We start from the raw sequence: 72,089 nt of genomic DNA, 5'->3' as shown, positions 1-72,089 counted from the left end.
GTATAGATTACTCATATGAGAGATAATTTCGACCTCGACAGCTGTGACCTGGGTGGCCGAGCGGATAGAGGCATTTCCCGCGATTGGAAAGTACGCTGGTTCGATTCCAGCCTCAGGCACCAGAGGACTTGGTCACTTTTTCTTTCATATGTGTAATTTATTTCGGTTTTAATTTAAATACATAGTAGTGTGACTACTTTAAGACAGCACAAGTTGAAATATTTTCAATAGATTATGATTTAACTTGTGTTCATTAGAACTTTATTTATTTTATTTATTTATTATTTATTTATTTGTAGAATTTATTCCAAAGTGCAGATATAAAGAGCGTTGTTAAGTCAGCTATAATGGTTGCTGAACGAAAATGATCTTCCACGTGCCAGGTAAAGTATTCATTAAAATATGAATGAACTGAAGTTTGACAGCTTGGGCACCCGTTTCTAATCTGTTAATGTTAAAAATGGCAGACAGCTGTCAGCTAACAGACAATTTGGTTTGTTAAAATTTTATTTCAATTGTTAATTAGGAAATATTTTCTATTGCCATGGTTAGCTAAGGTTTGTTTATTAAGAGCATTATGTTGCAACAACGTATTTTACATTTATATAAAACGGGATACTCTCGTAGACGCTGTAACCACATCTCGGACACTGGCGATCAAATATATGAAAGAGGCGCGTTCCTAGCACACAGTCTAAGTTCGTGTAGGTGAAATGAGTGAAATATGACAGGTCGACTGTTCGCATTTTTGACAGGCGGTAACTGTGAGTTAACCGAGACTGCCGCCTACCCAGGCGGCACTTTCAGCGGGAAGCGGGTGTGGCCATACTGTACGATAGTACTCTTTATAATACTGTGCTGTAGCTGACGACAGTTTGAATTTTGAATATTAGTAATCTCCATCTAATAAGGTCAGCCAGGATGGGCAGTTAGTCAGTCAGGTGAATTAACTGAGTGGGAGATGATATGAAACGAATGAAAGCGAACTATAAGATAACATCCGATGGAGAGATGTGGAAGATAAAGACATGCTGCACCGACCCCAAGTAAATTGGACAAGGTCATGTCAATGATGATAAATAAGGTCAGCCAGGACATAAATTGAGCATTCATCTTGAGGAAATTACTTATTATAGATGAAATCTGAAGTCTCTTTTTATGACTGGCAAAAATATGTCATTAATACGAGTAGTTTTAGCACAATTTGCTTGTTTTCTTAGAGCAGTATAATGCTCCATCTATCGTCCTGACTGTGGAGGTTGAAATGAACAATTGTAAACCATTAAAAAATATGAATTGAAAACATCGACATGGAGTCATGTGAAATGAAACATTCTTCTGAAATCTTCTCGAGGCTGAGGCGTAGGGTTAGAGCCGGCGTAGCTCTTTTTGACATTCATATGCGCATTGTAATATGCCTACTTGAAAAATAAATATTTCATTTTTATTTTCATTTCTAAACGAAACGAAAAAATACCGTCCTCATAAGTCAACCCAGCGGGCCCAAAAGGAACCCATCAAATGTTATATTGGTTCCGAGGTATGTGGCACTAGCGTTCTGGATGGACGTGGTTTATACGCTCAATGCTAGACTTTAGTGTTGCTACACCTTGTATAGAGTTCACAAACATGTTTACAAGCCAACCTGCCAAAATAAATATATTTTTGTCCTCCCGCCGTTGCGCTAAACAAAGGTACCGCTTCCCGGATCCCTGGCTTTACGCTACGTAATGGTTAACCTCTACGAAGACTTTTGCTACAGCCTAAGACCTCTGCTACGACGTAGTACTCGAAGCACTTCTACTCATTGAAAGAGTAAGCGGTCCAAAAACAAGTTATCGTCACCAACTGCACTTTTTAACGTCTCAATTCGAACTACATTATACCACAGTATAATAAAGAGTACTATCGTACAGTATGGCCACTCCCGCTCCCCGCTGAAAGTGCCGTCCACCCCCTCTCGGTTACCTTACAGTTACCGCATGACAAAAACGCGAACGGTCGACCTGTCATATTTCACTCATACAAGCATGGTACGCGTTCACCTATACACGAGCTTAGACTGTGTGCTAGGAACGCGCCTCTTTCATATATTTGATCGCCAGTGTCCGAGATGTGATTATACGATAGGAATAGTATACATATCTTGGCCAGTAAATGCCTGGGTTTGGACCTCGATTCACCGTCGATTAGATACGAGTATTATAATGAACGGGGTTTGAATCCAATGTTGGATTTGATTACGAAAGTGGTCAATTATATTATGCAAATTTAAATAACGTGATACAGTACAATAGTGTGATGTACATGTAAATTGACCGCGGGTGTCATAAATGCATAATAACGATTTTGTGTATTCTATAATATAATTATAAATTTTGGTGAAGAGCAAATCTATAATTGAGTAGCCATAGTAAACAGTACATTTTCATATATTACTGCAATTAATCCTAATTAACTATACTAGTCAGATTTGGACATAAATATATATGTAAGTACTTTTATACTTCGGAAATAAATATTAGAAATACACATACTATATTCTTTTGCAAGGAAATTTTTAGAAAATGAACAATAATTATATTTTGTACGATAAAAGTTATCACACAATAAAAAATAGGATTTCTAATGTCTTCCTAATTTTAAAACACTAACACACAGTATTGACTGCTAAATAATTAGTTATTGCGTAGCATTATACTCTTTAATTTTCTTTAAATATCTTTAAAAAAAATGTATCATACATCAACATATCAAAAATGTATACAGTTTACAGTGTAACTTTTTGTATGTACAGCCTACAGTCATAATTTTGCTCCTGTAACAGGCCTCACCCGGTATACAATATACACAGATTCAATTTGAGCGTTATTCGCACGGGGCTCACGTCGCGGGCAGATGTCGCCCCGATCGTATTTTGTTAGTTTTACGTCTGCGAGAAACGCTTCGCTGATTGGATGGAATGTTGGGTGGACTTGCTGGTAAATAAGTAAGATGTGACCAATTTTACTAAGTAGTCTGGTAACAGGCCGATTTGAACTAATACTACCCGATATCCGAAAACTACATTCAGAGTATTTTGTTCATAGTTCGTTTTTCTCCAAATATTTGAGAATCGAACGTCACTTGATTTCAGAAATAATAAACTTTCACTCTGTTCACTTTCATTGTTTATTTGTAAAAAATATTAATACTTGAGATCTTTTATTCTCTCTGCATGGTTTTTAAATGGTACTGATTAAAATGTGGCCAAGTTAAGAAATACAAGCTTAAAGTTGCTTTTGCTCAAGTTACAGGCCTCACCCGGTATATAATATACACAGATTCAATTTGAGCGTTATTCGCACGGGGCTCACGTCGCGGGCAGATGTCGCCCCGATCGTATTTTGTTAGTTTTACGTCTGCGAGAAACGCTTCGCTGATTGGATGGAATGTTGGGTGGACTTGCTGGTAAATAAGTAAGATGTGACCAATTTTACTAAGTAGTCTGGTAACAGGCCGATTTGAACTAATACTACCCGACAACCGAAAACTACATTCAGAATATTTTGTTCATAGTTCGTTTTTCTCCAAATATTTGAGAATCGAACGTCACTTGATTTCAGAAATAATAAACTTTCACTCTGTTCACTTTCATTGTTTATTTGTAAAAAATATTAATACTTGAGATCTTATTCTCTCTGCATGGTTTTTAAATGGTACTGATTAAAATGTGGCCAAGTTAAGAAATACAAGCTTAAAGTTGCTTTTGCTCAAGTTACAGGCCTCACCCGGTATACAATATACACAGATTCAATTTGAGCGCTATTCGCACGGGGCTCACGTCTCGGACAGATGTCGCCCCGATCGTATTCTGTTAGTTTTACGTCTGCGAGGAATGCTTCGCTGATTGGATGGAATGTTGGGTGAACTAGCTGGTTAATAAGTGAGATGTGGTTATTTTTGTTAATTGCCAATTTGAGCAAACTGGCCCCGTAGCCGAATGGCATTTCTCCGACGCCAAACGAAAACGAAACGCCGCGCCAGTTAGTCCGGCTTTATCGCGCCAATATGCAAGAGCGATAGAGATAGATATCTACTAGCGTTTCGTTTCGTGAGCGTTTCGTGAACGTTTGTGCCATTCGGCTACGCACCCTGAAGATTCTAGAGAAAAATATTTGGTTAATGCAATTATTATGCTCAATTTGAGCCGTAAAAGATAAAATATATATAAGAATCCGTCTTTTTACGTCGCTAATTTCAGTGGTTTCCCCTCCTTAGGTTTTTTGTATTAACGCCACACTCTCTGTGTTATCCGGTAAACTAGTATTAGCTGTAGAAATTGTTGAATGTTCGGCAGATATTAAGTATATCATGTTCATCAGTTTTTAAAATTTATCTACCGTCAAAATATTAATAACCTTCCTGAATGCGGATTTACATTTTGTATACATTATAATTCAATGGGAGGATTAATTGACTATATATTAAACTGACCTCCAACGGTCTTCTCCGAGACCACGGGGACAACGCTGTCCCTGACACGTTGGAGGTCAGTTTAATATGTAGTCATACGCGATTAAGTCCCGATTTTAAAAATAATTATGTGTAATAATCGTGAAAGTTTAAATGAATACGAGTATCAGTAGAATTCGATGTAATGATGATATGAGTATATTTAAACCATATTTAAATACATGCTGATTTAAAAAGGATCGTTCAAACTTTGCATACTAACTTTTGAGCTTTTATTATGGGTTTAATGCTATAGCGAAAAAAATTTTGGCTGATCCATAGAAATGAGCGGCATCGTGACAGTCAAAATGTATAGAACACCTATTTTTTTTTGCGATTTCAGCATTGGTCCCATAATAAAAGTTGTTACTTATAACCTCAAAAGTCACTATGCAAAGTTTGAAAGGCCCTTTTTAAATCACCCTGTATGTCTCGTGAGGACGCATTATTAAATACTAGCTTTTTCCCGCGGCTTCGCTCGCGTTAGAAAGAGACAAAAAGTAGCCTATGTCACTCTTCATGCCTTCAACTATCTCCACTTAAAAAATTACGTCAATTCGTCGCTCCGTTTTGCCGTGAAAGACGGACAAACAAACAAACACACACACTATCACATTTATAATATTAGTATGGATATCATGTATTTGTTGCCTTAAAATATAATGTTTTAGTGTTTAGTTGACATTTAGAATGATTTTTTTCTTAACTACAGTAGGTACCTATGTACTTTTATATTTTTTTTAGTATAAGGTCCAACTTCCCAATTTCACTTCCCAATTCAAAAATAGAAAGAAAATCTGAAATTGTGAATATCAATCTTCCTACTTTTTGGATGGCTTTTCTCATCTGTAATTCCATACAGATTATCATCCCAATTCTACTCATTGAAAATGTACTGATTAAGGTAGGTTATAAGATAAGTTAAGGTTAAAGATAAGCCTTACTGCGTTTTCCCATTATCCGATCCGATATCGGATGTAGGACCGATATCCCATACATTTAAGCCACCATCTTGGATTTTTGCCTTTGAAATTCTCCTGACATCCGATATCGGATTGGATAATGTGAAACGCACTTACACCACTACTTGAGAAAATTGAACAATATTTTTATTGGTTATAAACTTGCCGCTTACCGTGTTATTTCTACTCTATGCTCTTAAGTACATCTAGCGGGCGTACAGATGAAGTGCGAAAAGATTTGCCTTCGTACATACATACATACATACATACATACATACAATCACGCCTGTATCCCATGAAGGGGTAGGCAGAGCGGGTGCGTATCGATCGATATAACTTTTTTTGATATATTTTTAGTCGTTATAACGATCATTTGATATAATTATAAATAAGTGTTATACGAAATAATGATTATACAAAATAAAAGTAGATATTTTGTGGTTATACCAAATGATAATTATGTGAAATGAGTAATTATATCCTTTAAATATATACGAAATGTTGTTAAATCAAATGTTATTATACCAAAAAATGTTATACCAATCATTATACACCCAGGCAGAGCACATCAAACTACTCAAGTTTCAGTGCCACTCTTGGCAAATAAGGGGTTGACAGAAAACGAAACTGTGACATTGCAGTGACAGGTTGCCAGCCTTTCGCCTACGCCACAATTTAACCCATATCCCACAGTCGCCTTCGTATTCTTACGGAAACGTACGAACGTGTCATGCTATTTCAGTCAGTGTCAGTACAAGATGTACTGGCATTGGCTGAACTAGCATGACAAATACGAACCCTTTTCGCAGTACATCTGTAGCACACTAGTGTGATAAACCTTATCACGCCAGCGACGGTGCGTCCCTATCGCACTTAAAAATAGTGCGAAAAAGACGGCCTAACGTGTTAAAAAATTATCACACAACCGTGCTTGCCCGCCAGGATAAAGCATGCAATCTGATATATGGCAGCGATATATTCTCATTTTTACGATCCGCAAACTGTGACCTGGCACGTCAAAGGACTTCACCTGAATAACATAAATATTGCACGAGATATTGTGATAAGTGGTTCCCAACCCAGGCAATATTTGCTTACCGGGAGTCATCTCCCTGTATATCATGAAATTTGTGGTTTTTATAAATAAACTATTTTGTATTTGTATTTTTTTTGTGATCTCCTTGACATGTGCATCCTGCCTATCATGACTTACAGTGCACACACTTGGTCATTAACTGAGGCTCTAAAGTTGAAACTCAAGGTTTGCCAGCGAGCGATGGAGCCGTAGTATATTAGGTGTTCGTAGAACTGACCGCATCAGAAACACGGAACTACGCTCCAGAACTGGAGTTGTAGGTATGGGCGTCAAAACCGCTAAACTAAAGTGGGACTGGGCTGGACATGTCTGCCGCATGTACCCGAAAAAATGGGCCAAAATGATTACAGACTGGGACCCGCGAAACACCATAGACGGGGCAGGCCGGGGTTCAGGCAGATCAAAAAGGAGATGGCGGGACGACCTGGACGCATTCTACCCAAAATGGTGGGAAAATGCCGACAACAGGGTCGAGTGGAGGAAGCGAGAGGAGGCCTTTGCCCAGCAGTGGGACACAGAAGAGGCTAATTAAAAAAAAATGTTTCCTGTATAAGTTACCTGTGGAAGATTTATCCATGGATAACACAGATATAAACATTTTATGTTATTGTATATTGTATGTATATTGTTATTGTATATTATGTCTATATGCAATGATGCCTAGTAGACTATTAAATTTATGTCGATACATACCTACCTACTTGTGTCTAGGGTATACGGTCCAAAATGTGTGTAGTATATGTACAACATAATAAGCGCAGACATGGATCTCCTGCCGCCAAATGTGTGCTAACTAAGTTCTAGAGACCACACACTACAGCTGGGGAGCGACAGAAATCGGTTTACGAGACGCAGCGGTGCAAGTCAATAGCGGAGACAACTTCTATTATACAATGACAAAGAGAATCGAGTATTATAGAGTTGGTGTCAAAGTAAAATGTGTAATCACAGTGCATAGCTTAACATTTTTAAACATCAATTTTAACAATTTGGGCCATATTCTTAGCTAAATATAATGTTAAAATGTCATATATTAATATTAGCGCCATCTAGCCGAGCGCCCCCCAATGGTGTAACGCCATCTAGGCCACTGTACCATTTTCTATATGGTTCTGAGGTAACGTATTTTTCTTAGACTGTAGTGTCTGTCTATACGGAGTTACACATGTCTTTGTACAATACAATAAGTGTGGACAGAGATCCCCAGCCAGACGCCCAATGTGTGCTGTTCTAAAACGACACAAATCGGTTTGCGAGAGGCGTCGGTGCGAGTCAAAAGCAAAGCATGTACAGTCAACCAACCCTAGGATACCTAGGCCACTGTATGACTATGTCATAGTGACGTTATAAATCAGATTGTAAATAAAAATCTCTTACTGCTTGTCATTTTGACATGGTTGCCACTCTGGCCAATTGGTTGACTGTACTTTTATAAGGATTTTTAATAGTTTTCCGCCATGTTTCTCTATTTGTAGCACACACACACAGAATTAAGGGTGACCCGGTGAGAGCCCTCACTTGTTCTGTCGGACGGAGACTGTCCATCGCATTGAGGGGCGCACTCTGGGTCTTGTACCGCCCACATTTCCCTGGACAATAAGCCTCTCTATGGCGGAGTCTTTCCTACGTGTTGCTACGCCTAGAGTACCTAATATAATTATTTTTGGAAGAAATATAACTTTTTCTCCAACATCCGCTAAATCCTCTGCCACAAACCGACCCACGCGTGCCACTTTGTTCTTAACTTCGCTTATTAGATTGTTTTGTTTGACGTTGTAAGGTAAAGTTTAATTTAGGAATTAACCGAATGCTTCTGAAACTGAGTTTTCACGACGTGTTGTTAGGTTTGAGGATTTTATCGTTCATTTTCAGTGTTCAGAAAGCACTCAGAGATATTGTGTTGGTTATATCATAGATATTTCCATGTCACAGTTTCGTTTTCTTTCAAGTCTTTATTTGCCAAGAGTGGCACTTAAACTTGAGTCGTATCATGTGCTATGCTTACCCCTTCATGGGATACAGGCGTGATTGTTTGTATGTACTTCCATGCATATATAGGAAGGATCCTTCCTTCATCGGACGTGCCGGGCGATTTGTATTGAATACGCCTGCCCTACTGCAAATTTTTGAACCCACACAAAGTACACACACTTGTAGATGGACGCTCCTATTACGCAATGTATTCGCATCATTTCCATGTCTGTGTACATGCGAATGACCAGCGAGGCATGTCATCACACACGCACACAACGGCAACTGTATGCGCAATATGTTCTATGTCTACTATGACTCATGTTCTATATGTACCCGGGGAGGTCGCGGGTTCGAACCCCGGCTCGTACCAATGAGGTTTTCGAAACTTATATTCGAAATGTCATTTGATATTAGCCAGTCGCTTTTCGGTGAAGGAAAACATCGTGAGGAAACCGGACTAATTCCAATAAGGTCTAGTTACCCTTTGGGTTGGAAGGTCAGATGGCAGTCGCGGGGTAACGCAAGGAGGATGATGATGACCCATGTTCTACAAAATAATTCAACTTATGTATTTTTTCAACACTGTTAACATTACTTATTTTCACATTAAGCGGTATTTTATTCTTCGGCAAGCTCCTGAAAAACTATTTACGTCTTCAAAGTAACCTTCCTTCTTTATTGACCCTTGTCATCCGATCAAAAGACTCATATATTATTTTCAAACCACCAATGTCCAAAGCTTAAACATGACGATTTTCTATACTGTAGCCTCGATTCGAACTACAGTGTGTAAAGCCGTTACGGGCGTTAAATGAAACCAGACATACAATTCATTATTAGTGTTAAGAGGTGTTTTTAGGTTACCTTCTATTGATGTAGGGAACAAATCAAATTATTTTATTAAATATTTTTTTGATTTGTTTTTTTAAGTAGTAACACTACTATATATAAATTATAAACTGAAATAGATACCATACACTAAAGAAAAAGCGATCAAGCCCACTGGTGGCGAAGCCGGGAATCGAACCCGGGTCTTCGCCACCAGTGGGCTTGATCGCTTTTTCTTTAGTGTATGATATCTATTTCAGTTTATACCTTCTATTGATTTTCACTCCAGGCAGGTAATTATGGTCACGCGATAAGTGATAAAATAGCAGGCCGTCCCTATCGCCCTATCTTTAAGTGCGACAGGGACAGCCTGATATTTTATCGTCTATCGCGCGACCATGCTTCCCGTGCAGAACTAATGCCATTATATACGCGATATGAGCTTTTCAAAGTAACTTTCAACGAGCGTTTAACGCGACTGTGTTTGCATTAAATTGCGTATCGAATTATTTCATGAGTGTCTTTTAAGCACTAATGCGAGAAGTGGTTCATTTCTGGCCCCGTAGCCGAATGGCATTTCTCCGACGCCAAACGAAAACGAAACGTAGTCCGGCTCTGTCGCGCCAATACGCAAGAGCGATAGAGCCGGACTACGTTTCGTTTTCGTTTGGCGTCGGAGAAATGCCATTCGGCTACGGGGCCAGGTCGAAACTTCGGAGGGCCTCCCATCGGTCGTGTTTTAATTTATCGCCACTCGTTTCGAACTTCCTTTTTTACTCACTTGTATCGTACTGTATTATTATGTAATTACATTTATGTCCTATACTAACCACTTTCTATAGCTTCACCCGTATTCCATTTACACACTGTATAAGACATTATGTCAAAAAATAAGATAAAGATAAGATTTTTTTCAGAACAGACATTTAGTCAGAATCTGATCCATGTCTAGAGCAAATTTTAAACGTATTTAAAAATTCGAGTCGAGCCTAAATCCCTTTACAACAGAACTAGCTTCGACGATCCATCTTATACCAATTTATTACCTTTTATTCCTTCTTATATTTCTCAAGTGGTTTTACAAGGGGAAAAGGGTAGCTTCAAAGACTGGATCCCATGACGTTGGAGAGATAAACCTTTGACGGCTTTTTCTCTCCACACTTTATGAAGCCAACTTAAAGAATATAAAGATGGAATTTACTTTTTATGAATTAGGTGTTGTTTTTCTTACGAAATTGTCTTAAGTGTTTGTCTTAAGTGTTAATATTAAATTTCTTAATACTAAAAAAAATTTTTTCTCAATCATCCTTGGCGATGGCGGGATAACTTAGACTCCTTTTTGAGAGACTGGTCAGTATGTCGCACAAAACCGAGAGGAATGGAAAAACAAGGGGGAGGCCTTTGCCCAGCAGTGGGACACAATAGGCTCATAATAATAAAATAATAATCATCCTTGCGTTATCCCGGCATTTGCCACGGCTCATGGGAGCCTGGGGTCCGCTCTAACAACTAATTCCACCCTGAGAGAAAATACAACCAGTTTTCAAGTTCGTTCAACAAGTTTTTTGGTTAAAATAGCGCCTACGTGCTCTTTGGTTCAAACAACAAGCTACTTGTCATTTGAATCGGCAATATATTTGAATCAACAAGTCGATTTTATAAAAACAACCTGACACATATTGTTTTAATCATACGTTTGGCTGATTCAAACGGATAAACCGCAACAAGTCGAACTTGTTAAATTCACAATGCGAATTTCTCTCAGTGCAAGATTTGGCGTAGGCACTAGTTTTACGAAAGCGACTGCGATCTGACCTTCCCACCCGAAGGGTAACTAGGCCTTATTGGAATTAGTCCCGTTTCCTCACGATGTTTTCCTTCACCGAAAAGCGACTGGCAAATATCAAATGACATTTCGCACATAAGTTCCGAAAAACTCATTGGTGCGAGCCGGGGTTCGAAACCACGACCTCCGGATCGAAAGTCGCACGTTCCTACTGCTAGGCCACCAGGATACGATAAATAAAATAAATAAATAAAGGGAGTGTACAAGTTTCTAATGGGGTGGCAACGCGCATGTGACACTGTTTGAGTTGCAGGCGTCCATAGGTTACGGTGACCGCTTTACATCAGGCGGACCGTATACTTGTTTGCCACCGACGTAGTATAAAAAAAAAAAATATTGGGGACACCTTACACAGATCAACTTAGCCCCAAACTAAGCATGGCTTGTACTATGGTTGCTAAGCGACGATATACATACTTAAATAGATAAATACATACTTATATACATATTAGAAAACATCCATGACTCAGGAACAAATATCTGTGCTCATCACACAAATACCCTTACCGGGATTCGAACCCAGGACCGCGGCTTAGCAGGCAGGGTCACTACCGACTGAGACCGGAGCGGGATAGGATATTTCTTAAACAGATATCGTGATTTAATGATTATTCGTCAAGTTAACATAAACTCAAGTCGCACCTCGGTAGCTCGGACACTGGCGATCAAATATATGAAAGAGGCGCGTTCCTAGCACACAGTCTAAGCTCGTGTAGTTGAACGCGTACTATGCTTGTATGAGTGAAATATGACACGACGACTGTTCGCGTTTTTGACAGGTGGTAACTGTGAGGTAACAAAGAGGGGGTGGGTGGCACTTTCAGCGGGGAGGGAAGTGGCCATACTGTACAATAGTACTCTTTATTATACTGTCCTCAAGTGGTGGTATTACCTATGAGACTTTTTAAATATGTTCGGGTGGTTTATAATTTCGAATCAATACATGAAATCAATGAAGTGAAATAAAAATCATATTTAACACTTTAAGTTCTCGCGCTTTGTACACATATTTAAAGTCACACACAGGTCGAACGCGATTAATTAACATTATTTTTACCTTTTTTCCCAACGTTTCGGCCAGGTTGCACTGGCCGTGGTCGCGGAAGACTGACGATGACGTCCCAGCAAAGTGTCACCGGAGATGTAAACAACACAAAACTACCCGATATTAATTTATATAAATGTTCGGGGTAGACAAATAAATATAATCTACCCGCTTCTAGTTATTGTTTATTTCCCACCGCACGACACACAGCACTCACAACATCCGCGCACTGGTCCGAAGATAGATCTTTTGGTTTGAACATTTGAATCACTGGTCCCCATGTTGGCGATAATCTATACCCGTCTTCCCTGTTAAAGTTTTTAGGATATTTTTTAATTTCGATCGCCTCCCTCACAATCCGGGGATAATAGTGTCGCTCGGTGGAAAGAACTTTGGGTTTGTGTAGCTCAATCCAGTGATTCGTTTCCGCAGTAAGCAAGTGCTCGGCGATTGCAGATTTGTGTATATGGCGATTTTTAACTGCCGCTATGTGTTCCTTCACCCTCTCTTGAACGCTGCGCTTTGTTTGGCCAATATACGCACTTCCACAACTGCAATCTATCTTGTAGACACCCGGACTTTGGTACGGAATGACATCCTTAGGACTGCGTAAGAGACTCGCTACTTTAGATAACGGTGTGTATACAGTCTTAATGGAGACTTTTCTTAGTACTGATCCAACTTTATCCGTTATCCCTTTCACATACGGCAAAAAGGCTGGTTGCCTGTCAACCTGCGGATGTCTCTCCCCTTCTTAGTCTTGCGCGGGATTGTCTGCAAATACCCATTTTTCCTCAGCACCTTCTGAACATGGGCTAACTCCTCGTCTAAGTGTTCAGAGTCACATAAGTCTCGAGCCCTGTTAACCAGGGATGTGACCACCGATTGCAGATGTCTCGGATGATGATGGGAAGAAGCTTGCAGGTACCTGTCAGTGTGGGTGGGCTTTCTGTATACGGAGTGTGCCAGGGTTCCATCTGGTTTAGCTTTCAACTTTACATCCAGGAAAGGTAGGGATCTGTCGCTCTCCATCTCGAAGGTAAACTTTACCTTTGGATGGATGGAGTTTAAATGGTCAACGAACCGTTCCACTGTATCGGAGCTGCCCCTCAAAATGCAGAACACGTCATCTACGTATCTCTTCCACAGTGTAATCACAGGCGGTCCGGAGCGTAATGCTAACTCTTCAAAATGCTCCATCCATATGTTAGCAATTACTGGGGCTACTGGACTGCCCATTGCTACTCCATCCACCTGCAGATAAAACTGTCCATGGTAGAGGAAATAATTCCCCTCCAGACAATGCTCCAACAGCGTGACGTACCCCTCAGGATGACCGTTCTCCACGAGTTTCGTCTTAACAATGCCCAGACACTCCCTTAATGGAACATTGGTGAATAACGACTCCACGTCGAAACTCACCATAATCTCCTCTGGTTCCAATTTTATGGTCTTCACAATGTCAATAAAATGACGAGAGTCCTTTACAAACGACGTAGTCTTCCCTACTAGCGTTTGCAATACACCCGCAACATGCTTCGCTAAGTGGTATGAAGGAGATCCAATCTGACTAACAATAGGCCTCAAGGGTATGCCAGACTTGTGCACCTTTGGTAGCCCATACAACTTCGGTGGTTGTACCACTTTTGGCCTATGAAGATTGGTAAAGTCGTCCCCAGTAAACAACTCCTCGTGTTCTTTGATGAGCTTCCTCAGACGTGTTGTGACCCTGGCAGTAGGATTGTAGTTGACGGGTTTGTACACACTCCTATCAGCAAGAAGAGCCTGAATTTTGCTGTCATAGTCTAACCTATCCATGACTACAGTCGCGTTCCCTTTATCAGCTTTTAAAACGAGTAAATCCTCATTGTCCCGGAGGGCTTTTAAAGCATGACGCTCGGCTGTAGAAATGTTGCTTTTGGGCAGTCTGACCTTGCGAAGTAATACCGAAACATCTTGGCGTACAGTTTCCGCATCATTTGCCGGCACTTTGTTACGAATTAATGCCTCCTCTACGCTACATATGATGTTTTCGTAAGGAACTCGTTTTGGGGTAAGCGCAAAATTCATGCCCTTTGACAATATACCTATTGTAGGCTGATCCAGAGCTTCCTTTGACAGATTAATTACAGTTTCGCTTTTCTCCACTGACGACTCATCCCGCTTGTCATCGCGTTCCCGTTTCTGTCTCGAGATCAATCTGTCAAATTTTCGCTCATGTGTATCCCCACACAACTTATATTTCTTTGCTGCCTGCAAATACGTTACCCGGTCGCATAACTGAAAATCCTCTGGTGTTTGGTAACTACTGCACTCCAGATGTAAATTATACAACTCACTTTGAACACAAAACAATTCTTGTCGGTGATTTTGTATCAATCTCCTTAGTAGTTTGACACTTGCGTTTCTGAGAATGTCTCCGGAACGTGCGATATCTCGACGAGGCGCTAATCGCACACACGCCGGTATTATGTTCCAATCGCGTACTATGTGTACAAAGCGCGAGAACTTAAAGTGTTATATTGCAAACCGTTACGGGCAGGAAAGTGCAATTCAATTAAAACGCCTTGAGAAACTTCGAAAAAGACGTGCTTTCTTGGAAACATCGTTGGACTTTCTAGTGAAGTGCCGCGATTGGAACATAATACCGGCGTGTGTGCGATTAGCGCCTCGTCGAGATATCGCACGTTCCGGAGACATTCTCAGAAACGCAAGTGTCAAACTACTAAGGAGATTGATACAAAATCACCGACAAGAATTGTTTTGTGTTCAAAGTGAGTTGTATAATTTACATCTGGAGTGCAGTAGTTACCAAACACCAGAGGATTTTCAGTTATGCGACCGGGAAACGTATTTGCAGGCAGCAAAGAAATATAAGTTGTGTGGGGATACACATGAGCGAAAATTTGACAGATTGATCTCGAGACAGAAACGGGAACGCGATGACAAGCGGGATGAGTCGTCAGTGGAGAAAAGCGAAACTGTAATTAATCTGTCAAAGGAAGCTCTGGATCAGCCTACAATAGGTATATTGTCAAAGGGCATGAATTTTGCGCTTACCCCAAAACGAGTTCCTTACGAAAACATCATATGTAGCGTAGAGGAGGCATTAATTCGTAACAAAGTGCCGGCAAATGATGCGGAAACTGTACGCCAAGATGTTTCGGTATTACTTCGCAAGGTCAGACTGCCCAAAAGCAACATTTCTACAGCCGAGCGTCATGCTTTAAAAGCCCTCCGGGACAATGAGGATTTACTCGTTTTAAAAGCTGATAAAGGGAACGCGACTGTAGTCATGGATAGGTTAGACTATGACAGCAAAATTCAGGCTCTTCTTGCTGATAGGAGTGTGTACAAACCCGTCAACTACAATCCTACTGCCAGGGTCACAACACGTCTGAGGAAGCTCATCAAAGAACACGAGGAGTTGTTTACTGGGGACGACTTTACCAATCTTCATAGGCCAAAAGTGGTACAACCACCGAAGTTGTATGGGCTACCAAAGGTGCACAAGTCTGGCATACCCTTGAGGCCTATTGTTAGTCAGATTGGATCTCCTTCATACCACTTAGCGAAGCATGTTGCGGGTGTATTGCAAACGCTAGTAGGGAAGACTACGTCGTTTGTAAAGGACTCTCGTCATTTTATTGACATTGTGAAGACCATAAAATTGGAACCAGAGGAGATTATGGTGAGTTTCGACGTGGAGTCGTTATTCACCAATGTTCCATTAAGGGAGTGTCTGGGCATTGTTAAGACGAAACTCGTGGAGAACGGTCATCCTGAGGGGTACGTCACGCTGTTGGAGCATTGTCTGGAGGGGAATTATTTCCTCTACCATGGACAGTTTTATCTGCAGGTGGATGGAGTAGCAATGGGCAGTCCAGTAGCCCCAGTAATTGCTAACATATGGATGGAGCATTTTGAAGAGTTAGCATTACGCTCCGGACCGCCTGTGATTACACTGTGGAAGAGATACGTAGATGACGTGTTCTGCATTTTGAGGGGCAGCTCCGATACAGTGGAACGGTTCGTTGACCATTTAAACTCCATCCATCCAAAGGTAAAGTTTACCTTCGAGATGGAGAGCGACAGATCCCTACCTTTCCTGGATGTAAAGTTGAAAGCTAAACCAGATGGAACCCTGGCACACTCCGTATACAGAAAGCCCACCCACACTGACAGGTACCTGCAAGCTTCTTCCCATCATCATCCGAGACATCTGCAATCGGTGGTCACATCCCTGGTTAACAGGGCTCGAGACTTATGTGACTCTGAACACTTAGACGAGGAGTTAGCCCATGTTCAGAAGGTGCTGAGGAAAAATGGGTATTTGCAGACAATCCCGCGCAAGACTAAGAAGGGGAGAGACATCCGCAGGTTGACAGGCAACCAGCCTTTTTGCCGTATGTGAAAGGGATAACGGATAAAGTTGGATCAGTACTAAGAAAAGTCTCCATTAAGACTGTATACACACCGTTATCTAAAGTAGCGAGTCTCTTACGCAGTCCTAAGGATGTCATTCCGTACCAAAGTCCGGGTGTCTACAAGATAGATTGCAGTTGTGGAAGTGCGTATATTGGCCAAACAAAGCGCAGCGTTCAAGAGAGGGTGAAGGAACACATAGCGGCAGTTAAAAATCGCCATATACACAAATCTGCAATCGCCGAGCACTTGCTTACTGCGGAAACGAATCACTGGATTGAGCTACACAAACCCAAAGTTCTTTCCACCGAGCGACACTATTATCCCCGGATTGTGAGGGAGGCGATCGAAATTAAAAAATATCCTAAAAACTTTAACAGGGAAGACGGGTATAGATTATCGCCAACATGGGGACCAGTGATTCAAATGTTCAAACCAAAAGATCTATCTTCGGACCAGTGCGCGGATGTTGTGAGTGCTGTGTGTCGTGCGGTGGGAAATAAACAATAACTAGAAGCGGGTAGATTATATTTATTTGTCTACCCCGAACATTTATATAAATTAATATCGGGTAGTTTTGTGTTGTTTACATCTCCGGTGACACTTTGCTGGGACGTCATCGTCAGTCTTCCGCGACCACGGCCAGTGCAACCTGGCCGAAACGTTGGGAAAAAAGGTAAAAATAATGTTAATTAATCGCGTTCAAAAATCATATTTATTACCTCAATTATCATCCGAAACAAAAATATAATAATACACGTATCTTATTTTATTATCAAGGCAATCCTAGCGGCAAGCTCGGTATTGTGATACAGCCTATCGCTTTGGTCCCATTACCACTTAAAAGTGCGAAAAGGACGCAGCGACGCGATAAGCTATATCACGCTACCGTGCTTGCCCTTCTGGAGTTGACTGATGACATGTCTCTCTGCTGTAGCCGCAAATGTTATCGCAAACATTAAACTGATTCCTTGTTGGATTGTTTAGCCATGAAAGACTGTTGATGTATAAATCATCTGGCCCCGTAACCGAATAGCATTGCTACGACGCGAAACGAAAACGAAACGCCGCGAAAAGTAGTCTGGCTCTGTCACGCCAATACGCAAGAGCAATAGAGATAGATCTGCGAGCGTTTCGTTTCGTGAGCGTTTGTGCCATTCAGCTACGCACCCTGACAAGATGTAGTAGGCCTAATGTCAATGATGACGATCGCCATGGCTTTCAAATGCTTTAATTTCGTGTAGATTTTTGAAGAACGCTGACGCTGGGAAGATGTTGGCTGCCGATCTGATGTTGTGGATGACAGGAACGTACGCTTTTTCTGCTATTTTACGAAAATACTCTTTCCATTGCTCTTCTATCTCCTTTGGAGAATTGTGATCTGAGAAAATGTGTAAAAGATATCAGATACTTAATAGCTTTGCAAGACAGACAAGACAAGAGCGCACCGCCAACAAATTGTTATACAGTTTGGCGATTATTTGTAACTTTAAACTTTAACATAAATAATATATATAACATTACCTTGATACTAATCAGTCGTGCGGATCACTCCGCGCCGTCGATCCGCAGTAATCAATAATCAAGCTCTACAAATTGACGGGACAAACCCTAATGACACCATCCGGATAATATTTTTACATGCAAGTAATATTTACCCGCATAAGAATTATTTCAAAATATTTTAAGCGGGTTACTCAGAGCAGTAATAGACAGAGAGCGTCCCGCCTTTACTCTTCGAAAGCGCGGCGCAAACTGCTGCGGGGCGCTATTCTTTGAAAAAGATCTTCGGAAATGGATCGAAACATGTTGAGCGTTATATCGACTTTAATATGTGAGTAACTCGCTTAAAATATTTTTAAATATGTTTGAGGCTCACGGGAGTTTTATACTTAAAATCGCATAATAATTACTTTTGAATAGTGCTGATGCAAGGTTCGGGCTGAACATAATTGTTGGAGTGCCCACAAGCTCAGAGGAGATGGTTTCTGGGCCGATAACGAAATGGTCTATCCCCTTGTTGTCCTTCTGCAGTGTGTAATTATAAAGAGCTGTACCAAGTACATCTGAAAAAAAAATCGATTAATATATATCACATGAAATGAAACTTTTAAGTCTGAACTTTTATTATAACAGGCCACTTGCCGATTGAGGTCTGAATAAATAAATAAATTTAATATTATAGGATATTCTTACACAGATTGACTGAGCCTCACACTGTAAGCTCAAGAAGGCTTGTTATTGTGGGTACTCAGACGACGATATACATATATTTATGTACATGCCCGTGTGGTGACGGGTTAAGAATTTCACCACCCCTTTCTTCCCATGGGTGTCGTAAAAGACGACTGTGGGATAATTTATGGGTACAACTGTGACGTAGGCGAGAGGCTGGCAATCTGTCACTGCAATGTCAGAATTTCGTTTTCATTCAACTCCTTATTTGCCGAGAGTGGCACTTAAACTTGAGTAGTTTAATGTGCTCTGCCTACCCCTTTATGGGATACAGGCGAGATTGTATGTGTTTATGTATGTATGTATGTATGTTATACGCATAGAAAATATCCATGACTCAGAAACAAATAAATACCCTTACCGGGATTCGAACTAGGGAATGCAACCGAGTAGTGAAAAAACCGAGTTTCGGTTAAAACCGTCCGGTTTTCACCGATTTAAAACTCGGTTTTCAACCGAGTTAAACTCGAGTTTTTTCGTTGAAGGATTTTTTTATAAAAGTACTAAATACATCAATTAAGATGCAAATTCTCACCTAGAAATTGACGTAAAGCCAATGTAGATCACTTTACTTGCTCAAATATTTCAAATTACAGTGATCACTTTACTTTTTCAAATTACTTGTTGTGTTGTGTTATTGGAACTTCTAACAACCATCATCGTCCTCCTTGCATTATCCCGGTATTTGCCGCGGCTCATTGAAGCCTGGGGTCCGCTTTGACAACTAATCGCAAGATTTGGCACATGCACTAGCTTTTCGAAAGCCTTTGCCGTCTCTTCCAACCGGAAGGATCCTATTGGAATTATTCCGGTTTCCTCGTGATGTTTTAATTCATCGAGAAGCGACTGGTAAATATCAAATGACATTTCGCACATATGAACTCATTGGTACGAACCAGGGTTCGCGTTCGCACTCTCTTACCACTAGGCCACCAGCGCTTTTTGAACTTCTAACGACTTTTTGTAGTACTGACGTTGTTCAAGATTCACCTAATACGCCAAATTTCTGATATTTTATGAAAGGCAACTGAACGGTGTTTAAGAGATTTGTAATTGTAACATATATGCTATTTTCACGAAAGTGTAGGATGAAAGAAGAAATTTCGAGGCTATTTTTTTGCGGAGACACTGTAGATAAAATTAACTAAAAGTAAAGTTTTGCGGATGCGGTGTCGGGTCTGGGTTCAGGTCCAGGTCGGAGCCAATCGGGTAACTTGCTTAACAATAATATAAAAAAGTTTTGAAGGAGCTTATAAATCTTTTCCAGTTCATCAAACGCGACTGTTTTATTTGATAAAAATACAAAAGACAATATAAGTATACCATAGTTAAGGTTTATGGAGTTCCCTGGATGCCTCATGAATCCCATTATTAGAACTCGAGCTTGACAAAATTACGTCTTGAAAACCCAACATGCTTAACAAACATAACGAAGAAAACAAATCAACTATCATATGCCATGCGTCTTTAAGAGTTTCTTTCTGATCATCATCAGCGGTTCCACTTCATCAAATGCCATTCTTTTTAATGTAATTCCTTGATTTTCTGATAAAGACACAAAAGTCACTATTGGTATGCCGTTCAGATTTGAGGAGTTCCCTTGATTCTTCATGGAGCCCGCCACCAAAACACGAGCTTGACCAAAATGTGGCTTATAACCCCAACGTTCTTAGCAAACGAAAATCAGTTTACCTTTAAGATTTGAAGAGTTTCCTTGAATTCTCCAGGATCCCATCATCAGAACTGGACACCACTTGATAAAAATAGGACCAAACTGTATATACATTCGATAAAAAATAGGTTCAGAGTCGAGGGAGATATCGAATAACAAATATTAAAAAAAATACAGATGAACTGATAACCTCCTCCATTGATCTCTTAGAATCAGCTTTGGACACTTGGAGGCCTTGGTAATTTTTTCTTTTTATATGATATTTATTTCATTTTACTCCTCCATTGATATTTGGAAATCGGTTAAAAATTAAAGAACTCACCAGGACACAAAATATGCCAAAACGATTACTTTCATAATTTCAATTATAGATGAGATTCGTTCTCAGAGAGTTGAAAATAGTGTCTTTTCATCCCATTTTACATCGGAATATGCTGCGTCTAACATAAAAAAATATGTAACATCACTTACGTTACATTTTTTAATTGTTCATGTCGATTGAACTTCAGATATACTGTTCACCTATTCCTAAGAAAAAGTGGTCCCAACATTCAACAAATCGTCCTATGAGATTTTTATTTATATACTGTGTTACAAAGTCCATAAAAACACAATATAAGCGAAAAATCTGTTTTATTTAACAATTTACATGAAGGTAACAAAAACTCGGTTATCAACCGAAATTCGAATCGGTTTCGAGTTTCACCGAAAAAAAAACCGAAACTCGGTTTTCGGTTCTAGCTGCATTCCCTAATTCGAACCCAGGACCGCGGCACAGCAGGCACTACCGAGTGAGCCAGACCGGCCACCAAATATTAGATCTCCAATTCCAAAGACCACTACTATGTAAGGTACAGCGGGGCAAATGTCAACTGGGGGGCAATTGTAAATGATCCATTTTTTCCATTATTACACTATGATGTTGAGTTCTACATGTATCCACTGAACACGCAATACCATATAATATATGTGGACACTCTGTTTAATAATGTATTAAACATTGTAAGACATAGAAAAAATGGATCAGTTACATTTGCCCCCCAGTCGCGATTTGCCTCGCTGTACTTTATAGTATAATGATGTAACTACAGCTCATAACGCATTGTTATGGTTTATCCAGAATAAGAATGCAAGATCTGACCCGAACACACTTAATAAAACATTAAAAATTCATTAAATGCCTTTAAGACGATACACGAGCGAAAATGCTAAAATGGAAAAGAGCCCCTCTTTCAATTTGGGAATTCTAGTTTAATATACTAGTGTTATTTACTAGATTTATCGAAAAAGAATTGTCCATTAAAAACAAGTCAGTTAAAAGATGTTTCGAAAAAATCTTCAAAATCGAGGTTAGCGGAACTCTACAGTTTCCTCCTTCAGAAAAACTTAATCAATGGTAATAAAATTTGAGAATCTGAATAACAATGAAATAATCTGTGTCGGACCGTTTAGTTTCTTTGCCTAATTGTTACCAATTTTGAATACTTACCACACCTTTATCAATGAGGCCGTTTTTGAAATTTTTTCATGGGCTCTAGCGTCTTTAAAAATAAGAATTTCAAAAAAATCAAAACGGTCCGACATAGATGAAAATTATAATAATCTGTGTTGAAAATCTTCAAAAACCAGGGAGAAAATAGTCGAGAGCGTTTGTATGCAGTATTGACGCCTCCTGTATCGTCTTAAAACAGTAAAAAATTCAATAAATGCCTTTAAAAATTGCTTAATAAACGTACTCTGCGTCACCGCGTATAATAAAGTGTGTATTTGTATTTGTTTATTTGCTAATACACACAGATTACAATACAGGTCATGTTAGTGCGGTACAAATTCATGAGTGCATATTACGCCACAAGGCATACAAATGCAAAATATTAATCCTATACTAAAGCTAGTCTTAGCCTAAATAAGCTTCCTAAAGGGACAACATATGTTTAAACGTATTATATTACAAGCCAAACATAGTTATTATATTATCAATCAACACATAGTGCAATAAATATAAATAGTAAAACAACTTGTGCATGTGCTTACCTCCAGAAGAGCTGAAACGTCCCCCCGAGTGGTGCTTCTTGTTGCGCGCTGCTCTCACATCACCATCGACGCTAAGCTTGGCAGCTGTTGTTAGCTTTACCGTCCCGTCTGATACTTCCATTCTGTTAGATATAAATAAATAAATATTGGGAGACACCTTACACAGATCAACCTAGCCCCAAACTAAGCAAAGCTTGTAGTACTGGGTGCTAGGCGACGATATACTTACTTAAGATAAATACATACTTTATACATAGAAAACATCCATGACTCAGGAATAAATATCTATGTTCATCACACAAATAAATGCCCTTACCGGGATTCGAACCCGGGACCGCGGCTTAGCAGGGTCACTACGCGCTAGGGCAGACCGGTCGTCAAATTATACCATACTTAATATTATAAATGGGAAAGTGTGTGTATGTTTGTTTGTCCGTTTTTCACGGCAAAATGGAGCTACGTATTGACGTGATTTTCTAAGTGGAGATAGTTGAAGGGATGTAGAGTGACATACGCTACTTTTTGTCTCTTCTAACCCCCACTTCCCTAAAATGGATGGTGGAAGATTGTTGATTGGATCCAAGCTACGGGCAAAAGCTAATATATCTGTATAATAGAATATTATATAAATATTATATAGAAACGTTGGAAAAAAGGTAAAAATGTTATTTTATCGCGTTCGACCCGTGTGTGACTTTAAGAATGTGTAAAAAACGCGAGAATCAAAAATTGTCAGGCTCCGAAGCCAAATGGCATTTCTGCAACGCGAAACGAAATCGAAACGCCGCAGAAAGGTAGTCTGGCTCTGTCGCACGCTGTCGCTCATACGCAAGAGCGATAGAGATAGATAGTTACGAAAGAGATATTTGTAGTATCCACTCACTTAAATTGATGTATGTCCTGATCTCGCAAACCTTTCACGGTCATGTTTCCGATTTCTAAAGCCAACCCGCTCTTCGAAAAATCTGCGTCCAGTGAAGGTATGTTCTGGGGGTCTATGGGTAACATGTTGAATTTTGGATGCCCTTTATGTGTCCACTTTAAGAACAAACCAGTTGATTTTTTTAGGCATTCCAAGTCTCTGTCGTGACATGCCTTTAGTAGTGGTTCTGAAATTCATAAAAAGGTAATTTCATTAATATCATGTAATTATAATAATGTGTGGCGAGTCACCATTGGCCTCGATAACACTGTATACCTATGTACTACAATGTTATGTTATGGCAAGTATTAGCAATAGCCTAGTCTTATTTTCCATCCACCTATAAGCTATAGTTAATAGATCTCTTGCCATTTATAAATCCCGACGCAAAAACGACAGACTGTTATAAGTTTGAAGTGTCTGTCTGTTTATCTGTTTGTCTGTGGCATCGTAGCTCCCGAACGGATGAACCGGCTTAGATGTAGGTTTTTTTTGTTTGAAAGCTGATTTACTCGGGAGTGTTCTTATCCATGTCTTATGAAAATCGGTCCACTATGTCGGGGGTTTTTTTTTCAAAATTTAATTTTATGGTTAGGTTATTATCTACAACAGCCTCCAATACAAATTGAAAAATGTTTAAAGTTATCTCATAGAGGGTAGAGGGAAATTCGCCGGACGATAATTATTAACCTGTCAGTCACAACAACATACAACAACAACATACAACAACAACATACAATCACGCCTGTGTCCCATTAAGGGGTAGGCAGAACACATGAAACTACTAAAGCTTCAGTGCCACTCTTGGCAAATAAGGGGTTGAAAGAAAACGAAACTGTGACATTGCAGTGACAGGTTGCCAGCCTCTCGCCTACGCCACAATTTAACCCATATCCCACAGTCGCCTTCTACGATACCCACGGGTAGAAAGGGGGTGGTGAAATTCTTAACCCGTCACCACACAAGCAAGCTGTCAGTCACAAAAAGCAAAAATGTCGAATAAATAAATAAATAACTGGCAGACATCGGTCTGTGAATTGATAATCTGTGAGCTCCTTTGTTCTTATTTTTCCCACTTAGGAAAAGCGGAAAATAACGAATACTTGCAAGTCTTACCTAGTCCGATTCTACTAAGGTCATCGGAGCTGACTAGCCAAGAACCAGCGAAGACTATCTGAAAATATGAAATAAGTAATTATATATTAAGATAGCTTAATAGATAATATAACTGTGTAAAAAAAATAACAAAAAACCTAATTAGAACGTGTTTCATGTTCGACTTATCAGCAGTTCTCGAAAAGTTTGTACAAAAAATAAGGAAAAAGTTAAATTTGTTTTTATTATTCCTATTTTGTTACCAAGTTTTTTTTTATGAATTGAGATTTTAGTAAGTTTTATTTCATCATTAAGGTTCTCTAGTATCTATATTTTCTTAATTATAACAATTAACCTGTATATACCTATCTTACGGAAGTCGACTTATATTATTAAAGGTTGGTAACAAAATAGGATCAATTAAAATTTGCTAACGTGGCTATGTACAAAGTTGCCGGGAACTGCTCTTATATTGACCGGGATATTATTACCTTTTTGGTTTTAGTCCAGCTCCCGATATTAGTGGTAACGCTGAAAGTGAACGCAGCCGACGCGCGCGACGGAGGGTAGATTGAGCGCTATCTACGCAACTTTAACATCCACAACCTTCTTCAGTTTTCCGTGATCATGATGTACGTAACTGCGTCGAAATATCGGGAACTCGACAAAAATCAAAAAGGTGATCACGGTCAATATAAGTCTGATGAAAATAACCGTGAATCATTAAATTTTTTGACGACCGGGCCTAGCGTGTAGTTACCCTGCCTGCTAAGCCGCGGTCCCGATTCGAATCCCGGTAAGGGCATTTATTTGTCTGATTATCACAGATATTTGTTCCAGAGTCATGGATGTTTTCTATATATAATTATAATTATGTATTTATCTATATAAGTATATCGTCGCCTAGCACCTATAGTACAACTTTGGGGCTAAGTTGATCTGTGTAAGGTGTCCCTCATTTTTTTTTATTTAATATTTTCATGCTCCATGTTGGTTTGGGTTGTGTGGAAGAAATTAGAGGGTGAGGCCGTAGTAGCCGTACCCAGCAGTGGGTCACTTAAATCCGGTTAGTAAAGAAAATCCGGTTAGTAAAGAAAATCAAGAGTGAACAGGCATCTTCTGGGCGAGCTCACTCCATCGTAGGCCACGTCTTTGCCTTTGGCTAGTCTGTGGCCAAGAGTAAGCCCATTTATAATAATAAAAAAAACTTACCAGTGAAAACAATGTAAACCGCAAGGTCTTCATGGTGATGATGACAGTTTTCTATCTACACTGACGTTCGCAGGATAAAATAACAGTCTTATATACCATCACAGATCGTATGTTCGCATGACACGTAGGTATATATTGCGCGTGCAAGGAATTCGTGCATGTATCTATCAATATTCACGCATGACACAAGTATGCACCGTGCAAGAACGACGTTTGTTACACTGATTTAAACTTTAACTATTTTGAAAATGGGGTATTCGATAGCGGAAAGCGAGCGAAAAGGGTCAAGCATATTGCTGCTGTCAAAAATGGACAGATAAACATGTCTGCCGTTGCTGGGCATTTAAATACCAGAGTCAAGGCTATTGTATGGAACCTATTGCATTAAATCAATACCTAAAACAAGGTCAATATTTATTAACACAAATGATATTCACCCCTAAACAAAACACAATAAATTTCACACACATTGGGTACATTCTCTAAGAAATTGTACAATCTTAAGGGAACTCATACTGAACTAACATAAATTCGAGTGTTTACGCCACGTTCAAACGGCACGATTGTGCGAGCAAACTGCTCCGTACGGGGTACGTAGCCAAATGCGCAAACGCTCACGATAATATCTATTTCGTAGCTATATCGTATTGGCGCGACAGAGCCAGACTGCATATCAGTCGACGTCTGGCGTCGACGATTGCCATTCGGCTACGTCAGCTGGAGTATCATTCCGATCGTCTTGAATCGAAGGCTGAGACTGGCTGTATGTACTCATTAATTGATTCCTTCAGAGAGGAAGTTTTACCAGTGAAACTAGTTACATTAACCAAATTTAGCAGACTAGACAAAGTTACTCGGCAGTAAACTAATAGAGTCCGTACTCCTTTTCCATTCCTTCCACAATCTCTTACGCACTTCATGTACATAAGTAGATGGGTTTAAAATACTTGCCTATTCTCGATTTTCTTTGCTTGTGCTTTAGACCGGGACCTTACCAAAGATGAAATTCGTTGATAGATAAATCCAATTGAAATATGATTGAAATTCAAAGAATGGCATTGGATACATGATATGACTTTATAGAGAATCTTTTAAGAGGAGGAAAGGAAGATATTTTTTTATGGCGTCTGTAGATGACATCTAAAGAGGTGCCTGGACGCACCAGTACACTCGTAACCTATAGGAACCTATCCAAAATGGAGTTCATGGAATGTTCTGGAAGTTGGAAACTTGGGCGCGTCGAGACTGCTCGCATGCACTACGCTGCCCCATTCTAAACTCAGTTGCGGAAAGCGCTACGTGCAGTTATGGATTCAATGATATGGGAGATTGGAAAGTAAATACATGTGTTGATTGATTTGTTATGATACTATTGTGGAAATAATCCTTTATAAAAAATAATAAACATTCTTTCATGGTAAAAAAACAATTTGCTTCATTTACTTTTTATATTGCCTTGTGCCTGAGGGCAAGAATTCCCAAATGTCTGTAAATGTTATCCATACTAATATTATAAATGGGAAAGTTTGTGTGTCTGTCTGTTTGTCCGTCTTTTACGACAAAACGGAGCGACGGATTGACGTAATTTTTTAAGTAGAGATAGTTGAAGGGATGGAAAGTGACATTGGCTACTTTTTGTCTCTTTCTAACCCCCCACTTTCCTAAAATGGGGGTTGAAAGTTTGTATGGAGCATTCCGCAAGTTTCGAATTTAGCGCGAGCGAAGCCGCGGGTAAAAAGAACTAGTTATAGTTAATCGTGTTTTTAAAGAGGCACTAAATCCAATTTAATATCTGAAGTGCAGGTGTGCAAAGCATTAAAACTTGCAATTAAGGATTTCATGATATGAGTTAGGTTGTAGATTTATTTTACTAGTAAACTTATACTTAACTACCTCAGTGAACTAAACACGACCTTGATCAAAATTTTATATACCAAGAGTTATTGTTTCATAATCTTTTCGTCACATTTTTTTCTACCACATGAGCACGGTAGTTAATGCCAAAATTTTACCCAAATTTTAGACATAAACTTTTCGTGCCTAGTTGGGGTTGCAAAAAAACGGTTTTTTTTCTGGCTTGAAAAAAAAAACATGAAAAAAGCCCGTGAAAACAAACAGTTTTTTTTTTTCTGGAGTATTATGTTTTTTTTTCTAAAGTACTAAATCACAAAATTTGCAAAGTAGTTAATACTTTTATACGGTTTTTCGGACTTTATGTTAACTATTAAACGAATTTCATTTAATAATTATAATTTCTGGTTTTAACAAACTAACATTTACGAAATTTGTAGTTAGCAGTTGTCGCTATTTACTGTTGGCAACACCACGGCCTCTCCACGCTCCACGCTGCATCGGGGATTCCCCAATAAACGTTTGTATAATTAATCTTTATCGAATTAAAATGTACGCTATTGTTATTGAAACGTTACAAATCACGAAAAACCAATTTAGTCGTATTATTCGTTCATCTGAAAAAAAAACCATATTTAGAAAAAAAAACAATGATGCTCGGTTTTTTTTTCATGTTTTTTTTCACAATTCTGAAAAAAAACATTTGGTTTTTTTTTCTATTTGCAACCCTATGCCTAGTAGCTTCTTAGTTGTCGTACAGTCAACAACACAGCTGTGAATAAAAAGTGCCAAAAGTATGTATACAGAATTTTATTGCCTGTACTGTGAGTATACATATTTTTGGCACTTTGTATTCACAGCTGTATTGTTGACTCTACACGACACTGAGATATGAATATGACGCGAGGAGACGTAAACATGCTAACAGCACGGGCTAGCAAAATATAATCGAATTTCAGAAACTGTCAGCAACTTTCAGCTTCCGTTAGGGGTGTCACTCACTGTTGCTATACCTGAGCATGTGACGAGGCGAAGTTTAATTTTATTGCTTGGGATTGTTCATTCAACTTAACAATTCTACATCGTCGTCCTCCTAGTACATAAACCAGTAATCTAAATCAGCCATACTCAAAGTGTGCTCCGCGGATCCCTAGGGCTCCGCAAAGCCTCTCAGGGGGCTCCGTCTGAATTTTGGCTACCTAATATGCAACTTCAACTCTCTTCCATAAAACCAAATTCCTTTTGTACCTTTTTGGTATGGAACCTTAAAAACAGTTTCAGGTAATACCTCACATTAGAATCTAATGATTAGATTTTACTAATAGGAATACTTATTAAAATAAAGATTGCAACAATTTTTTTTATTTAAGGGTTCCATCAGATATTTTGCTTTCTAAAAGGGTTCCATGGGAAAATAAGTTTGAGAACCGCTGATCTAAATAATCGATCATTATTATACCATCACTTTGCAAATTCAAGTGATTCCGGGTTCGAATCCTGGTAAATCCTATTTTAAAATATATGGAGTTCGTTGGAAATAAATGTTCCTGCGCTACTGATGTTTACTATTATGTGTACATAATAGTGCATTAGGTGTATGACAAGGAAAGGAAAAGAACAGGTTTCTATAGCACAAGAAAGACCCTACGGAGTTTTTTGCAGGTACCCAAAATATATATTTTTTAATTATTTAAACAGAATTGCTGCAGTAATAAATTTGAACTTGTAATTTATTTCATTTGACATTATATTAAATATACAAAAGCAATTACACACATTAAATACAATCACACATAAATCAGCCTTAATATCTAAAATGACTTGTAATTCCAGGTCTAAAATTTTGTTTAAAGGAACTCCATAATTTTATAACTTCTATAATATATGTATCAAGAAATTGCAAGTTTCTTTTAAATGTATACACGATAACAGGAGCTTGCTATCTGATTCCGTATCCAATTTATGGAATATTTCCAGGGGTTGGAGTAAAAACAAAATATCTTGAATGGACTTAATAAAATTCCTTTCATGGCCGTCTGCAGTATTAAGTAAAACAACTTTAAAACTCGGCTTGCATTCGCTCAGACTTATTAAAATTCATTCATCAGGTCCTGATATTTGTTTTACCTCTATTTTTGCACAGACAGTGTACATTTTTGTAAGCTTATATTTATTCTTAGTACCTAAATTCAAGCATCGCTGGCATGCTGCGAGTTAAAATTAAAATATTTATGATAAAATTGGTACCTACTACGTATTTTATGGAACATTTCATAATGTCGGTGTCTAAATCATGTCATTTTAATGTCGTCGTACGTTTGAATAGAACAGGAAACTAATTTTTGAAGTGCGATTTAAATTATTAAAGTCGATGTTAATTACATGTCTTGAGAATTTGTAACTAAGTAACGCGTCACAAAAGTTGTTTCTGCCACTTTAGCCACAAAACTAAAATGGTCAACCCTAATCCTAGCGTGAAACGTAGTTTGATAAAATTATGCTCAGCGCCAAAACTAGGTGTCCCTTACAGCGTGGTAATCGTCGGAATTCGTCTAACCACCCATTCAATCTGGAACTTTTGTGAGTTCCAGTTGTTTGTCCGGTCGGCAATGAGTTTTTCACATCACCAATTGCGAAAGGGACCTTTTCCTCCCTGCTACGAGGAAGCAAAGTGATACTGTTCCGTCCATGGACACTTAATTTTTAAATATTTTTTTTTTATGTTTCTATAACATATTATTATAGAATCCTTTTCTTGGTTCAGGATTTAATATGCGTACACATACGCCCTTGCCGTAAATATCTCATTTTGCTCCCGTGTTAAATAATCTACTATTTAATACGTGACAGTTCACATTAACGTTAACTATTTACACTGATAGAAATTAATCGTAAACTAGAACTTTCCTTTGCTAATCCGCGAATAGATAACGTGCAAGTCAATCAGTGCTAACCTGTTATAATTACTTGCGTATTTTTTACATGCAATTAATTTTCCCACCCTCCCACCGCAAAAATAAAAATAAATACGCAAATAAATATAACAACCCACCACCAAATATACAAAACTCGACACGTGTTTAATAGAAACATTTGTTTGAGGAATAGTTTGCAGTTAATAGAAAAGATCAAAGATATTATTATTCCAGATAATGCTGTCTTGCTTTCGTTGGATGTAGATAGTTTGTTTACGAATGTGCCGTATGGGGAGACTTTGGATATTCTAAGGGACCTTTTTGAAAAGCAACGTTTACATCCAGGGGAGGTAGATGAGTTGATAGATCTAACTGCTATATGTATGAAACATAATTATTTTAGATTCGGGGGACAGTATTATTTGCAAAGTGATGGTTTAGCCATGGGTTCTCCACTGAGTCCTTTAATGGCGGATATCTTTATGGACCACTTTGAGAACCAGCATATTGCAGGGAATGATAATATATTGTATTACTTCAGATACGTAGATGATTTGATTATTTGTTGGACGGGGAGTATGGACCTGCTGGATGAATTTGTTACTGGGCTTAATAGTAAACATCCAAAGATCAAGTTTAAGAAGGAACTAGAGCAAGACAAGTCATTGAATTTTCTAGATTTGACCATTACTAGAGTTAATAATAGCCATCAATTTCAAATTTACCGCAAGCCTACACATACTGATACAGTTATACCAGCTTCTTCTACACACCCTTGGCAGCATAGGTTGGCCGCTTTTCACTGTTATGTGCATAGGATGTTGTCTGTGCCTCTTTCTGAAGAACACTATCGAGCCGAATTGGACAATATTTACCACTTGGCAGTTTCGAACGGTTATGATAAATCAATCGTTGATGGCATCATCAGAAAGAAGCGAATGGTTATGGTTAACAATATGTTGTATGCGGCACGTCCTTCTGAACCGGTTAAGAGGTGTCAAGCGAGCATTACTTATGTTGGCAAAGTGTCAGAGGACATTTATAAGATTTTGAAGTCAAACGGCATTCCTGTGGCCTTTAGGACAAATAACACTTTGCACTCCAAGCTTTGTAACGGCAAAGATAGGATCGAGAAAGGGAAAAAATCTGGGGTTTATAAGTTGAGCTGTGATGTTTGTAACAAAGTGTACGTGGGCCAAACGGGCCGCAATTTCACTACTAGGTATAAGGAGCATATGGCATCATACAGGCACAACCATCCAGAGAGATCCAATTTTGCAAAGCATTTGATAGAGAGTGACCATACTGTATCAGAGAATCATTCTTTTGATGTTTTACATGTATGTGAGAAAGGGCTGCGTTTGGGGGTTCTAGAACAGTTGGAGATAATTAGGTACAACAATAGGGGGTTAATCCTTAATGAGCAGTTGAATGTTGCGTCATCGCCGTTATTACGAATTTTTCCATCTAACTTGCTTGGTAGGGGGTGGACAAAGTATAAATATGGCCGACCATTCTGGGGACGATCAGTCAGTTGCGGGACTTCGGACCGTCAACATCAGCTCCTGAGGATGCCTCGTAGAGAGGCGAAACACGTGTCGAGTTTTGTATATTTGGTGGTGGGTTGTTATATTTATTTGCGTATTTATTTTTATTTTTGCGGTGGGAGGGTGGGAAAATTAATTGCATGTAAAAAATACGCAAGTAATTATAACAGGTTAGCACTGATTGACTTGCACGTTATCTATTCGCGGATTAGCAAAGGAAAGTTCTAGTTTACGATTAACATGGATTTCCGCAAAGTAACGCCTGATTCCATCGATTACTGATAGAAATTGTTCTCACTAAAGGGTTAATCCGTAGGTATTTAGAAAGTAACAGTGCGCCGAACGGCTACTACTAAAACCAAAAACCATTTTCCGTGACAGGTGAAAGGACAAAGTTTAAATTGCACTAAGAGGTGCCGGCGAATAAGGTTGCCAGATCTCAACGAAGGTGTGGAATGTTGGGATCGGCAAACACGATAACAGATCGGGTAACACCACTTTAGTTGCAGCTATCTATAGGCTACGATCCCTGGTTACCATCAGGCAGGCTGTATGCTTTTCCGCTATCGAGATGGAAAAAAGTAACAGGTGATCAGTGCGCGGCAAACTTTGAGACCATTACGGCTCAGCCACGACATTGGTCTAAGCGCGGTAGCGGTGAGCGGCGGCCATACATTGGAGCGAGACACAGCGATGGGACTTTTCATTCGCACGTATGGCTGCCGCTCACCGCTGTCGCGCTTAGACCAATGTCGTGGTTGAGCCGTTAGTGAGTTTTCCCATCATCCGATCCGATATCGGATGTCGGAAGGATTTCAAAGGCAAAAATCAAAAATGGCGACTTCAATGTATGGATATTGGTCCTACATCCGATATCGGATTGGAGAATGTCAAAACGCACTTAGGCGCGGTGGTGGGGGTAAGTTCGCGCACCGCACACATACGAGCAAAAAAACTTCTGCGCAGGTAAGGCCAGGGGCCCATTTCTCAAAACTGAAAGTTACAAGTTACAAGCGGAAGTCTCTTTCCAACTTGTCATATTAGACATTGACAACCGCTTGTAGAGATGGGTAGTGAGTAAATACTCAAGAGTAAATATTATAGTTGTAGTTTTTTTTTTTTTTTTAGATGTAATAAATAATATGTAAATGTAACTAACATAGGTTTAAGGGAATGTACACTAACACTATGGATTTTTTCCGAAATAAAAATTATTGAATTGAATTGAAATATCGAGTAAATACTCAGTATTTACTCAAAATACCCGTATTTACTCGTTTTTACTCAAATTGGTGGGTATAAACTATTTCGCGTGCTGAAATGGAAATACAAATTAGAAATATTGGTATATTTTGTTATCGACTACTAAGTTAAGTAATCAAATTTATATTAATTTTATTTTAAAGACGTGCTCTCCATACATGTAACTATTTTTCACAAAAATAAAATTCAGAAATTACCAGTGTGTTATACATCATCTGATAGGTCTTTAAAAATTATTTGAATGTTTCTAAAAAAGTTTTTTAATAATATGAACAGTTTTGGAATAAAACGATAATTAAGGCCGAAATAATGTTTATACCTTTATAACTTTCGAAATTGTTGTTGGAAAAATATCCAGAAACCGTCAAATTATTGTCCATATAATACAAAACACAAAACTAGTACTTTAAACGTCACCAGCTGAGCCATTTTTGAGTTTTCTTTAGAAAACCCTTAATAAAAGGTCGTAAGTGCCACATTATCACTTCCGAACGTCATGCCGTTATCTAGAACATCAATTTCATTGAAGTCTCATACTTTTACTGTAAATACCTGCTTTCTTAAAACAAAACTGCTAACTAAACATTATCACTATTTTTTTCTTGCAATGATTACCTTTTTTTCGACAAACTAAGACTCCTATAAGCTTCTAATAATATAAATCTCATTTAAACATGTCCACACAGTTAAAATAAACACGACTAAGTACTTAAATCTCATTTTTTAAATTATTTTTAGGTAACAGTTTCTACTCACCCAAATGAGTAAATACGAGTATTTACTCGGTGCTTTGAGTAAATTACGGGTAAATACTCAGTATTTACTCACCCCTACCCATCTCTAACCGCTTGTAAATTGTAACTTGTAGCTTCCAGAAATGGGCCATGCACGACAGGTCTAAAAGTTTGCCGCGCACTATACCAACATTGTAACTGACTGTTTAAATGCAACTTAGCTTCAAATTCGGTTGGATCAAGGTGCTACAATTCCGATCGATTGATTGGAGTCGTACTTGCCAATGATCGGGGTCATTGACCTGACTCGTGATACCAAATCAATATCACACCCGTCAATCTATAATTAGCATACAATGTAGGAATACCATTTGCCGAACTTATTCGCCATTTCAGACTACCCCCTGGTAGATAGCACGTTATGGAGAATAAACTTGCTATGATTTCTTTACATACCACAAGTAGTACATAGTAGTACACTAGGTACCAACCTAAGTATAACCGCTCGCAGCAGTTATACTTCGACGATAGCTCTCGGTAGAAGGTACTGGAACATCATCGGCCACTCTCGTTCTCACGAGGTCGAATGCCCATGCGGACTACTGCACCCGACGCCGACGAAGCCAGAAGGTTTGACCGTTCAGTATGCGGAAATAAACTAGCTAATAACGAAACAAACTTTTATTTAAAACTGTCCCTATTGCAGATACATTCTGCCTAGCTACACTGCCTATAGGGTTCTGAACGGCCACAACGGTAAGGGAGCACTCCCAGGGGGCTAGTTGCCTCCCTTTGCTGGAGCTGATGTTGCTGGAACTACTGGATCGGTTGCACTGTACTGTGCCCAGCGGTGGTGGTGTGTCTTCATTCGACACCCCTGCTGGGGTGTGAGTGGCCCCTTCCGCGGCGAAGACTGCTACGAGTATAACTTGAAAAGCTAGAAGAACTAACAAACATCTCTATTTTGCAAGAACTGAATATCACCACACGGCTCTCCATATGCCAAGAGCGACTTTCAGATTTTTCGGACACATTATGAGAGCACCAATGCATAATATGGCGAATTAATGGTAAACATTCTTGGGGTGGGGCTCGTAAGAGATGGTCTGACTGTGTGAAGAAATCGTGTGGCGACAGCGTGTACTGTGCAGTCCACATGGCTTATGACCGCGTTCAATGGAGACACGCTACTTGTGGTCGCGATCCTCGGCAATGAGGAAACGAGGAAGAAGAAGAAGTTATTTTAAACGTTTAATTTCAATGACATTATGATTTAATACATGACATTTTAATTTACTTAACTCGTGCACAGGCGGGGAAGTTAAAGGATTAGGTATTATTTTCAAGACTATAATTGCAGTTATCTTGTTAAAATTTGATTTATGTTTATTTCAAAGAAGATTTTTATTGCTCTTACGCATTTTTTATAATAGTGTGGTGCAATAAAAACTACTAATCATATTGTTGTTTATTATTTTATCAAAATTTTACCATTTATAAAAAAAGACTCGAGACTCGAGAAGACTTGAGACTTTGGGCTCGAGATTTCTCGAAACTCGAGACTTCTAATAGGTCGAGAAATCAAAAACCCTAGGCGCGCCCCATCCATGTGGGGCGGTCTGACGCCGTATTTTTATGGACGGCTTAGCGATCCGGTGATTGCTAGCCCTACCGCTACCGGCCGTTATCCAACCCCGCGACCCCTAGCCTGGTGATACCGTTTGAGCGGGGCCAGGTTCGGGGTCGCAGTGAAGGCGACCGGCAGCTCGGGCTAAGACCTGTGCCCAGCACACGCTTTTACCGTTAGGCTACCAGAGCTTCCATCCCGTCAATGTAAGATTGACACTTTAATATTTATATAATTCATTTGTTTGATTCGCACCGTTATAGTGGTTTCAAGTCATGGTATCTTGTGTGAGGCAGTCTATTCCAGCCTACATACCATTTTCCGAAATTAACCGCCGCTCATCCGCCGTACATTTTTCACCCAATAACCATTTCTGCGGATTTATTAGCAATTCCGTCTCGTCCCTATCAATGGATCCTCGATTTATAGCATATTAAGAGGATTTTTATTCTATCACGACCGTTGCCTGCGGCTATGCTATCCTTGGACTTTGCTTGGTGTTATTTAATGTATTCTTGGGAATAAAAATTATACCTAAGTGTAGGGATAGGTATCTATTTTGGCATTCCGTTGTGAAAATATTATGATAAACATTAAATTACCTGTTTACAGTGTTTACCCCAGTACGAGTATATCTACTTAGCGATAGAAATCCGGTTGTTGGTGAGTGGAAGCAAAAAAATATTCCTTAAGGAAGTGGGCCGCCTATTAACAGGAAGCAGACCTTGACTTGCGCTCTAGATCATTCCTGTGTGCGTAGCCGAATGCACAAACGCTCACGAAACGCTCTCGATAATATCTCTTTCGTAGCTATCTATCTCTATCGCTCTTGGCTATAGGTGCGACAGAATCAGATTACATTTCTGCGGCGTTTGGGTGGCGTTTCGCGTCGCAGAAATGCCATTCGGCTACGCCCCTGTTGCAAAAACTATTCAAAGCGAAAAGTGTATTGGGCACTTTTGCACCGGGGCTTGCGCTGAGAGACCTCTTCTGTAGTAGGTATGTTTAGTCTTACATGTAATTTGGGAGGTATTAAGACTTTTAATTTAGTTTGATTATAAATTTTGCTTTCCTATCTATAAAAATTCAATAACTTGATTCACCTTACCACTCTCTAATAAAAACGAATACAGAAAACAACACACAATCAAACTAAACAACCAGACACTTTCTAGAACATTCTATTCCATTAAAGTATTCGTAATTGAAAATAGCCACCGGCTAAGACCGGCTCAAGGAGATTAAAAGTTTATTGAGTCTTCAGACTTTGTATGGAATCGGACCCAGAGGGATTAATCTAATTCTGTGGTCTCCTTTGTACAGTACAATGGCAGTCGACTTCAATAATTAATTCGATGCCAAAGACGTGCTATTCAGAGGTATTGAATTCCTCTAACAATGTTTCGGGACTACTGAGATGCAGTTTCATGTTTCAACGGGTCCTTAGTCAATTTCTACTGAGTTACTGGCTGGCTCTAGCTTGCGCGGAATTAAAATTTAGGAGCTTGCAAGCTAAATTGACTTGCACAGGCGCCCTGTTCTGAATAGCGTATCTCAAATTTGAAAACCTATCCACTATAATATATATTTAGCTTTAGCACAGACTATTAATAAGTTACTAACGTAACAGAACCTTCACTTGCCCGCAAAACGACAAATAACTACGCTTTATTAATGGCTGAAATGATGATGAAACTAATAGGTACTAATAAGTTACTACGTAAAACTCAGAGGTACCTACGTGCCATACGACTACACAGGCAGGCGCGTGGCGCCTCTCGGCCAGTTGATACTTCGACGCAACTGCTAGCGGGTAGGTACTTAACGCGCGACCGCGAGCGAGTGACGTAGGCCTGGCTTTAGCCATATATCATATGCCAGCAGGCCTAGCACATGATGGCCGCGGGAGTATGTCGCCGCGAGATAGACTACCTGTCCTTATGTCATTAATACAATTAGACAAAGACGTGTCATCTATCTCGCGGCGACATACTCCCGCGGCCATCATGTGCTAGGCCTACAGAGGCATATTGGAAACTATAAAAGTTTAAGTATCTTCTTCTTCTTTCATTGCCATGCCCTAACGGACGTCGGCAACCACCTTTTGCCATCTCTCTCCTGTTCTTTGCCATTTTTGCGAGTATGGCTGCGTTACTTTCATTAAGTAGTTTAAGTATAAATTATTTAAAAATGAGTAGAACAGAATGGGTAAGTACTTATTTGGGGTTAAAAATTGTCAGATCAGTGAAGTCAGGATAAATCGAAAAACCGGCCAAGAGCGTGTCGGGCCACGCTCAGTGTAGGGTTCCGTAGTTTTCCGTATTTTTCTCAAAAACTACTGAACCTATCAAGTTCAAAACAATTTTCCTAGAAAGTCTTTATAAAGTTCTACTTTTGTGATTTTTTTCATATTTTTTAAACATACGGTTCAAAAGTTAGAGGGGGGACGCACTTTTTTTTCCTTTAGGAGCGATTATTTCCGAAATTACTAATATTATCAAAAAACCATCTTAGTAAACCCTTATTCATTTTTAAATACCTATCCAACAATATATCACACGTTGGGGTTGGAATGAAAAAAAAATATCAGTCCCCACTTTACATGTAGGGGGGGGGGTACCCTAATAAAACATTTTTTTCCATTTTTTATTTTTGCACTTTGTCGGTGTGATTGAAATATATATTGGTACCAAATTTCAGCTTTCTAGTGCTAACGGTTACTGAGATTATCCGCGGACGGACGGACGGACGGACGGACGGACGTTCCTAGTTGACTACGGAACCCTAAAAAGGGATCGGTAGTGCATTTCGCGCGTAACATACCGCGCGTAGCATATCACGTTCTTCTTACGCACTTGATATTTCGTCGTTGAGAATGCCAAATCCCGCATGTGGGCGATTTTAAGTAAAGTAAATAACACTCTATGTATTTTGTTGCTAGGTAACTATTTGTCAATCAAACATCGAGCACGTGTATAACGGATTTGGCATTCTCACCGACGATTTGTTTGAATGGACATTCCTTCATTGACATCCATTCGCTTTTTAATCGCCTTCTTTTGGAGTAAATTAAATAAGGAATGGTTTTTGGCACAGGTAATTCTGTTTTAATTTTCCGCCGAGGGAATGCTTTAAGGAAAGAATTGTACCAAATAAGTCCAGTGAATCATAACGTACTGACTTAAATACAAATATGCAATATATCTATCCTCCCGAGATCGAATTTTATTCTCATTTGATGATCGCCTTAAACGCCAAGTATCTCTTCACTGGTCATAAATACTGCATAAAAATCTTATTACTGTCTGGTAGGTAAGGAATAAGTCTGGATGAGTGTGGAATACTGGCAGTGAGGTTTGTATCTTTAGTATTTTGGCTATGAAAGTTTTAAAAAAGAAATAAAATAATCTAGAAAGATATTTTCATTGATCACGTACCTTTTCACGTTTAAAGTAACAATTCAATATGACGCCAGTGTTATGAAACCTTCCTTGGAACTAAGTAATTTTTGTCTAGGGCAGATCTATCCAAATTATACCTCTATTAAATTAACAAGTTGATTACACAAATTTAGTATAGATGTAGGGAACAAATAAAATTATTTTATTAAATATTTTTTGATTAGTTTTTTTAAGTAGTAACACTACTATACCTCTATATAAATTATAAACTGAAATATAATTGAATTTGATTTGTTCCCTACATCGATACATGGCAGCACCATCTCTCTCGCTATATCGTAATCCTGCAAAAGGATTCATATAGGAGGTGCAAGCAAAAATTGCTCGCACTTAGAGTTAGTCAAAGGCGCCTAGCCTTCAGAGATAACATACACTAGAGAAATTTCGACTAGTATATCGGCGGTCGGGGTGGTGTAGCGGTCGAACACGTCAGCCGCGATAGCTGGAGACCCGGGTTCGATTCCCGGCTTCGCCACCAGTGGTCTTGATCGCTTTTTCTTTAGTGTATGGTATCTATTTCAGTTTATAAATTTAGTACTCGTAATTAATTGATCACAGCATATAAATAACAACCAGTTAATCATAGGATTGTAAGTATTATCACCAATGAAATGTAAGCCGTCAGGCATCACAATTAGTGTGAAGGTACACATCAGTACCACAGTATAATAAAGAGTAATATCGTACAGTATGTCCACTCACCCCCTCTCGGTTACCTCAGAGTTACCGCCTGTCAAAAAACGCGAACAGTCAACCTGTGATATTTCACTCATACAAGCATAGTTCACCGCGTTCACCTACACGAGGGCAGAGTGTGTGCGCCTCTTTCATATATTTGATCGCCAGTGTCCGAAAGTATGTCAGTACCGTACAGTTTACATAGCTATATAATAGGGATGACGACTACATAAAAAATGGCATTCTGTTTAGTCCGTCAGTTAGATCGTCTAAAAATACTGAACACATATTTTTCGCTTTTTCTAATTAATGAAAAATATCGTCATTTTTCGTTTACGAGAAAAAAAGAGAAAATACGTGTCTAAAATTATTTGATAATCTAACAGACGGACTAATTAGTGTTTTTTAGTCGTCTCGCCTATTACATGTTCGAAAGACTTTCGGTGTGTCAGTATTTCGTAAATAACTTACTCAATTTATATATCTTTTGTTGTTACTGTAAATACCGATTACAAAAGTTACCCAATATCGGTATCGAAAATACATATCTATAATGATCACAAATTGACATCGGTTCAATGGGTATAACTCCAATCGTGCCCGTTCCCACGCCCCCTACAACTAAAGTAAATTCTAAGTTTTCATAATGGAATCGAGTTTCCCCTCCTTGTAAACAACTTTGGTGTCTCTTCGAGTAAGAAGACGTACACAGTAGCGTAGCAGACATAAAGACGTTCTTAGACGAAGGGTGGTAGCAAGTTGTCGACAAGTTAGAACCAAGTTAAAATGGCGTTGCCTCGAACGGATCTTTGCATATGTTGTGCTTTGAAAAACCACACCCACCTTACCTTGTCAGTAGAAAAAGCAAACCTTTGTACAGTATGCCAACTCTTTAAGACTATATTTTTAAATTTCTTCTTTTGGCAAAGAGTATACCTAGGAGGTAATGTTCTATTTTTTTTGTGTGAAGGACTAATGAAAATGAAATGAAAATGAAATATTTATTTTTCAAGTAGGCATATTAAATACAATGCGCATATGAACGTCAAATAAAGTTACGCCGGCTCAAAAGGTATGTTACCTCTTAACAATGAGTTAAATACAGCTTACCCTTTAGGGTCACTTGCACCAGCTAAAATGCAAGATTAACCCACCATTTTATATGGAATTTGACAGTTGACAGCCCACTAACCTTGAGCACAGAATATATAATAGTACAAGTACAGAAGGCCCACTGCTTTGATGTTTCCGAAATGCCGCCTTTTTAAATACCTACAACATTCTTACAAAGAAACGAGCCGCACGTGCGCGGCGTCCGGTGATAGGGTTATCAATGGATCCAAACGAATTAATACTCACATTAAATGTTACTTACTATTATATTCAAGTCTTGAGTACTTTCTAGGTATATACGCTGTATTTATATATTTTTGTTCAAGGTTCCAACATCACAAGCCTTATTGAACCTTTCCGTGGGACTTAATCAGTAGTAGATCTGTATAAGAATGTCTTTTGGTAATTATTTTATTCAATATGTCTATTTAACTAAGTATTATTAGCCATTCCACCCGCGGACATCGCTTAAAAAAACCTCGCTACGTAAAGTAACAATAGAAAGTGCGAACATGCATTCCGTGAGAACGCGCGCTACCCCCGAGTAGGCCGCGAACTCGCGGCCGCCAGGATATACTTGTAGCGCGGCGATAGGATCGCGGAGTGAGCCGCCCCTGCCTTGAGTTAAGTGGTTGGTGCAAGTGGGCCTTAGTAAATTAAGTAATATACTTATATTGACCGGGATATAGACCGTGAATACCTACCTTTCTGATTTTTATTGAGGTCCCGATTATGTCGACGCAATGGTGGATGTCAATGTTGCGTAGACAGCGCGCGATCTACCCTCATTCGCGCGCGTCGACTGTGTTCACTCTCAGCGTTACCACTGTGGCCGGGTAATATAAGTCTAATGAAATTAACCGTGAATCATTTAGAACTCTTAAATTAAGTATCTCACTGACGAATGATACTTTTCTAATCTTTGCGATGCGATGCTTTCAATAGTTACTTGCAGTCACTTTTCTAAATTACACTTTAATTATATTCTCAGCTAAAGTATTCATAAGTTTGTAATATTAAGTTTTATATTAATGACACAAAGAGAGGGCGACAACCTCTTAACTCTAAAGTTTTGATTAGAAATTTATTGGAAAATTTTAATTGCTCTTGACTAACAATATTGGCGCTTTAGATTTGATCAAAAGAAGTTAATGTCAAAAATAAACTAATTGAATATCCTATACAATACTGTTTATCTCTCTCGCTATATCGTAATCCGGCAAAGGATTAATATATGTATTAGGAGGTACAAGTACATATTGCTCGCCCTAAGTGCGTTGCCACATTATCCGATCCGATTTCGGATATAGGACTGATATCCCATACATTGAAGCCGCCATCTTTGATTTTTACTTTTGAAATCCTTCCGACATCCGATATCGGATCGAATAGTGTGAAAATGCACTTAGAGTTGGTCAAAAGGCGCCAAGCCTTCAGAGATAACATATAAATGGCAAGGCATTAAAGGCCGGCAACGCACCTCCTACACCTCTGGTGTTTCGGGTGTCCATGGGCGGCGGTGATCGCTTACCATCAGGCGACCTGTCTGCTCGTTTGCCTCCTATCCCAAAAAAAAATACTTACTAGAGAAATTTTAACGGGTACCTCGGTGGTGTACCGGTAAGCACGTCAACCGCGACAGCTTTCAACCCGGGTTCGATTCCCGGCTTCGCGACCAGTGGACTTGATCGCTTTTTATAGTGTATGGTATCTATTTCAGTTTATAATCCTATACAATATTTAAAACAGATGTTAAGTTAGAAATATTATTCTATGTCAACTATTTAATCATGTACATGCGACGGTATTTAATATTGTAAACATCATGAAATAATTTAAACCTTTACATAATTATACATAATGACATGCAGTGACGGATCATTATGCGTTCAAACCTACTGTGTAAATTCATTTAATTGGGATTATTAAACAAACAGGATTAATTTTAATTAATCGAATGAATTGGACGGGCTATATTTATTGTAATATAGGTAGGTACTATTTTCTCTTTAAGATAAAAAATAAACTGTTTTATACTTCTAACTAACTATACTTTGTTTAGCTTACAAGATATTCACTCACAAATGCACCGATTTCAACTTTAAGGGCGTTCTCTGCGCCAATGACCTTCGATTTGAATCCATTGATATTATGATAATTTTGAAAGCCTACCATACTCGTATTAAAGCATCGTCTTTAAACAAAATAGTATCTCGTCATAATTCCTTCACAACTCATTGTTTCTGTGATATTTGGCATAAAATTTGAACAATTTTGGGGTCAAAAACTGTTTTTTTTTTTCATAACTTTGGTTTTGATTACTGTAAAATTAAAATCTGTCTTGACTTTTTAGAAAAGTTAAAGGTAAATCCAAACATGTTTGCATGTATGCAACACCCTTCACTAAAATCAAATTTCGATAAAGTGTTTTTTAAACCATTAAACATGGTATAAATAAGATTTTTTTTTCAAAATAGGGCTCTTGCGAATAGAGATAAAAGATTGAAGAATCGATAGCTGTTGGTCTTATAATTCTACCTGTAGTGCAATTTATGAGTTTCCGCTCAAAATTTGTCAAAAATCGATAAAAACCGTCTGGAGCCCCGTAAGTTAGATAATCCGATCCGATCCAATATCAGATGTGGGACCGATATCCCATACATTTAAGCCGCCATCTTTGATTTTTGCCTTTAAAATCCTTCTGACATCCGATATCGGATCAGATAATATGAAAACGCTCTTTAGGTACGTCAAATATTAAATTTGTTCTAGATAATTATAATATGGGTCGGATAGGTATGTCACTGTCAAGTGTTAATGTGATTTTACTTCAAGATGACTATAGTAACTATTTTCATTGATTTAAATACGAATTACGCAACAGATCGAATCAAATTTACCCAATAAAATGAAAATATGTGAAGTGTAATGCAAAACCAGTTCTGAGGAGGAATATAACGATTCTTGAAAAGCTTCAAGACAGTTTTACTGTAGTGGTGGAGTACATACTTCATGTCTCAATTTCACCTCCACATTTTATGAGCTGTTACTCGGTTATATTCTCTATAAGTATACTTCCAAGTATATAGAGAATGTTGAAGGATGATCACGATTCGTTCACGATTCGCTCACGATTCGCGCAAAAAAAAGGGTTTGGGCATTCGGCTACCTACGCACACAGATGGCGCTCTCAAGTTTCGATCTGACAAAAAATTAACCACCATCAGTACTGCAAAGAAATTATTAGATTTCTAAGGTATACAAGAGATTATTGAATGTATAAAGGCTGTATACAACATGAATAATCCCCTATACCTATATACCTTCTGCCATCGTTACGGTGCCAATTTAACTTTTAAATCCAAATCCGATAAATTGCTTAAAACTTTGGCATTTTGCATGTAAATCGGAGAACCCTAATTATATAGGATTAGGTATCTGTAATTTTATCCCTGCTGCCCCTTAGTAATGAATCTTTGATTGGATAGGCTTCCTGAAAAGGTTGTAAAGGATCTCGTTCATTTAGTACCTACCAACAAGGATTATTTATTTAGGACTAGCTTTTATAGAAATAGAAATAGAAATCATTTATTCGTGACAAGTGACAACAGAAATTATTTACACATAACACAAAAAGATAGGTAGGTACATACATAATGGTTCCCCCTGTTTACGCATAATTTTTTTTGAATAATTCTAAATTGCATACCCAGTATTGTCATAATTGCAGATATGCAGAAACTGTTCTTGCATAATTTTATTTCCCAGAATTTAATCACGCATATCTTAACTAAGCCGAATAGTTAGTACGCATAATTTTGAAAGACCGAATGGTGTTAAGGCAGAAAATTATTTATGCATAAACTGTTTAAGCATAAAGTTACTATCACATAACATAAAATCGCAGAATTTAATGATTGAAAAAAAAAATTCAGTCATTGAAATTCAGAAGCTTAGTATAGGCGCCCCACCACCATCAAAAAAGAAACGCGTTCTAGACAGAGCCCACCGTATAAATCAAATTATACAAAATAAGTCTGATTACACTAAAGTTGGATTTTTAAAGGCAATTGCGGCTAATTTAAAATTAGTGTAGCATTTCACATGAAACTGCAACAAAATCAATGTAATAAATAAATAAAGCATGATTATAAAATTCCCGACTTTTTTTATTGTACCACCTATACAATTATACAACGTGTTTTTTTTGTTTTCCGTAAAATTTAAAGGAAAGGGGACTTCTATTAATGAGCCCAACGATTAGTCGAATTTCACGGAAATCAATAAAAACACCACCCTCACAATATTTAGTTAAATTTTTATCTACATTGCAGTGTACATACAGTGTAAAATGCAAAATGATTAACTACGTTATCTTATTTTTTATTTCATTAAAAAGTCGTTTTCAGTTTGCTCACGGTCAACCTAACACGCTCCTCCTCGCTTCGCTCGTCGTCGCACCTAACTGGACTCTCTCACATGAGATTTCTGTTACTATGCTTATTATTTCATTAGATTTATGCCTTTCCATTGATAACTAAAAAATAATAAAAAAAACGTAAATTGTTGTTTCGGACATACATTCGGACATGATTTCGGCCTTTTAAAAGTCTGCTAAAGTAGGAATATGCTACACAACAGTATGCATGTTAAAATTCGGCCATGTCAACATTATGCTAATACTATTTTCGGGTAAGGAACTATTCGGCTAAATACTAATTATGCTGAAAGAAAATTCGGCAAGATCAACATTCGTCGTAAAAAAAATATGCGAAACCTGGTATGCGTAATACGTTTCGGACAAAACAAAATATGCCAGATAGATGGCACCCATACAGAATATTTGCCACGAAATGGTCTCGACTCAGCATGGTGTTAGCCTGGGAGGGCCAACGCTGGTCTTCCGTCGGGGTCATTGCGAGTGAAAACACGGAAAGCACACACAAACAGGAATTATAAATAAAAAGATGCAAAAAAGTATACAAATTAAAATAAAACAATATTTTCAGAGTTTATAATTAAAATTATACATTAAAATAAAGAGAACGAAACAATGACATTCATTTTTGCCCGTGGCTTCGCTCGCATTAGAAAGATAAGTTCGACTATCTCTTACTTACTTAAAAAATCACGTCAATTCGTCGCTCCATTTTGCCGTGAAAGACTGACAAACAAACAGAAACACACACTTTCCCATTTATAATATTAGTATGGATATAAATACTTTTTACTTATAACTCTTTTAATTTAAGCTCAGTATTACGATCACAATACTGTCCCTAAAACTACTGTCCTGCCTCCTAGTGAGAATTGTGCTATTATGTAGGCTATAAGCAAAGAGGATCGAGTATTATAGAGAGTTACTGTCGAAGTAAAATGTGTAATCACAGTGCATAGACTGCCATCTCTTGACACAGGCTTAAAACTTTTGAACCTCAGTTTTGACAATTTGGCCCATATTATTAGGTATGTGTTAAAATGTTAAATATTAATATGAACGCCATCTAGCTGAGCGTACCCCAAAGGTGTAATGGCATCTAGGCCACCGTACCTTTTTCTGTATTGTACTGAGGTACGTTTTTTTCTTAGACTTTATCTGTCTATACGGAGTTATATAGGTATGTCTTTGCCATAAGTAAGATTTTATAACTTGTCTGTAAATATTATTGGTCTGTACCTATCTGTTTTTTCCCCAATAAAGAAAAATAAAATAAAATAAAATTGTCGTTCACTACAACAAAAGGAAAAAACCAAAGCCAAATAATGAATCATGGTTTTATTCATTCGCCGTTAATATTAAATATGTCTCGGATCGGAACACGGATATATTGCCAATTCATGTAAATTCAATTGACCAATAAATTGGTATGCAACGTGCATAGCGTTTGTCTAGACTCGCTAGTAGACTAAATATAATCTGAGCCGATTCGACAAGCCTATTAGCACACACACACAATAATATAATCCATACTAATATTATAAATGGGAAAGTGTGTGTGCCTGTTTGTTTGTCCGTCTTTCACGCCCAAACGGAGCGACGCATTGACGTGATTTTTTAAGTGGAGATAGTTGAAGGGATGGAGAGTGACATAGGCTACTTTTTGTCTCTTTCTAACTCGTGCGATGCCGCGGGCAAAAGCTAGTGTAATATACAGGGTGGCCCATTCAAATCGGTCAGTATGGGAAAGTCTGAAACTGTAAGACATACGAAGATTTGTTCTTAGGAACCATGTCACCGATTTTGATAAAAAGAAAAACTGCATTCATACAATTAAAAAAAAAAGTGTACCCAGCTGGGGAATCGAACCCGGTTGTTTTGAAAAAATAAACTTACACTATTTCTATTCAGATATCATTTGTGTAGGTCTTAAGCAGTAAATATCTCTAAGAAACATAATGTCTAAAATGAATAAAATGCAGTCATATCACCGCACCTCCCGCCAAAGAAACAAAGTTCCTCACTTTCTAGATACGTGGCAAACCAAGAACAAACGGGCCTCTCGCTCGTTTATGCCCAGAACATGCAAGTTGTGGAATGAGCCTTCTGAGGTGTTCCCCTTGCGCTATGACATGGGGTTCTTCAAGAAGCAGGTATTTAGGGTTCTTAAAGGTCGGCAACGCATAGGTGACTCCCCTGATGTTGCTTATGTCCATGGGCGGCGATGACTGCTTTTCATCAGGCGGCTCGTCTGCTCGTTTGCTGCCTATATAAAAAAAAACTAGATGGCGCTGTTTCGCAGCCTGGAAGTGGCAAAGAAGAAATATATATGTAATTTGGGAGCGGTTTAAGGCCAACAAATATAGCTGTCTCGGCGCCAACTACGAGTTCGTAGCATTTGGCGTCGAGACACTCGGACCGTGGGGTAAGGGAGCGCGTGGGCTTCTCAGGTGACCCTCGCGCCGGCAGCTTTCTCGTGCAAAGAATTGCTATTGCAATACAGCGCGGGAATGCTGCCTGCGTGATGGGCACCTTGCCGAGAAGCCAGGGCTTAGACTTTTAGCTATTTTTATTTTTTAGATAGGTTTAGTTTTAGTTTTCTAAGTGTAGTATAATTTTAATAGTATAATTTGTAGTATGTATTTCTTTCTAATAAAATATCATTTCTTTTGTAAAAAAAAAAGACATAATCTTTATTTTTATATCATGATATCACGTTAATACATATTTTGAAAAAAAAAAATGTAGGCATCATCACCATCAGTCAAGTGTAGTTATGATAGTATTTAATAGGTGGCGCTAAAAAGTTGAGGAACGATTCTTATTATGAAGATTGTCAATCCTATATAAATCATCCTTGGTATTGATATCACCATCTTATCTTTACACAAATAAATGTTTTTTTATTTTATTTATAGAAATTGTTTAAGAGATCGGGTCGAATTCTATTTCTATACCTAGTTATGAGTAAAAACTCAGATCAGTGAGTAAAAATACCTGTACCTACAAATCACTTATTTGAGCATAGGCACATAATAAATAATAGTAATAATATAATTAAAAAAAAAAAAAAAACATTTATTGCCATAATTCACATGCAATACACGAACTAGGTAGGTACATTATATTTTACATTTTAAACAAGTTACAATTAAGATAAACTTAAACATAATATTAGTATACTATGATTAATTTATAATGTCCTTTTCTAATACATCGCACTCTCCCTTTCGACTATTTAATTTTAGGGTTGCCAAAAATCACGTATAATTATCAAATCTGTGGAGGCATACGCAAAAGGGCAGTCAAATTGTTATGTACTAACTGAACGTTGTTTTAGCGAAATGACGCCCCTGGCATATGGGACAATCTATTCTTATTTTCCTATATGAGTATTATTTTCTACATTAAGGACAATATTTTTACCCATTTCGATATTTTTGTACCATAATTGCCTTAAGTATTTGCCTTTATGACTTGTCGAAATAAAAGCACATCTCGGACACTGGCGATCAAATATATGAAAGAGGCGCGTTCCTAGCACATATTCTAAGCTCGTGTAGGTGAATGCGTACCATGCTTATATGAGTGAGATGTGACAGGTCGACTGTTCGCGTTTTTGACTGTAACTGTGAGGTAACCGAGAGGGGTGGGCGGCACTTTCAGCGGGGAGCGGGAGTGGCCATACTGTACGATAAGTACCTTTATTATACTGGATGACACTAGCCCAGGACCGGGAAAAGTGGCGTACTAGAAAAGAGGCCTATGCTCAGCAGTGGGCGATAAAGGGCTGATATGATGATGATGAAATGTGGTAAAAGTAGGTATTTGTAGATTTATAGGTAGTTACAGATTTCGTTAAGTAAACATAATACTTTCTTGTTCCCTTAGCGAAAGGTCAGTTTTATGTCCATTTGACATTCTCCCATTTTATCAGCCATCGGCGTTCTGGAAAAATACAGGTTTGGGACAGAATTGCTTCTATAAATTTTGATGGTGGTCGTAAGCTCGGCTGTTTCCCAGTCATTAGGTAAAGGTTTCAAGGTCTGCTCAGTATATGTCCTAATATGGATATTTATTTTTTGTTGGCGTTGTCTAGGTTCTTTTTTATAAGCTAGTATGAAATAATGAAACCGATAACTTTTTTATCGTTGATTGTTTCCAAGCAAAACGTCTCACATTTTCGCTCACAATAAGGAGAATTGTTAATTCAGGGTGCGTATGGCACAAACGCTCACGAAACGAAACGCTCGTAGATATCTATCTCTATCGCTCTTGCGTATTGGCGCGACAGAGCCAGACTACCTTTCGTGACGTTTCGTTTTCGTTTCTCGTCGCATAAATGCCATTCGGCTACAGCACCAGGTTAGTTGAAGTATGAAAAATCCTGATGTTAACCCTTAAATGCATGAATTTTTCTTTTAACGAGATATTAATATATGTGATAGACAATAGTTTTCTGACTCTGGGAAATATAATTAAAAAAATATTTAATATCAATTTTTATACTAAACGTACAGTTTCGTTTTCTTTCAACCCCTTATTTGCCAAGAGTGGCACTGAAGCTTTAGTAGTTTCAGGTGTTCTGCCTACCCCTTTATGGGATACAGGCGTGATTGTATGTATGTATGTATGTTTTATACTAAATCAGTGTTAGAAGTTAAATAGGCCAAATCTTATTTATATGAAATATCGTAATTGGTAAGTTTTATTTAAAAAAAATGACTACTATTAACACGTTCGCCGACGCGTATTCTATAGCATACGTTTTTGTACTACTTCTGGTGACGCGTATGCTATAGAATCACAGAGAACCTCCTATAGAGTGGCAGTCTTGTATATTTGGTTCGCGATACGAGTCACCAGTGTTTGGGGTGCGAGGAGCGGGCGGGGAATGTGTTAAGCGCGCTGTGATTGGCCGTTTCAAGGACGGCGGGCAGTCGCGCCAGATGAAAAGGGACAGAAGTATGACTGTCCCTCTACTGACGCGTAAGTGGCCAATGTAAGTTGACCTATGCCGGCTCTGAATAAATTATAAATATGACTTATTTGTGGAATGTAATGCCGTCTGTTTTTAAATTTGAGCTTCTTGTTACCTTTCCACACCATTTCACACTACAGGTGGACATCTTTAAGGCATCAAAATACCCTTTTCCAATTTTTTTGTGCGAAAAACACGCGCTGCTTTCGGGTCTGTTACTTGGTCGATACTGATCGGGCACGGCGAGCGCCCGCGCTTATATCAGTGCAAATACTAGGAAGGCTGGCCACCGCGAGTCGTCTTGTAATAGATGTCTATAGGGGTTGGTCTGTGTATAGAATACGTTATTTGGTTTAAATTTCTGCGCCTGTTTGCTTAGTAATCTGCTTGTTCACAGTATAATATTATTCACCAACATTTCCTCTACCATTCACTAGAATCATAGTATGCATACTGCAACATTACATAGTTTTATCGCAGTTAATAAATATGCTGTGGCGTCACAAATCGAGTTCACCTTTTTGTGACGCGTATGCTATAGAATACGTGTTTGTATGGAAATTTCCTTAGTAGCCCCGCGAGTGTCACCGGGAGTTGGCCCGTGAAATGTGGCCAAATTTCGAGCGCAAACGCAATTTTATGGATTGTTTAAAAAATCATAAGTAATGATTTTTACACTTTCTATATAGTTTTGTGATGCGGTTTTGTTAACAAACATGTCCACTATCGTTTTATAATAATACACTGTGGTTTTGGTTACGATAAATTAAGAAAACCGAGGCATGTTTATACCTATTATTCGAGTAATTTCTTTCGTACTTAGTCATTGCTTTGCTCATATAATTGTGAATTAAACCCTATTTCTGGTTGATAGTGACTGTTTACGTTAAACTACGTATTTTTGAGTGAATTTTGTAGATGTTTAACTCCTTGGACTTGGTTTAGATGCTTGTAAAAAAGTATATAAAGCTGGGCGAATTATCGCGTAGTGAGAGGTAGTGGATGAGTTCTACCCAGAAATCATCGCACCAAACGGAGGCCTTTAGCACCTATACAATAGCAGGTTTGAACAAACATTATTCTAGTCTCAATGACGAAACGGGTGACTACAGTTCTGACGAAAGTTGGGTACTCCGAAAGAGTCTGTAGGAGATACACATTTAGACAATTCTTCTTGTACCAAAAAACTCTGTATTCGTGAACAAGCTTTATACTTTTATTTGTCGGCATCATCCCCGCAGCCAGAAACACTAAATGTTTTATTTGATATGATTCTACAGAATGAATCTGCTGTATCACCATCTATGGATCGTATGCTATAGCATACGGTGTCATATAAGATCACATTTTGACTCAGTATTGTGTCACGGTATGCTATAGCATCGTATGCTGCCATGGAAGCGGTATGTCGATGATGTCTTTTGTATCATGAAGGGTGGCAAGCAAGAAGTTGAGCAATTACTCCAGTATCTCAATTCCTTTCATCAGAAGGTGAAATTTACGTATGAATTGGAATCAGATCAAAGTTTGCCTTTTCTGGACATAAAAGTGATAGGTCGGATGGATGGATCCTTGGCGCACACTGTCTACAGGAAGCCTACTCACACAGATAGATACCTCAATGCTCAGTCTCACCACCACCCTCGTCACCTACTGTCCGTCGTTAATTCCCTAAAGAACAGAGCACATGACCTTTGTGACCCTGAATTTTTAGAGAGTGAGATGTCACACATTCAGGAGGTTCTTAGGAAGAATGGGTACAGGGTGGATTGTCGGCAACCGAGACGAAAGCCTGCGAAGAAGCATCCGAATGTTGCAAGACGACCGGCATTTATGCCCTATGTCAAGGAGTGACAGACAAGGTTGGTACCATACTAAAGAAGTATTCGATACAGACTGTGTACATGCCGTTGTCGAGGGTGGCGGGGCAACTAAGGTCAGCAAAGGATGTTATTCCATATCAGACGCCAGGCGTTTATAAGATTGACTGTAGCTGTGGTAGTTCTTATATTGGAGAAACCAAACGCACCATAGCGGAAAGGGTCAAAGAACATATCGCGGCGGTCAAAAAACGACAAATAAATAAGTCTGCGGTTGCCGAGCATTTGCTAGAGTCAGGACCGAACCACTGGATTGAACTGCATAATCCCAAAGTCCTTTCAACTGAACGTCTTTACTATAGCAGGAAAGTACGTGAAGCGATTGAAATCAGGAAACATCGTAATTTCAATCAAAATGAAGGGCAAGGGATTTCATCTTCGTGGAATCCAGTGATCAGCAAGTGTAAACGTGAGAAAACTTCCCGTCCCATACCATCGGATGTCGTGAGTGTTGTATGTAGGCAGAGGGGCAACCCTAGCGTAAAAATGACTGATGACAATCAAGTGCGGGTAGTTCGAAAAACTCGTACAGCTAGAAGATGTTGATACAACTCCCAGCCAGTCTACCCGTGACCACGGACGTAATGTCATGTCAACGTCGGGTTAAATATAAAACGTAAGTTTTACGCGATTAAGTCCCGTTTTAATTTAATAATATGAGTGAAGATCGTGTTAGTTTAAATCAATATAATAGCTAACTATTTAAAATTAACTACTTATTTAAACTGAGGCACCTGCCGCTATATCAGGAGACGCCTCGTTCGACTCTAGCCGTGAGAGGATTTGATCACATTTTCTTAGTACAAATAGATTGCATTTATTTAAGTTTATAACCGACAAGCCTTTGGTGACCGGCAAAATAATAGTAAGTAACTTGATACTGTACTTATCGATATTGTGATATTTTATGCTAATGGGTTACTTAGGCTGCCATTTAGAGCTTAAAAATCTCGCGAGTCTTACATTTTTACACAATAATTATGCGGGAGCGTCTATTAGGACAATCAAAACGATATTCGAAAGATGTCATTCAGTCATCCTGCGTCTCGCTCGTGTCAATACAGCTACGTGCTACGTACTTACAAGCAAAGAGGATCGTGTATTAGTCACTGTCAAAATGAAATGTGTAATCACAGTGTATATAGACTGCGATCTCTCGACACAGGCATAAACTTTTGAACCCCAGTTTTGTCAATTTGGTCCATATTCTTAGCTTAATAAGTGTTAAAATGTCAAATATTCATATTAGCGCCATCTAGCCGAGCGTCCCCCAAAAGTGTAACACCATATATTATAGGTAGGCCACCGTACCTTTTTCTGTATGGCTCTGAGGCACGTTTTGTTTCTTAGACTTTCAGTTTAAAGACATTTATTTCTCATAAGAAATTACATTTCACTTACACGAGAAATATTATGCTATACTAATATAATATACTTAACATTATTTATGTGCACAAACAGTGAACTCGGACCTAAGTACGTACCAGTTAAAGTAGCAATAACTATTAATAATCCACATACCTATAGCAGGCACTAGGCATATCACTTATTAACTACATATTTATCACACTTTAGTCGCATTACTTAATGCCTTAATATTTGTACTAGTAAATGATTGTATACAAGTGATTTATGTTATTGTGACAAACGGTAACACGCTCATAGAAATCGTCACATTTATTCGCCTACCTTACCACTTAAAAATTAAACAAGTTTGCATCACATAACTAAGTACGCTTACAGTGCTTACATCGTATCACATTTTATTTTTGATTTTTGATTTTTAAAGAAAATAAAGTTGTATATTGGTAAAAACAAAAGTAATCACTATGATATTGATTATCAACTGTGAGTCGATTTAATTTGAACATAAAGATAACAAGTAAAAAATAAGCTATTATTTTAAAAGTTATAAATACTTAGTGTACCTATGACTACTTACTACTTAGTACTTTAATCTGTCTATACAGAGAACTACATACGTTTTTGATACAAGCAAGAGCGAAATGCACGATATCCGAATTACATCCCTCAAATATCCTAATGATATCAGGTTAGGTATACAATTGGCCCGTTGACCGTCCATTCTTTTTTCCGTAAAATGCTATATTTTTCAACGATAAAAGGAGCTTCGACACAATTATTGTTTCCATCGAATTTATAATATTTGATTTATTAATATTGTTCATTTGGCAGAGTTGGAAGATCGCCAAAATCTGATTACCTTTGCTGATTGTACCGGTTCCGTGTTTGATTGGCTGGACTCCAGGCAATATTTCATTCATAAATAGGTCCTTATTAATAAAAAAAACTTAGAAGAGTTAAAAAAAATACAATCTGTAAAAAGTAATAGTCAGCTCAAGACAGCTGTCAAAACATTGGACGAGGACATAAGTCAAGTCTGTAAAGTTGGTATAAGAGAAGTTTGTCACTAGCCACAAGAAATGTAATTAAGTATTACTTTTACGATCTCCTCTCCGTAATATCCGATACCTATGATATGTATCTACGCTTCGACAACGGAACGTTTTGTCTCTCTATCACTATTCCATTGTCATTTTTATTTTTGTCATTCCATGTCACTTTTATGCTATGGATAACATAAAAATCGCCAATTGTCTACGGGCTCTGAATGTAATAACACAGTAAATACATTTGGTTTGAAATTTATTCATTGGGGATTAACAACCATACGTAATAATCGATTACACAGGACTGAATGAGATCTGATTTAAATTCCATTTAATAGTAATTACGTACGTATGAGCAGAGCTGTCTATATCACTGTCACTTGCTGATTGATCGCGATGTCTACATAAATACATAAATCAGCGTTTTCCAGCCAAATTAGGACGGACCGGCGGGTCTGGGTACGTACCCAGACCCGCCGGTCCGTCCTAATTTGCTCACGCTCACGAAATGAAACGCTCGTAGATATCTATCTCTATCGCTCTTGCGTATTGGCGTGACAGAGCCAGACTACCTTTCACGGCGTTTCGTTTTCGTTTCGCGTCGCAGAAATGCCACTCTTCTACGACACCGGGCTCTTTGTCCGTTCGTTTAGAAAAAGACGTGTGATCTCTGTCGAGACAAATAACTGTCTGCCCAATGAGGAGGCACACTCAAAGGTTATGACAGATGGCGCCACCCTATTAGTTCATCACAGACCAACCCCTATAGACATCTATTACAAGACGACTCGCGGTGGCCAGCCTTCCTAGTATTTGCACTGATATAAGCGCGGGCGCTCGCCGTGCCCGATCAGTATCGACCAAGTAACAGACCCGAAAGCAGCGCGTGTTTTTCGCACAAAAAAATTGGAAAAGGGTATTTTGATGCCTTAAAGATGTCCACCTGTAGTGTGAAATGGTGTGGAAAGGTAACAAGAAGCTCAAATTTAAAAACAGACGGCATTACATTCCACAAATAAGTCATATTTATAATTTATTCAGAGCCGGCATAGGTCAACTTACAGAGGGACAGTCATACTTCTGTCCCTTTTCATCTGGCGCGACTGCCCGCCGTCCTTGAAACGGCCAATCACAGCGCGCTTAACACATTCCCCGCCCGCTCCTCGCACCCCAAACACTGGTGACTCGTATCGCGAACCAAATATACAAGACTGCCACTCTATAGGAGGTTCTCTGTGTAGTTCATACATTACAGCGAGAAGATGATATGTTTTTTCTCTCTCGTACATACTAGTGGCTCTGGGAGCTGTAGACCTTCGCGAAATGCTTAGAGAACGCAAAACTGAAAGCTAATTAGTGATTATCGCAGTCAAGTCATGACCTCATGACAGCAACAGTTTCAAGCGACATATACTCGTACGCTATAGGCACTCAACTCAAGCCCTTAACGGCAATTTCTGCATTTAACATATAAAAACTGTGGGGCTATCATGCTTGCACTTTTATCACTTATCAATGTGGATAACACATATGTCAATCTCACATTGACTAACTTGCCACAACGTGACGGATGCTTTATCCGCGTAGATAAGTGATAAAATGGCAAGCATCATAGTCCTGCCCTTGGTTTTGTTATCAACTTTTGTTTTGTAATCGTGTCGACGTTAGCCCGCAAAGTGGGCTTTTCGCTTCTAAGCGTCACAAGAAAATCCTAACCTAACTTAGTTTGGATATTTAATAGGTCCTTCTTTTTTCGGGGGCCCCCCCCCCCCCCCCCCCTTATTTTCACTCTTGTTCGTCGCAAGAAAACCTTAAACTAACTTATTTTCAATAGGTATTACGTTGGTATTTCGTGGGGGATGCCCCCCCCCCCCCGGGTGGGTGTTTCGCCGCAAGAAAACCTTAACTTCTTTCATACGTACAACGTTGGTATTTCTTTCTTCGCCCTTCGTCGTCCATTTTGGTTTATTTATCAATTTGCCCCCGAGTCCCCCCTTATTTTCGATCTTAAACTTCGCAAGTAAACCCTAACCTAACTTATTTTCAATACGTGGTATTTCTTCTTGGCGGGGAGCTTCGCCCCCCGATCCCCCTTGTGGGTGCTTCTCCCCTCGTCGTCCATTTTGGTTTTGTTATCAATTTTCGATTTGTAAGGGTGTCGACGCTAGCCCGCGAAGTCGGCTGCCTATTTTCGCTTTTCAGAGTCACAAGAAAATCCTAACCTTACTTAGTTTGGATACTTAATCGGTATTTCTATTTTGCAGGGGGCTGCGCCCCCCGAGCCCCCCGTTATTTTAGATCTTAAACTTCGCAAGAAAACCCTAACCTAACTTATTTTCAATACGTACTACGTGGTGTTTATTTTTAGCGGGGGGCTTATACGTTCTACGTGGTGTTTATTTTTGGCCGGGGGCTTCGCCCCCCGAGCCCCCCTTGTGGGTGCTTCGCCCCTCGTCATCCATTTTGGGTTTGTTATCAATTTTCGATTTCTAAGGGTGTCGACGCTAGCCCGCGAACTGAGCTGCCTATTTTCGCTTTTCAGGGTCACAAGAAAACCCTAACCTTACTTAGTTTGGATACTTAATCGGTATTACTATTTTGCGGGGGGCTGCGCCCCCCGAGCCCCCCCTGATTTTCCCTCTTAAGGGTCGCAAGAAAACTTTAACCTTACTTAGTTTGGATACTTAATTGATCTTTCTTTTTTGCGGGGGGCTGCGCCCCCCGAGCCCCCCCGTTATCTTCGCTCTTAAGCATCGTAAAAAAAGACCCTAACCTAACTTGTTTTCAATACGTACTACGTTGGTATTTCTTTTTGGCGGGGGGCTTCGCCCCCGAGCCCCCTTGTGGATGCTTCGCCCCTCGTGGTCCATTTTGTTTTTCTTATCAATTTTGGATTGGCGAAGCGTGTCGACGCTTTTCGCTTTTCAGGGTCAAGTGAGTTGCCTATTTTCGCTTTTCAGGGTCACAAGAAAAACCCTAACCTTACTTAGTTTGTATACGTAATCGCTATTTCTATTTTTGCGGGGGCTGCACCCCCGAGCCCCCCTTAATTTCGATCTTAAACTTTGCAAGAAAACCCTAACCTAACTTATTTTCAATACGTACTACGTGGTATTTATTTTTGGCGGGGGTTTCGCCCCCGAGCCCCCTTGTGGATGCTTCGCCCCTCGTCGTCCATTTTGGTTTTGTTATCAATTTTCGATTTCTAAGGGTGTCGACGCTAGCCCGCGAAGTGGGCTGCCTATTTTCGCTATTCAGGGTCACAAGAAAACCCTAACCTTACTTAGTTTGGATACTTAATCGGTATTTCTATTTTGCGGGGGCTGCGCCCCCCGAGCCCCCCCTTATTTTCCCTCTTAAGGGTCGCAAGAAAGCTTTAACCTTACTTAGTTTAGATACTTAATTGATCTTTCTTTTTTGCGGGGGGCTGCGCCCCCCGAGCCCCCCCCCCTTATCTTTGCTCTTAAGCGTCGTAAAAAAGACCCTAACCTAACTTATTTTCAATACGTACTACGTTGGTATTTCTTTTTGGCGGGGGGCTTCGCCCCTCGTGGTCCATTTTGTTTTTCTTATCAATTTTGGATTTGTAAGCGTGTCGACGCTAGCCCGCGAAGTGGGTTGCCTATTTTCGCTTTTCAGGGTCACAAGAAAACCCTAACCTTACTTAGTTTGGAAACTTAATTGGTCTTTCTATTTTTGCTGGGAGCTGCGCCCCCCGCGCCCCCCCTTAATTTCGATCTTAAACTTCCCCCCCCCTTATTTTCACTCTTAAGGGTCGTAAAAAAGACCATAACCTAACTTATTTTCAATACGTACTACGTTGGCTTTTTTACGGTAGACTTTGCCCTCGAGCCCCCTTGTGGGTGCTTCGCCCCTCGTCGTCCATTTTCGTTTAGTTATCAATTTTTGTTTTGTAAACGTGTCGACGCTAGCCCGCGAAGTGGGTTTCCTATTTTCGCTTTTAAGGGTCACAAGAAAATCCTAACCCAACTATTTTAAATACTACGATGCATCGCCAACTCACTAATTCAATCTACTTGAAAGTCGGCAGCACATAACACTTAAATTCGCACCGTGTAGTTTAAACCACGGTGGTGCAGTGTCATTCATGGTACATTTTTGCCCTCACGCTAGTCATATTTCTAGGTTCGATTCCCGGCAAATGCAAAACTTTTTGTATTTTATTTTTATTATTTTTCTTCTTGTTGCCAACAGCTATCATAATTATGTTACGAAGTTTCACTTATGCCGCGCGGAGGGACTCCACTCCGTTTTCTTTAGTCAAACACAATTTTGTTGATTTTTCCGAGGTAAGTTTTTACCTTCTGTTTAACGCCATCTGTGAGAATATTGTAGCGTGACGTTGTAGGAGAAGCATCGTAATTATTTTAGCTCATCCTTTCTATATCAAATTGGTTAGTACTTATTTTTGCCATCTTCGGCACTACATTTATTTATAAATAATAAGTTTTTTTTGTACTTCAAAATTATTAAACACTGGATCATGAAAAATAAATATAAATAGTCTCGTTACATAATTAAATTTTACGAGAATCGGTTGAATAGAGAAAAATATACGGACATAAAAATGCAAATTTCGATCAACAAGCAAACAGGATTTTACTTTCTACTGAAAAAAAAAATGATTATATGTATATAAAATGTATATATCGCTTAGTTGGTTAAAATATAATTATTAATATAAAATTCAAATGCAAAAAAAATACAAAAATTATGGCACCTGGAGGATTCGAACGCAGAACTTGGTGATTAGAAATTTGAAAAAAAAAAGCACGGTGACTTACCACTGAGCCACCCTAACACATACGTAGATTGGCGAAATTAAAATGCTTATTCTCATACAAAATTACATATTTTTACATCTACCGTCTAAACCTGTGTTCTAAAACGTCTGATTTTTTTGCCAAGCACTCTATATAAATGCATCTAAAAGACAAGACTTTTAATATATCGATACGGCTAAAAGTTAAGGCGTGAGGCACCATGACTCTGTCATTTTTAACAATTTCCAAAATCTGGGACGACAAAAAATTTTTATTGAGTCATAGAATCTGGTCACAAAATTTCACGCGAATCGGTTGGGAAATGCGAGCTGTAGAGCGAGACATCCGGACATACAAAAGCAAATTGCTTGAGTTAAAACGTAGCCCTTGCTTCGCTGCGGTCAATGAATGACAGTGACATGCTTAGACATATGCTAGACATGCTGGTTATCCCCCTCTTTCTCTTAGGTACTTACCTAAGTGAATACGGGCAATACGGCCTTCATACGCTTTTAAGGTAAACGCACAATTCAGCGGCAGTCCCTTTGATTCCCCAATCTTTACTGGGACACAATCACGAGCCCAATAAGCCCGGGTCGAAAAATTCCCGGACCTTGTTACCTCACCCGGATAGCACACAGATTAGAACAGTTAAGAGCGGTTTTGCACTATCTACAACCGATCCGAATACGCGGAAATAAGGTCCGTCATAGCAATTATAACGAAACTATTTTTCAAACTTCAAACTTTTTTATTTTGCAAGAAAATCATTTAAGAGTTGACTCTTTTCTGTGGAGCGTAAGTAAATACATAATAGGTCTTAAAACTAGGGAAGTATCAGTAGATTCGATACAAAAGATACTTAAACAGATTTAAAATTGAAATTATAAATTGTCAACATATAACTACCTACCTTTGAAAATTACAGAAAAACCGGCCAAGAGCGTGTCGGGCCACGCTCAGTGTAGGGTTACGTAGTTTTCCGTATTTTTTTCTAAAACCGTTCAACCTATCAAGTTCAAAATAATTTTCCTAGAAAGTCTTTATAAAGTTCTACCTTTGTGATTTTTTTCATATTTTTTAAACTTATGGATTTTTTTAACTTTTGGATCGATTATTTCCGAAAATATTAACAATATAAAAAATTATTTCAGTAAACCCCTATTCATTTTTTAATACCTATCCAACAATAAATCACACGTTAGGGTAGAAATGAAAAAAAAAAACACCCCCCACTTTACGTGTAGGGGGGGGGGGGGGTACCCTAATAAACCCACTTTTCATTTTTGCACTTTGTCGGCGTGATTGATATACATATTGGCACCAAATCTTAGCTTTCTAGTGCTAACGGTCACTGAGATTATCCGCGGACGGACGGACGGACGGACGGACGGACGGACGGACAGACGGACAGACAGACATGGCGAAACTATAAGGGTTCCTAGTTGACTACGGAACCCTAAAAATGGTAGTTTACGCATTTAAATCCAAAGAATGATGGAAAGAAATTGGATGCCGGAGTGAAGTACCATACAAATAGTTCTACGGCTATGACGGATCTTATTTTCACGGATTCAGATCAGACGTAGTGCAAAACCGGGAAAAGGTTAGCGTTGTTTGATATCTCTACCGGACTTGAATATTCGATCAATGGGAGCGTACTTTTCGTGCCGATGACATCAATTTGACGTCACGCTCCATATAGGGTGATCACAAATTGTTTTATTGTTAATTATTAATCATTAGTCATCAATCATTTTAAATTATGAATTTCTTTGCATGGTAATGAATACAAGAAGGATGGTGTGATTTACGTTAGAGAAAAATTCTCTTTTCTACGTATTTATTGTAATGTGTTGTTAACAATACTATTTAATTAAATTTATTTATAAAAACAAATCAAATAATTTTATTCACGTTTCACATTTCAAGTAGGTATTATTTATGCCACATATAAATGGACTACTGTGTTTGAAGTAATTTGTATACGATTAAAATGATTGACGACTAATGATTAATAATTTACAATAAAACTATTTGGGATCACCCTATACGGAGCGTGACGTCAGATTAATGTCATCGGCATGAAAAGTACGCTGTCGATCATCCATCCTCCTTGTGTTATCTCGGCATTCGTCACGCCTCATTGAAACCGGGGTACGTAAATAGCCAAATGCACAAAAGCTCACGATAATATCGTTTTTCCGTATTGGCGCGACAGAGGCAGACTGCGTTTCGATCGGCGTCTAGCGTCATCGACTGTCATTCGGTTAGGCCGGCAGGGGTGCCATTTGACAACCACTTGAATATTCTGTATAAGGGCCACTTGCATAGGGTTGTAAATAGAAAAAAAACCTAATGTTTTTTTTTTCAGAATTGTGAAAAAAAAAACATGAAAAAAAACCGAGCACCCTGGTTTTTTTTCTAAATATGTTTTTTTTTTCAGATGAACAAATAATACGACCATAACGGTTTTTCGTGAGTTGTAACGTGTTTCAATAACAATAACGTACATTTTAATTCAATTGACATTCAGTAGTTAGTAGTAATCATTTGTTTTGTCTCCGCTGTATCTTTTTTCTGTATCTCTTGCTGAGGTGTGCCAATAAAGAGTATTCTATCTATCTATCTATACAAACGTTTATTGGGGAATCCCCGATGCTGCGTGTAGCGTGGAGAGGTGGTGGTGTTGCCAACAGTAAATAGTGATAACTACCAACTACAGATTTCGTAAATGTTACTTTTATAAGACCATAAATTAAAGTTAGTTGATTCAATTCGTTTAATAGTTAACATTAAGTCTAAAAAACCGTATAAAAGTATTAACTAGTTTGCAAATTTTGACAAACTTTAGAAAAAAAAACATACTCCAGAAAAAAACTGTTTTTTTTTCACGGTTTTTTTTCATGTTTTTTTTTTCAAGCCAGAAAAAAAACCGTTTTTTTGCAACCCTACACTTGCACCAACGAAAATGGAGGGTTAACCCACCATTTTATATGGAATTTGACAGTTGACAGCCCACTAACCCTGAGTTAAGTGGTTGGTGCAAGTGGGCCTAATATACTAAAACAGTTATTAAACTGACGTATCGAGATTTTGACGAACAGATACTTGTGTGAAATATTTACGGACGAAACAATAACAGTAGGTACTAGTAGTACTAGTAGTAATAGTCTGTAGTAGTACTAGTAGAGTTATATTCCGACCTACAATGTGTTTAAAAAATACCAGAGAAAAGGACAATCTCCACATTCAACTTTTAAGAAAAAAGTCTGAGAATTCGTAAAACTTAAACGTTTACATAATTTTCCTTCCACTTTTCATCTTTCTGGTATAATTCGTCCTTTTAAATTTTCACTTGTGGTGTAAAAGTTATCAACTACCATAATCAAGACATGAAAATGAATTTATTTTTCAATTCCACGATTTCCACGCATACTGTTCTTACGTGAACACTGTGATGGCCTTGGACATGTTTCGAACATTTTCAATTTCCGTATATTGCGTGCCGCAGGCGTGATTGGTTACAAGATGACATGTCTGAATAATCGCGGCTTACGTAAAGTATGGATATGCCTTTGAAAATTGATTCCTACTTACGTAAAGTATGGATGTGCCTTTGAGAATTGATTCCTAGGAAATTACGCTTTCTGTTAGTCTGGGTTATTTTACGGGTTATATGAAAAATTGAACGGATTTGAACGGGATTCGTACCAGGGTGAAATGAAGTTTATTTGATTTATGATAAGTCATGACTTTACGTTGTGTGTTCGTACTTTTATTCCATTCCAGTGGACATTTTTGATTTCCTGAGATACATCAAAGTTTTTACGCCATGCGTGTCAAGTGGAATGATTCGTCAATAAGACATATTTATCAATAAATTGTATTCTGAACGACACATTTTTTTCTATGAAATAGGCAACAAACGAGCAGACGAGCCGCCTGATGGTAAGCAGTCATCGCCGCCCATGGACATAAGCAACATCAGGAGCCACTTATGCGTTGCCGACCTTTGAGAACCCTAAATACCTGCTTCTTGAAGAACCCCATGTCATAGCGCAAGGAAAACACCTCAGAAGGTAGATCATTCCACAACTTGCACGTTCTGGGCAAAAATGAGCGGGAGGCCCGTTTGTTCTTGGTTTGCCACGTGTCGAGAATGTGAGGATGAACTTTGATGAACTTTAGTAAAAATCAGATCTTTTTACTATTGCGTAAAAGTCCTACAATTTTTTTATCTTATTTTATTTATTTATCGAGCATAAAGTGCCCCACTGCCGGGCAAAGACCTCCTTTCTCACTTTCCACGTACCTATCCGGGTCTTGTTATCATCAGGTCATCTGGAGGTTTGCCGCTATCCCGGATTACATTTTGTGGGACCCTTTATTTGGTTGTTTGGTGTTATAAGGCAGACCACGTAGTGCGTACAGTGTTTGCGGCTCCGGTTTCATATAATTCCTACTCGCTGAGCGGCTGGCCGCGTAGTGCGTACCTAGCCTTAGCCCACAAGTCACCTGGCATACTAAAAACGTGTCCCGCTGAGTCCCACTTAAGCTTTGCGGCTATTTTAGCCACGTCTGATACTTTATGTTTATTTTAAAGTGCTTACCTAATTATATTATAAGATAAATACCTATTAAAGTACCTAATTACCCTAACGAGTGATGTTTTCTGAAACGTCAAAAAGTCATGACAAAGCTGTAAGCAAAGCAAAAGTGTAAACCGCCAACTCACGAACAGGCAGCACGTAAAATATTGTCTTCCTGCTAATCTCGCCGCCCACTGCACTGTAGCCGCAGGTTAATGACCCTTGTATAAAACCAACCACAGTATAAAACCAGTAATAATCATTCTAACAAATTTAGCGCCGCGCGGTTTGTCCTTGAGTAGCGCTCGCACGCAGCCCCAACTCAGCGAGGTGCAGAGAGTATATATATGTGGAACCGGAGGATGCCAGTCGCGTCAGTACGCGCCGCGCGTGGCGCTGCCGTGTCACGCGCGGCGCGTTTGTGAGAGAGCCAACTACCGATTGCGTCACCGCTGCCGGAGATTAACTACTGAGTCACCCTTATACCGTGCCCTTGATTACCTACTTTGTTATTCTCTCGAATAACCAGTATTATTTTGAGCCTAAATATATTTATACCCGTATCTTGACGGGTTCGAGATTTCATCACCTCCCTTCCTCATGTGGATGTCGCTGAAGTCGACTATGCGATATAGGTAAAATTGTGGTCTAGGGGATAGGTTAGCAACATGTCACTGCTGTATCATAACTCCGTTTTCTGTCAACCAGTTTATTGGAAAGAGTGCCACTAAAACTTTTTATTTATTTTTATAAACGGGCTTACTCTTGACCACAGACTAGCCGAAGGCAAAGACGTGGCCTGCGATGGAGTGAGCTCGCCCAGAAGATGCCTGTTCACTTTTGATTTGAAGTTCCATGTGCTCAGCTCTGTCTACCTTATTTTGTGAATACAGGCGTGTTTATGTATGTATACTGTAATAAAACGTATTTGTTTTTGTATGGGCAGCGAAACATCTTGAATATTCGAAAGAACTATGTATTTAGGGAGGTTGAAGGTGTCATTGGTATTGGTTGAGCTATTGCACTGGAAAAGCGGTAATATAACAGGGTACGTAGCCGAATGGCACAAACGATCACGAAACGAAACGCTCGTAAATATCTATCTCTATCGCTCTTGCGTATTGGCACGAAAGACCCAGACTACCTTTCGCGGCGTTTCGTTTTCCTTTCGCGTCGCAGAAATGCCATTTGGCTACGGCACCAGTCCAGACAATGTCTATTACTGTACGAATGACGAATGATATTAGTATTTTCTTGAACCATATGACCTTTTTGAAATATGGTAAATGAGGTTAATGGACTAGTCCCCGCAGAGATAGATAAAATTGTATATAAAAAGGAAGGAAAATTACAACCTAATGATGTGTAGTTAAGGTTTAAAATTAGGTGGAGGAAAAATATGACAGTGAATTTAACTGATTGCGCCGTTTATGCGCTGCGATTTCTGAAAAATAGGAATAAAAGTGTACTATGGTAGTTGCAGTAAATTATTGTAACGTTTAACAATATTATAAATCCGTAGAAATATTTAATTACCTTTTTATTATATTATCTTTCCTGAATTCAATGTAATTTTGCACGATATTTATACTTGGCCTGGAAACTGGCATATCGTTTAAAGTGTTTTTATCGGAAAACGTTTAAGTATAATATTAAAAATATCGAGTCACTTTTTTAGATAGAAATACTTAAAAACATCGTTTATTATAAACTACGACGGTACGATGCATAAAGTTTTAAGGAAAAGGAGTTGAGACATGAATATATTTTTTCAGTACAGATGGTGTTTTTTTTTACGCACTAGTGCGAGAAGTGGTTCATTATATGCCAGGTCGAAACTTCGGAGACTCATCTGTACTGAAAAACGTCGTACGATACACGTGCGAAAAGGAAATTCGTAACTCGTGCCGATTTAAAGCACTCCCTTCGGTCGTGTTTTAATTTATCGCCATTCGTTTTGAACTGCTTTTTTACGCACTTGTATCGTAATGTACCTAGTAATTTATATTCATAATATTCTTCTACTTTTCTAAGCTAGTCATAGATCGAGCACATTAAATAAATCACAAAGTTATAACCTAGAAACAGCCTGTAGCTTCCAATACCACGGCAACAAAAGATCTCGACCTTCCAGAGATGATGTGCTTATCAAACGTGTTCAATACATCGCTGCATCGACGAGTAGCTTCGTAGAACAGTGTTTTTTAGAAGTAGCAATGGACTTTGCCATTGAAGAAGCGACGGACAGTCGTTATTATTGAAGGGTGGCTCACGCATCCGAATAGGGGTCAATTTCACGGGGTAGGGATACTGGGTTAGTCAATATGCGATGATAGAAGTAGGTACATGTGTATGTAGAGATAAACATGAATGAAATAATGGGCTTTTTTTTTCAAAGTTGTCCTCCCCACTTTTTTGTAACATGGGTATTTTTTACGCGATTCATACTCAGAATCGCGAGGTCTTTCGATCCTGACGGGAGAAAAAAAATGTCCCAAGACTTCCATACATTTTTCAAACCTTCCATTCCGTTACCGCCATACAAAATGTATAAAAAAATGGTAACAAAATGGAAAAAAAAACCTTGGGACACTTTTCTTCTCTTATTAGGATTGAAAGAGCTCGCGATTCTGAGTGGACCACATAAAAATTTCCAAATCCAAAAAAAAGTGGGGTAGACAACTTTATAAACATCTCCCTAATACGTCTTTAAAACTATCAGTTGAATTTTTTACATCTGAAGGGCACTATCACGAAATCTTTGTGTTGTTATTTAATTATGTTTTTCCCTCACTAGCTCGGAAACACGTGTTTTGTCCTTTAATACCAGCGGGTAAAAACGCATTTTATCCACTAGTGGGTAAAGTAATTTGACCTTGAATAAAGTCAAATTAACTACTTTAAAATTGATAAAAGTAGGTGAATCTAGTAATAAAGATGATTTACCACCTGTGGAACTACTGGAAGCAGTGATAAACGCATTTTTTGCGTTGTAGTTTCCTCGCTATAGTGAGGGGAAAAGTTTTGTGTTACACTCAGGTGCAAAGGTATTTTACTTCTCGTGTGTTAAAAAACTCGCAAGTTCAGGATTCTATTCTCGAACCACTCGCTTCGCTCGTGGTTCAACTATAGAATCCTTTTACTTGCTCGTTTTTCAATTACACACTCATCGTTAAAATACTACTTTGCCCCCTTGTATAACAAATAACTATTCTTCCTTTCCGCATAACAATAGGTACTGTAATACCAAAAATCACACACATCTTTAAAAGCTCTAGATTAACATAAGAACATATACCAGCTAGATTCCATGTATTGAAAATAAATTGAAATAAATACTTTAATGATTGTCATATTTAAGTAAATATTTTATGTAAAGTATAGACCGAGGTGAGTTGTTACAAAATATTTTTTTGGGAACTTATTAACTCAACAAGTTTGCAATAGCGCGTGTTTGCTAGCCCGAGACTTAAATTCAAAAATTTGCGCTGCTGATGCTGTTGCGAGCTTGCTAATAGATGATGAGTTCCCAAAAAAATCGACGTTGTCACAACTTTCCTCTGTCACAACTTACCTCGGTCTGCCTACCTATTGTTTTTGTACATATATACTTAACCAGTTACTTAAATATAGAATACTTAATCCTTATATAAGATGGCATATAGATTTGTGAAATATAACTTTTAATAGTCTGACATTACGACCACGATCCACGCGCTGATGCACGCGTTTTATCTTAACTTGATCAAAATTACCTAAAGCGAATAATAAAAATCTTGAAGGAAGTGTTCAAAATGTCATATCGATTTAACAAGAGTGCTTTCAAATTTTTAATCTAACAAACTCACATTTATGGGCCATCAAAAACCTTCCTGAACCGATCAGCATCCGTCTCGAACATAAGCCATTACCGGCATGCGGCAACTTGGAATAGCTGCTACGTGGCCAACTGGGGGCCTACCACGAACTACATTTGACATTTTTTTTCTCTGTCGCACCTGTAATTCTTTACTTAAGGGTGACAGGGAGGTAACGGGTCGAACAGGGTTCGGGGTAGGCCCTCTTTGGAGACGTGAACTCATAATGTATAATGTTTTTTTCGAACTACGCGAAAGCACGAAAAGACAAAACTCACGGCCTCTGACTTTAGCTCAAGTCTCACCCAAGGCAGACATTTTCCACTTTTATATTTATTCTAAGCCTAGTGGCATCGATTGCAGACGTTTCTGCTAATCAGAAGTTAAAATTTAGCACGAAAAGACGTTCGTAAAATCTTTGGGTAATTGGGAACGATTGGACACACATAATATTACGGTTCATAAAAGACATCTCGGGACTCTTGAAATAATAACACGCTATCCTGCTTGGATGACGACCGACCGCAATTGTCAGCAACATAGGCGGTACCCCCGGGTATATATATTTTCCCCTCACTACCTCGGAAACACGTGTTTTGTCCTTTAATAGCAGCGGGTAAAAACGCATTTCATCCACTAGTGGGTAAAGTAATTTGAGCTTGAATAAAGTCAAATTAACTGCTTTAAAATTGATAAAAGTAGGTGAATCTAGCAATAAAGATGATTTACCACCTGTGGAACTACTGGAAGCAGTGATAAACGCATTTTTTGCGTTGTAGTTTCCTCGCTTTAGTGAGGGGAAAAGTTTTGTGTTACACTCGGGTGCAAATGTATTTTACTTCTCGTGTGTTAAAAAACTCGCAAGTTCAGGATTCTATTCTCGAACCACTCGCTTCGCTCGTGGTTCAACTATAGAATCCTTTCACTTGCTCGTTTTTCAATTCCACACTCGGCGTTAAAATACAACTTTGCCCCCTTGTATAACAAATAACTATTGTTTTAACGAAGCTGTGTTGACTGGGTGTATCGTGTATCCGACTTTCAATCCTGTTCGCGGACGTTCAAATCTTGTCTCGCACCAATCACTTTTCGCAAACTTATGTACGAAATATCATTTGATATTTATCACTACGATTGCTCTGCGGTTAAGGAAAACTTTATGAAGCGATCTTATACATCTTACTACTTAGTACTTATAAAAATGGTGAACATTTAGAGGGATTTTGATAAGTTTCTGAGGAATCCTACATTGTGTAAGTAAATTCATTAGAATACAAAAAGCACACGAACTCTGAAAGTATTCCAGTCTCATGCCCATTTTAACTCTCTTTATACCAAATAAGCTTATTCTAATATTCGCGTAATCAAATTAAAAATGCTCAAAATGAGGCTTTTTACGATCATATACGAGATTATGACATTAAGTTTGATTTAAAGCTGTTAATTGCCTGGCCGGGGTAATGTGCGGCGTAAATTATTATGATTATGCCAGTGTATGCTCTGAGGATTTTACCCTGATTAAAAAAGAGGAAATTACGCGTTGATACCTGCTACCAACTTGAACAAAAATTCATCAGTTTACGTAGCGAAATGCACAAACGCTCATAATAACATCGTTATTGTAGCTAATCCTCTCGCTCTTTCGTATTGGCGTGACAGAGCCACACTGCTTTTCGATCGGCGTCTAGCGTCGACTAGTTCGGCTGTCGTAACAATAGGTAAATGAATACATTGATTGCTCGTGTATTTTCCTACTTTGTTTCTTAGATGGAAGCCCCTGGCAAGAACCTGTACAGTCAACCAATTGGAACCCTAGGCCACCATGTCAAAATGACAAGCAGTAAGAGATTTCTTACAATCTGATTGGACTTCCGGTTCCAACGCCATCTTAGCGGTATCGTGTCGTGAATAATTTCTCCTTCTTTTGCTCATTAATGTTGTTTAAAGTGTAATATCGATAGCTTATTATGCAGTAAATTAATGTTATAGTGAGAAGCTGATGAAGAATTAATCTCTAAACGCGTTTAGCCACTTTTTTGTTTTCAACGGCCGATAGTCCACGTGCTCTTGTAAAATCTAGATATCAATTTACAAGTGCCAACTACCGTACACTGTCGTACTTACCGTACTAAAATCAATAACAATTAGCTTATATCACCTTGACACTGGCAAAATAGTCCCACAATTGGACTGAGGCCATTTAATTTTAAAAACTTAACTTACAATCTGATTTATGACGTCACTATGACATAGTTCTACAGTGGCCTAGGGTTCCAATTGGTTGACTTGACTGTACCAGTATCGGTGGCGAACAATCGTGCTACGCATCGTTTCTCCAGAGGAGTCAATTAAACTAAAATTTGGATTGCTGCTTAGCAATCTTCAACAGGGAATTTATCAAAAACTCGGGTGATCGCTTACCATCGGGCGCTCTGCTCGTTAAAAAAAACACTCTATCTCGATCACCTAAAACTACGGAATAAGGTGTCATACCCTCTGTATTCTCGTTTATATACAAGATCCTGATATCTGGGCATTACGTACTTATGAATAATTAACGTAAGGATTAAAGTTCTGCATAAACCTATACCTACGTGCCTAAGAACTTGCCTATACTCATAGTTTTGATAGACACATCAACACTACGAGTATATTTATATGTATTAAAAGTAGATATATCAATGGCATAAAAGTTGTTATCGAACCGTTGGTGGTAACGTGACAGGAATATCAATCGTGAATATAACTCTCAAACTTTCAAAACCTCATTTTCCTTTAAAACCTAACCTGTAAAATAGACCATCGTGTGTGGAGTATAAAGTTCTCTTTTTATAAAGAAGGATACAATAAAATACGATGTTGTGAAAGTAATCAGTTTATTCTATTTATCCTTGTAAATGGCCATGTCTGTTACTGGCAATAGTAAATGAGTTCCTCTTCCAAATATGAACCTTGTTTTTGATAAATTTCGGAGTGAAATCTGTATTTTATTTCACTGGATTATGGTGTGGAAGTAATATTGTAAATTAAATTGAAAAGTGTCGTTTGCAAGTAATGTAAACCTGTTCATTAAATACAACGAATACCGGATTGAGAATTAATAACATTATAAGTTATTATTTACATATTATGCAGTGAAATAAAAATCGCACGAACTTCCCAGTAGGTACGACGTCGGGCTTTTTAAATAAGAGTTATATATTTTTACCCCACTAGCTCGGAAACACGTGTTTTGTCTTTTAATACCAGCGGGTAAAAACGCATTTTATCCACTAGTGGGTGAAGTAATTTGACCTTGAATAAAGTCAGATTAACTGCTTTAAATTTGATAAAAGTAGGTGAATCTAGTAATAAAGACGATTTACCACCTGTGGAACTACTGGAAGCAGTGCTAAACGCATTTTTTGCGTTGTAGTTTCTTCGTCATAGTGAGGGGAAATTATATTTTATTAGCAAATGGCGGCTGGTGAACATTTTTGCTAGGCAACACTGAGCAAAAAGAAACCTACCTTAACATTAGGTACTTTACTAGTAGGTAATCAATTTTAGGCAAGCCGGTGGGAATCGGCTTGAATGGACCAGCCGCTGCTGCTGGCTACTAACCTCCTTAGACATATACGTTCACTAAAGTTATCAAGCCGAAACAAATCGAGTCCCTTCTATCACACCAATACGTCTGAAAGTGACAAACGGTTCTTATTGGCTTGATAACTTAAGTGATCGTTTATGAATAAGGGTAGGTATAAGTATTTCTTTTGAAACGTATGTTCTACATATTTTCTCATACCAGAAATGAGACAAAACGAGTCACATAAATACATCCAGGTGCACACAAAACTCTTTTACGCTCATAATAGAGTCGTGTTCAAATATGTATTTATGTCCGTATAACTAAACGCTGTACTGTATTGTATTGAAACCCCAAACATGTCGGCACGTCTACTGTGACGGGTTTTGACGTGCGACATGGTGACATGATGCAACAAGTGGCTAGCGGCCACTGCTGCTGACGGCTACACCCGGGGTTAGATTGTCATGTTGCATGCTGTGTGGAGTGTCCGGTTGTTCGTACAAGCTTAGTAATATTCCTTCCACGGATTACCATTATTGGAAGTGA

General features: G+C 38.7%; 3 protein-coding genes and 1 non-coding gene across 4 annotated transcripts; 2 read left to right on the top strand and 2 right to left on the bottom strand.

Annotated features, from left to right (window-relative positions):
- Nucleotides 1-12,944: 12,944 nt before the first annotated feature.
- Nucleotides 12,945-14,063, bottom strand: LOC125225163. The gene has a single exon (XM_048128740.1). It carries the CDS (start codon nt 14,061-14,063, stop codon nt 12,945-12,947), a length of 1,119 nt encoding a protein of 372 aa, XP_047984697.1.
- A 1,477-nt stretch (nt 14,064-15,540) lies between these two features.
- Nucleotides 15,541-16,659, top strand: LOC125225162. The gene has a single exon (XM_048128739.1). The coding sequence runs from the start codon at nt 15,541-15,543 to the stop codon at nt 16,657-16,659; it is 1,119 nt and encodes a 372-aa protein (XP_047984696.1).
- A 759-nt stretch (nt 16,660-17,418) lies between these two features.
- LOC125225564 (juvenile hormone-binding protein-like) lies at nt 17,419-25,937 on the bottom strand. The gene is made up of 6 exons (XM_048129322.1): nt 25,841-25,937; nt 24,650-24,707; nt 23,495-23,720; nt 22,612-22,733; nt 18,584-18,736; nt 17,419-18,051 (listed from the first exon to the last, which is right to left on the bottom strand). The coding sequence occupies exons 1-6, from the start codon at nt 25,871-25,873 to the stop codon at nt 17,867-17,869; spliced, it is 777 nt and encodes a 258-aa protein (XP_047985279.1). The 5' UTR covers nt 25,874-25,937; the 3' UTR covers nt 17,419-17,866.
- Nucleotides 25,938-39,639: 13,702 nt separating this feature from the next.
- Nucleotides 39,640-39,713, top strand: Trnas-cga. The gene has a single exon. It is a non-coding gene; the product is annotated as a tRNA-Ser (tRNA).
- Nucleotides 39,714-72,089: the final 32,376 nt, after the last annotated feature.

The sequence above is a fragment of the Leguminivora glycinivorella genome, chromosome 4 (genome assembly GCF_023078275.1).
Source record: "Leguminivora glycinivorella isolate SPB_JAAS2020 chromosome 4, LegGlyc_1.1, whole genome shotgun sequence".
Lineage (NCBI taxonomy): Eukaryota > Metazoa > Arthropoda > Insecta > Lepidoptera > Tortricidae > Leguminivora > Leguminivora glycinivorella.
Note: the sequence above shows the minus strand (reverse complement) of the source record. Positions and strands in the feature narration are given on the sequence as shown.

Bases quoted from the DNA above. Each gene is read 5' to 3' on its own strand.
- LOC125225163 (XM_048128740.1), bottom strand. From the start codon at position 14,063: ATGGATAGGTTAGACTATGACAGCAAAATTCAGGCTCTTCTTGCTGAT.
- LOC125225162 (XM_048128739.1), top strand. From the start codon at position 15,541: ATGGATAGGTTAGACTATGACAGCAAAATTCAGGCTCTTCTTGCTGAT.
- LOC125225564 (XM_048129322.1), bottom strand. From the start codon at position 25,873: ATGAAGACCTTGCGGTTTACATTGTTTTCACTG. The intron at 23,721-24,649 runs GTAAGACTTGCA...TATGAATTTCAG, and splicing joins CCTTAGTAGAATCGGACTAG to AACCACTACTAAAGGCATGT. The intron at 18,737-22,611 runs GTAAGCACATGC...TTTTTTTTTCAG, and splicing joins ACGTTTCAGCTCTTCTGGAG to ATGTACTTGGTACAGCTCTT.